Here is a 72089-nt window from a genome sequence, read left to right as displayed (position 1 = left end):
ATTATATGACATTCTGGAAAAGGCAAAACTAGAGAGATAGTAAAAAGGTCTGTGATTTCCAGGTGATAGCAGGTAGAAATAGGTAACAGAGTATAGAGGGTTTTTAGGTTGGTAAAATTACTCAGTATGATTCTGTCATGGTGGATACATGTCATTATACATTCGTCCAAACCCATGGAATATACAATGTCAAGAGTGAACCCTAACATAACTATGGACTCTGGGTGATAATGATGTATGTATTAGTGTAGGCTCATCAGCTGTGACAAATGTACCCCTGGTGGAGGAGGCTGATTACAGAGGGGAGGATGTACACAGGTGGGGGCAGGATGAAAACGGGAAATCTCTGTGTCTTCTGCTCCACTTTGCTGTGAACCAAAAACTGCTCTACAAATAAAGTCTACGAAAGAAACCCCACACAACTGTTAAAGTTGACAAAGAAATATCCAGAGGACACAGTGACTGTAACTTCGTAAGCAGTTCAGAAGACATGAGATGAATGAGGCAAGAAACATAGGTACTGCGTAAAGAATAGTGTTCAGATTCACAGGCTTGTTTTGTTTCTATGTCTTTGTTTTTGTTGTTATTGTTGGATGCAGAGCTATTAACACAACTCAATAATATTTAAATAAAGAACTTAATACATACAGTCAAATGTCCTGAACACATCTCTGGTTTTGTCCAGATCTAAAAAGACGGATGATATCGTTATTAGCCAAAGATAATCAAATATTTAAAAGTCACTTGAGGACTAATTTGGTATTAGAGTTTCACCTTATGTTTCCTCTTTAAATACTATGTAGAAAGGCAGGACTGTGTTTTACACAAGCCTCCAGTTGTCCTTTTATCTGCTAATCCAAACTTGGCCTGAAAGAAATGTTGTTTGGTAAAGAGGAATCTAGGAAGGTATCAATACCAGGGGAAAATAATGTTGAACCAAAAAGATAGGCTTGTCATGGGCAGATAGGAGTGATAGAAACAGAATTTATAGTTTTATCTTTATCTTTTGACATTTGGTTATCACGCTACACATTTGATTTATATTAAGACTGTGTGCTTGGCTGGGTGCTGTGGTTCATGCTTGTAATCCCAACACTTTGGGAGGCCAAGGCTGGCGGATCATGAGGTCAGGAGTTCGAGACCAGCCTGGCCAATATGGGGAAACCCCATCTCTAGTAAAAATACAAAAATTAGCGGGGCGTGGTTTCGCGCCTATAGTCCCAGCTACTCGGGAGACTGAGGCAGGAGATTCGCTTGAACCCGGGAGGCGGAGGTTGCAGTGAGCTGATATCACTCCACTGCACTCCAGCCTGGGCGACAGAGAGAGATTCTGTCTCAAAAAAAAAAAAAAAAAAAAAAAAAAGAAAAAAAAAAAAACTGTGTGCTAAATCCAATACCATGGCATAAACTGATTTTTACAAATGAGTTATTTCATGTTTTATAGTTTTTTTCATTCATTATCATATGGTCAGCAATTTTATATGTTGAATCTCAGTAAGATATATTTACTTTTCTGTTTTAATTTTCAACTTTAAACATTTAATAGTTTCCTTTGCACTTAAAAAAATTACACCTACATGATTAAGTGGCAAGATCACAAGGCTTGTGATTGGAAAATGATGTTTGAAGTTTCAACATCATTCCTTGCACTGTTAAGCAGTCTTGACCCTTCCAAGTTGGTTGAAATCATTAGCCTTTTTCTTAACTTGTTTTTGACAATGTTTAAGCCCTTTTAATTATCTGATTATTTCAGTATATATTTGCTAGTTCAGCAATTCAATTCTTTTTGGATCCTTTCTCTGCCTGGCTGTGCTATACAAGCCTGATACCCAAATGTTTTTCTGAACAAATCTCCACATAATGTGTGTACAATAAACTTCCTTCCAACCTGAAATTGTTTAATGCCACAGTTCCATTTCTCTCTGAAATCAACACAAACTGAAATGATGTGTCTGCTTTTAAAACGTCTTTTGAAGAAAATTATAAGTAGTATAATCACAAGCTTTACATTATTTGAAATAATTCTATTAAAAAGAAAAGTGATAAAGTATTTAATGATTAAAGTAAAAAAGTTACAAATCTCAGATGTTTTTAAAGTCTAAAATTTCAAAGTGGTATTATTTATAAGAGGAAAATGAAGGAAAGAAAAAGAATCTCAATGGTAGAATCTAGTTCATAGGGCCTCTGAACATACCGATTTGAAAATTTTATTTTTATTTAATGAAATTCTGAGGTGTCTGTTTGTTTATGTGTGTGTACATTTTATCAGTTTCATTTTTGTAAAATTTTAATCTCTTCTTCAAAATAATATTTTAATCTTATTTAAAATTATTAGTTAAAGCCTCAAGATGTCTTTCTCTATTACAACTTTGTGTTTTATTACTTGAGTTTTATTATTAAGACTCAGATTGTTTTTCTGTGTGTGTTTAGAAATATTTTGGTCATATCAAGATAGATATCAGCAGCAGGGGCCTGTTTTCTTGTCATTCAAATGAAACATATTGTTTAATATTCAAAATAATGTTGATTTAGGGAATAAAATGGAAGCAATATGAAAGAAACACCTTAGGAGTCTTATAAGTATATTTCAACTCTTAAGGGAAGGATCATGGACAATAGTTGAGGAAAAAACAGCTTTTGCCCAGTGACAGTGCAGTAGTAGTTCCAGTTATCTGCTGTTTCTCTTCCAGGGACCTACCTTAACATATATTATCATGCCTCACTCTACACTCTACCCAATTTTTCTTCATTACTACCATTAATTAAATCTTAGCTTAATATTTCCTCTAATATATTCCAATAAAAGGCAGTGCCAAGAAGAGGCTTGAAGGTGGGGTCTTAATTCACCCTCTTCAGAGGCTGACAAAGGTCTCCCCAATATTATAAAATTGGAATAAATGAACTCTATTTTCTAAATACAGTTTTCAAACGATTTTCTTTATCTGTCCCCAAATCCCACTTTCATACTCCTAAAAATCTACTGTGAAGAAATCTTAGCCCTATTTACTGAGTTGTAATTTCTATTCAAGTTATGTGATGCCAAAGACAATGAGGATTCCAGAAATTCTGCATAAGAGGGATTTTAGAAATGGCAATCATAAGAGAGTGTGGAAAGGAGAGAAAATAGAAAAGAGAGTGAAGGACAGAAAATTATATGTAGACTACTTTTTTTTTTTTTTTTTTTTTTTTTTTGAAACGGAGTCTCACTGTGTCCCAGGCTGGAGTGCAATGGCTCAATCTCAGCTCACTGCAACATCACTGCAACATCTGCCTCCCGGGCTCACGCCATTCTCCTGCTTCAGCCTCCCGAGCAGCTGGGATTACAGGCGCCCGCCACCACTCCTGGCTAAGTTTTGTATTTTTAGTAGAGACTGGGTTTCACCATGTTGGGCCAGGTGCGGTGGCTCACACCTGTAATCCCAGCACTTTGGAAGGCCAAGGCGGATGGATCACGAGGTCAGGAGTTGCAGGGTACTTTGTATGCCTCTTTACCTAATGTTGAGAAAAAGTCATGCATTTGTAGTAGATAGTTATAAAAAATGCAGAAAGCACTTAATTGAAGAAAAAAAGGTTTGTTTTGTTTGTTTTAGTCTGTGACAAATACAATTATATCTTCAGTGCCTGCTCAGAAAATTACTTTTACCCTCTTGCCCTATCTGCGAATGGTTGAAATCTAAAGACACTCTTTTTAACATTTTTCTCAAGAGCTGAGATTTCATTTACATATTTTTAATCATAACCCAGATTTTTTTCTTAGAAGTTCATATTTTAGGTTTTATATTTCTGTCTATGATTCACTTTGAGGTAAGTTTTCTGTATAGCATGAGGTATTCATCAAAGGTCATAATTTTTTTGCAAATTGATATCCAGTTGTTTCAGGAAAATTTGTTGAAAATAATATTTTTTTCCTACTGAAATGTCTTTGCATCTTTGTAATGAATTATGTGGCAATATATATATTCTATTTCTGAACTCCCTACTCTGTTCAACTGATGTATTTGCCTATCTTTTAGGCAAGTACACTGTCATGGTTACTGAAGATGTAAAATGTCTTAAAATATAGATGAAGTGAATCTTCTAATTTTGTTCTTTTTAAAGTTTTGTTTTGTTTTGTTTTGTTTTGTTTTTTGGCTACTCTGAGTCCTTTGCCTTTCCAAATTAATTTTGGAATCAGTTAGCTAATTTCCACAAATAATCCTGAGATTTTAATGGGTACTGTGTTGATTTATAAGTAAATTTTGGGAAAATTGACATCTTATTTTCAGAAAGTATTTTTACCCATGAACATGGTATACCTCTTTTTTAAATTTAGGTATTTAAAACTTTTTCTCAGAAATATGTTTTAGCTTTTAGTGTAAGTTTCTTTCGCAATTTGTGTCATATTCATCCCTAAATATTTCATGTTTTTATGCTTTTAAAATAATTTTTAAACGTTATTATTTTAAATTTCTAATACTTCTTGCTGATACTCAAATTTATTTTTGTATATTGATCTTGCAACAGAACACTTACTAAACTCACTTATTAGATATAATTTTTTAACAGATTCTTCAGGTTTTCTACATAAACAAGGGAGTTTTTGAATAAAGACAGCTTTATGTCTTTCTTTCCCATTTAGATGCTTTTCCTTTCGTTTTTCTTTTTCCTTGACTTATTATATTGGCTCTAACCTCCACTATAATGCCGAGTCGAAGTGATGAGAGAGGACATTCTTGCTTTTCATTAATCATCAGAAAAAAACCTAGGCTTTCACCATCATGTATGTAAGCACTCTAATACCAGAATAGAAATTATGACACCATTGTCTTCTGGATTCCATTTTTCTGTACATGTGATACTGACTGTTAATTTTATTTATTTATGAGACAGAGTTTTGCTCTTGTCGCCCAGGCTGGAGTGCGATGGCACAATCTTGACTTGCTGCAACCTCCACCGTCTGGGTTCAAGTGATTCTCCTGCCTCAGCCTCCCGAGTAGCTGGAATTACAGGTGCCTGCCATCACACCTGGCTGATTTTTGTATTTTTAGTAGATGGGGTTTCACCATGTTCACCAGGCTGATCTTGAGCTCCTGACTTCAGGTGATCTGCTCACCTCGGCCTCCCAAAGTGCTGGTTACAGAGGCATGACCCACCATGCCCAGCCTGTTAATCTTATTTTGATACTTTGAAGTAAATGTGCCTTTGCTCTCTGAGTGTATTTTTATTTCTCTTTGTCTTTGGTTTTAAGTAATTTTATTATAATGTACTTGGCTGTTATTTCCATAGTATGTTCATAGAGTTCATGTATCTGGAACTTAATGTTTTCTCTCTGTTTCAGAAAATTCTCAGCTACTAGCTTTTAAAATTTTGTATCTTTCATATACTCTCTCTTAAGCTTGATCGTATTTTCTGATTTTTTTTTTTTGCATTTTTAATACATCTTTTTTCCCCTGACATATGTGTTGATCTTCCTTTGTTAGTTAACATCTCTTATTCGCTCATTGTTTTCTTCCATTCTTCTAAAGTATTGTTGATATACCTCTTAATTTTAATAATTTTTGGTGTTACATTTTGAAGTGCAAGGAGTGAAAATGCCCCTTTTTTGTATTATGATCATAAAATATAGTCAGAATTTAGTCGATGCAAATTTTAAGGGTTTTGCATTGCCTTCCATTCTTTTAAACTGGTTTATACTGTATCAGTCAATTTTCTATGTAAAGTTAATTGGTGGGAAAATAAAAGTTTGGTTTAATATCATTCAAGTTAGTTGAAAATTTGAGAAAAATAGACTTCAATACTTATGTAATCAAAATACTGGTTATTTTTTCTTTCTGTAGTATGCCTTTTAAACTGCAGTAATCAAAACAAAAATTCCGTTTTATTTCGTGCAAAATATTTTTATCATATTCATTGTTTTAATCAATAAACACTGATTTAACACCTAATTTGTGTCAGCATACACAATACACACTCTCTCACGTTAAGGAATGTGAAGACTAAGGGATGATAGAGGGACATTAAGAGAAAATTGTAGGGTAATAGAGGATAATTATTACAGTCTGAAATATGGCTTATCTCATTTAGTCCTTAAGAAAAACATATTTGGCTAGAAGGGGGATTATTATGATCAACTTTAAAAAAAATTCAGTAAGACAGAATGTTAGTTGATTTATGGATTTCTACTAGAGCAAGAAATCAATGCAGGAATTTTGATATTAGGCCAAGTTATCTTTATTCCACTTGAAAAATAGTAGAAGCAATTCATATTTATGGTCTGTCATCTTCAAATGTCACGCAGTACTTTAAGACTCTCTAAATAAAATGTGAAAATCAGGATTGAAAGTAAATTAATAGAGGCTAGTTATATTATTCTAGTACTTCTTGGAAGGGCATTCACTTCTTTAAATCCATGTATAATGGATTCACTTTATTATGTGATGTTGCTTGTAACAAAAATCTTAAAAATTTGGCTCTTTTTATGGCTAAATAAGTAACTTTAAAGTTATTTTCAAAAGTCATATGGATAAATATGTTTTAATATACAATTTACATATTAAAAATTAAATAATCATAATTGACACTTTTTTGTGGATAGAGTGTTGATTGATATTCCAGCAATATGCACTAAGTTAAATGTTAAACCTTGAATCAAAATTGGAATGGGCTCATTATCTAAGATCATACACCTTCATAAACTTAAAAATAGCAGTTTAATAATTTGAACTGTTGATTGTAAAGTAGAATGATAACAATGTAAGTTCCATAGGCTTATCAATATTTTGATTTTTTACTTTCTTTAAATAGTGTTAATTTTTAGCCTAATACACCGTGTTTCACATGATGGGTGCTCAGAAAATATTTCTTAAATATTAGAAAGAGAAGAGCAGTCCCTGACATCCAAGAGTTGTCCTGATAATATCAGCCAGGACTTGATTTTGCTTTGAGCCGGCAAGGCCCTCACAGCTAGGCCTTGGCGTTCTCCTGTGAACATAAACTATGGCCCAGAATATCAATATCAGACAAGGCCACTTTGTGGCTACGAAGGATTAAGGTAGAATCAAGACATTGTAACCATGTCTGAACTCAGAAAAAACATTAAAACCACAAAAATAACCAAGTTTATCCCCTCGCTGGATAATGTGAGTGATTCACGCTTCTTTACCAATTATGGCTTTACCTTTGGTCTCGTGTTTCTTCCTTCTAGATAAGATTTATTAAGATACCCAATTGTACTGTTTTCTCTGCTTCCTGACAAGATCCAATTCAGAGCAAAGCCTCACTTCCTCAAATCATCAGTAAAATCTCCCAATAGAAGCACAAATCATATAGCATGCCTTTCCTAATACACTTTTACTGAAACATACAATTTTCCCCGATATTGTATGGTATCCCTTTGAAATAAGAAGTAATAAATTCCACTTGTTAGGCTACAGGTGTGTTCTGGGTGTTCTTTGGCTTAGCTAGAGAGGACTAATAAAATGTGATTTTTAGGTACTAGACATTGGCATGTATTTATTGATGCTCCCATTTTCTCTTCATTTTCTTCTCTCCCTTTCTCCTTGTTTCTCTCTGTCTCTCTCAATCCATCTACCTCAACATATTTATGTAAACAAACAATACAACAAGCATTGAATTTTACATAAAAGTAGACTTCTAAAAATGTTCACAACTCTACCGACTTTATCATAGAATTACTAATTCTCAATGTAACTATGTGCTCTAAGAGAAAGATCAATAGTATTAACTTGTAAACAGTGATGTCTTGTTAATGAATGTCATCAGTTTGATTAACTATTGCCAATTGCAACTCATTTGTAAAAAGTAAATGGCAACTTATGGAGCATCTGGCTCCAAAGGTCAGTCACAGCAATTGTTCATAAACAGGTACATGAAGTCAATCAGGAACTATGCTTCAGAGTGTGAAATAAGCATGCAATCACTTGTTTAAAAGCAATGGCACAAAGACAAAAGGGATGCCACCTCACATACATATGTCCTGAAGAGAAAAGTGAGAATAATTGATAAGAGTTGGCACTTTGTACTAAGATCCCATGTGTGGTGATTATTGTCATTTGTGAAGACAATTTATAGAGCTGTTTTTTTTTCCTCTCTCTCCACTTCTCTGTATCAATCCCGACCCCGCCATTCTACTTTCGATTTGTCTCTTGTGCAATATTTTTTGGTATATATAGCAAAAGTTGAGAGTAAAATATGCTGAATTGTCTATCCAAGCATGCTGATAATTTTTAGAAAACATGAGAAATATTTCTAACTAAATTATTTCACAATAAAACCAAAAGTAAATGATTAAATTTGTCATCTGAAACTATTTCATAAAGAAGAAAGTTGTTGTAAATAGTTTTTCCCCCCAATATGTTAATTGGATAATGAATAAAGCTTATTACTTCAAACAGCCACACCAGTCTACTAAAGTTAATTTGAAAATGAAAAGCAGTCTTTGGTGATAAATCATTCATTACATATGATGAATGCTCTCTGATGTGGAATCTTCCTTCTTATTCCACTTAAATATAAACAATCATGTTAGTGTACACTTTTATGTAATGTCTTACTCAAAGTTATTTCTTTTTTTTTTTTCTGTACAACTGAGAAAAATGGCTTGTGGGTAAAGACCTAGGGTGAAATGTGCCACAGTGGAAAATAATCTAGTTTATGCAAGCATTTTTCTTAAAGGCCTTTGTCTGTCTGGAAATTCTCTGTGGAAGAATGTGCTATTTTTTCCAGTGATTTCTATTTATCATTGAGATGTGGAACACCATTGGCAATTTAGAGAAGACTAATGTCCTACAGGTTAGAGACCAACAGCAGGAGTTGCTCCCATAAAGACAAATGTTCTAAAGATTTATCTGTTTACCTACATAATTTTTTCCTCTTTAAGATGCCTAGGGATTTTCGTGCATCATTTGGCACTGATTTGTAAGATACTGTTGTCAGGAGAGAAAAAAAACCATTAAATTTCTCTCATAGAAAATACCTCATTTTCTAGACATTTAGAGAGTAGTAGAACTTTTTTTTTTTTGGTTGTGCATTCCAAAATGATACCACTAAAAGGTAATTATGTTTGAGAATCTAAGTAAATACATTAATGACTTTATTCTGGATTTGCCATTGAGAAAACATCAGGCTTGATATTAATAGAGGCAAGAGGCAGAGAAATTCCAGGCTGACAGGGGCAGGTCCCCGGCGAAGCCCCATCTTTAAGCCAAAAGTAGCCTGAAACCCACAGCCCAAAGTGAAACTTCTATTCTTGTTTGCCTGCTCTGTCCCAAAGACAGAATAATGTCTTTTTACCTATTGAATGTTGCCTTTTCCAAAACTACCTACGGCCTGCCCTGCCCCACCATCCCATGCCTATAAAGACCTGAGACTCAGACAGTAGTGAGGAGAAGCAGCTGGATGTTGGATAGAGGCAACTTGACTTTAGAGATGAGGGCTGATGTTGGAGAAAGGCAACTTGACTTTGGAGGGAGAGAGGCAGGGAACCTCTGAAGCCCTTGACTTCAGGGGAGAGCGACCCACCCTTCCTGTCCCCTTTTCAGCTCCCCTCTCCAATGAGAGCCACTTTCATGGCTCAATAAAATTCTCCATATTCACTGTCCTTCAATTTGTTCATGTGACCTCATTCTTATTGGGCACTGGACAAGAATTCAGAACCCACCAAGTGTGAGTACCCAAAAAGGCTGTCACACTAGCCTTTTGCCCTCACTGGGGGAGGGCAGTCACTACACACAAAGAGGCGGGGGGGCCCACTGAGCAGATAATACACTGCTCTTCGTGGACCACGGAGCTAGGAAAGCATTGTAGCATGCCTTCTGTGGCCTTGGGATTGCAGGCGCCCCAACCAGGACGCCGCTATAGGGCCTGCACGAAGTTTGCTCCTGCCAGTGCCAATGTGGCTAGCTGGGTCCTATATTCTCTTGCCTTCACACTCCCTCCCATGAAGGGTGGGGTGCAGCAGGCCTTAGTAATGGAGATTGCTCCTGCTGGCGCAGAAGCAGCTGGCTGGTTCCCGCACTCATTCCCTTGCTTGCTCCCTCCCTCAAGGGGTCAAGCACCGTAGGTTGACGATGGGGCATCCCTCTCATGAATCCCAAGAAGTGGGCAAGAAAATAGATTGTATCGATATCATTTCAGTACTAATACAAAATTTGAAAATCCTATACTTTTTATATATGTAGAAATGACAACTCATATTGAAATAGATACTGTATAAAATTAGAGTATTTTTGAAAATCAGTTATATAAATTGACATGAAATACACTAGACCTTTTAAAGAAAACCATGTTATAAATAATTGGCACAAATTAGAAATAATTTACCCTCTCACTTCCAAAGAAAATACGTAATTATCAAAACCATTTAAATACTTTCTGCCATTGCATCTACTTAAATACATGCAGTGTGTCATATTGTAACATCAATACTTGCATTTAAAAAAAATTACATTGAAATTAGTTGAGTTTAATACTGAGATATCACTATGTGCCAGGAATAGAGGAATAGTGGTTATGGCTCATTTACTCCTCATAGAAATAATGTTGGCTGGGTGTGGTAGATCACACCTATAATCCCAGTACTTCAGAAGGCTGAGGTCGGCAGATGACTTGAGGTCAGGAGTTCAAGACCAGCCTGGCCAATGTGCTGAAACCCTATCTTCCAAAAATACAAAAAATAGCCGGTCCCAGTGGTGAGTGCCTGTAGTCCCAACTACTTGGGAGGCTGAGGCAAGAGAATTGCTTGGACCTGGGAGACAGAGGTTGCAGTGAGCCGAGATTGTGCCACTGTACTCCAGCCTGGGTGACAAAGCAAGACCTTGTCTCAGAAAAATTAAAAATAAAAAGAAAACAGTAATGTGAATAAGAATCTTTTCTTACCTTAGTGTTACAGATGAGGAACTAAGACATGGAAAATTGTTCATATTTATAGTAAATGTAGTTCTTCAAACATAATGTTATAAAACCTACAACTCTCTAATCCTTCCCTTCTTTTTTTTATTTTTATTATTATTATACTTTAAGTTTTAGGGTACATGTGCACAATGTGCAGGTTAGTTACATATGTATACATGTGCCATGCTGGTGTGCTACACCCGTTAACTCATCATTTAGCATTAGGTATATCTCCTAATGCTATCCCTCCCTCCTCCCCCCACCCCACAACAGTCCCCAGAGTGTGATGTTCCCCTTCCTGTGTCTATGTGTTCTTATTGTTCAATTCCCACCTATGAGTGAGTACATGCGGTGTTTGGTTTTTTGTCCTTGCGATAGTTTACTGAGAATGATTTCCAATTTCATCCATGTCCCTACAAAGGACATGAACTCATCATTTTTTATGGCTGCATAGTATTCCATGGTGTATATGTGCCACATTTTCTTAATCCAGTCTACCATTGTTGGACATTTGGGTTGGTTCCTAGTCTTTGCTATTGTGAATAGCGCCGCAATAAACATACTTGTGCATGTGTCTTTATAGCAGCATGATTTATAGTCCTTTGGGTATATACCCAGTAATGGGATGGCTGGGTCAAATGGTATTTTGAGTTCTAGATCCCTGAGGAATCTCCACGCTGACTTCCACAATGGTTGAACTAGTTTACAGTTCCACCAACAGTGTAAAAGTGTTCCTATTTCTCCACATCCTCTCCAGCACCTGTTGTTTCCTGACTTTTTAATGATTGCCATTCTAACTGGTGTGAGATGGTATCTCATTGTGGTTTTGATTTGCATTCCTCTGATGGCCAGTGATGGTGAGCATTTTTTCATGTGTTTTTTGGCTGCATAAATGTCTTCTTTCGAGAAATGTCTGTTCATGTCCTTCACCCACTTTTTGATGGGGTTGTTTGTTTTTTTCTTGTAAATTTGTTTGAGTTCATTGTAGATTCTAGATATTAGCCCTTTGTCAGATGAGTAGGTTGCGAAAATTTTCTCCCATTTTGTGGGTTGCCTGTTCACTCTGATGGTAGTTTCTTTTGCTGTGCAGAAGCTCTTTAGTTTAATTAGATCCCATTTGTCAATTTTGTCTTTTGTTGCCATTGCTTTTGGTGTTTTAGACATGAAGTCCTTGCCCATGCCTATGTCCTGAATGGTAATGCCTAGGTTTTCTTCTAGGGTTTTTATGGTTTTAGGTCTAACGTTTAAGTCTTTAATCCATCTTGAATTAATTTTTGTATAAGGTGTAAAGAAGGGATCCAGTTTCAGCTTTCTACATATGGCTAGCCAGTTTTCCCAGCACCATTTATTAAATAGGGAATCCTTTCCCCATTGCTTGTTTTTCTCAGGTTTGTCAAAGATCAGATAGTTGTAGATATGTGGCGTTATTTCTGAGGGCTCTGTTCTGTTCCATTGATCTGTATCTCTGTTTTGGTACCAGTACCATGCTGTTTTGGTTACTGTAGCCTTGTAGTAGAGTTTGAAGTCAGGTAGCGTGATGCCTCCAGCTTTGTTCTTTTGGCTTAGGATTGACTTGGCGATGCGGGCTCTTTTTTGGTTCCATATGAACTTTAAAGTAGTTTTTTCCAATTCTGTGAAGAAAGTCATTGGTAGCTTGATGGGGATGGCATTGAATCTATAAATTACCTTGGGCAGTATGGCCATTTCCACGATATTGATTTTCCTACCCATGAGCGTGGAATGTTCTTCCATTTCTTTGTATCCTCTTTTACTTCATTGAGCAGTGGTTTGTAGTTCTCCTTGAAGAGGTCCTTCACATCCCTTGTAAGTTGGATTCCTAGGTATTTTATTCTCTTTGAAGCAATTGTGACTGGGAGTTCACTCATGATTTGGCTCTCTGTTTGTCTTTCATTGGTGTATAAGAATGCTTGTGATTTTTGTACATTGATTTTGTATCCTGAGACTTTGCTGAAGTTGTTTATCAGCTTAAGGAGATTTTGGGCTGAGACATGGGGTTTTCTAGATATACAATCATGTCAAAATATAGGAAAGAGTAGAGCCTTTACATGGATTTGGTGCAGGGACTTCTCTAGTTTCATGTGTATATCTATCTATTTTTTAGCTAATTAGCTATTATCTCCCTAATAAAAAGTGATCTATTTGATTATTCTTATTTGGAAGATTACAACAGAGAATAAAGAAAAAATCCTCATAAAGAAATAATTTTTCTCCCTCTGCTCTCTTTAAGTCTCATCCTCTGAAGATTTTATTACGGAAAAGATGGTCCTTCCATAGCTGGATGACATCTCCACCAAGTGGAAAGTTGTTTACACATTCACATTCCCACCTCTGATGGCATAAGTGAGGCATTTTATGCTCCATGGATGAAAGGCCTGCCGTGCACTGAAGGTAGCATCATTGTTATTACACCCAGGGCCTTTGTTTAAATATCTGTCTTTAAACAACAACTACAAAGCCCATTTAAAACTCACTTTAGTTATGAACATACTAGCAATTTAACTTGAGAATACCCAAATCGCCAACGTATTATTTGTAGGATATAGTTCTGATCCAATCTACACAGATTATTACTGATATCTAAAAATAGTTCAAAGAGATGTGAAATTCGGTCAGTAGAAGATTAAATAACCAAAAGACAATCATCAAGTAAAGAATCAAACACTGTAATTCAGTAAGACCCTTAAACATCAGGAAAAATATAGATGAAACTATTTGCCTTGTATACTACAGTTACAACAATTGTAAACAGTATAAAAATAGTTCCTTGCACTCTAAAATAAAGGTTTTAAGTTGAAATCCATCACAAAGGTTCAAAAAGTTCATGAAGTGAAATATAAGAAATAAACACTTGTGCTTTTTTAAAATGTTTGTTTTGTTTTCTGCTAGAGGGAATCTAGAGCTTTAATCAAATCTCGAGGGTAACTATAACTCTGAAATGTTTATATTCATGAATATAAATGGAGAACGTCCTCATGACAATCATTACAATTTACTAGAATAGCAGTTGAAAATTAACATCCTTATGGATATCTGATCAAAAATATTTTCTGCATCTCTAGATTATTAAAAATTACCACCTGCTTCTCTAACCCCAACTTACCTATGTTAAATCATAACTGAAAATGGAAGCATGTATGAATATTTAACATTTTTTTATGTGTTCCTGTACAACTCAGGTTGTGATCTACTTGACAGTATGATTTATATTCTTTTTGGCTACTTCTAACTCTCTATATCTCTCCCTAGAAAACTCTGGATAAAAATTGTACATTATCTATTATATGTCAGACATCAAGGATACAGTTATGAAGTAGCAACACAGACCCTGTTCACATTGGACACACAACCTAGCATGAAAAAACAATTAAACAATTTCCAAATAAAATTAAATGCAGTTGTAACGAATGACATAAAGGAGAAATATCAGATTTTATGCCAGTACATAATAGAGTCTTAACTATAAAAAGAGTGGAATGATCTCAGCATATGGGAATAAGTTTAGATAAAAAAGAACGTGCTTTAATGGATACTATATGTAAGCTCAAGTAACCTGAAAAATTGTTCAAATTCTCACCTAATTAATTTCAAACATATTTTTATTTATACAATTACTATGTCAACGTATCATCCAATATCACCTTCCTGCCTGATGATGGACTCATCCATGATGTCTTCGTCAGACTGTGTACTTCGTGTTTGATTTCTAGAATATTGGAATTATGATTACTATAATGACCTTCTATCTCTTTCAATATTCATCTGTAAATATACTTACCTTCTGATTTTTCCTTCTTAATGTAATTTACATTTTACACTGTTGCTAAGAGACTGTAGTCAAGAGTATATCAAAATACTGTTTAATTAAATGAAGTCTCAAACTCCTTGACCTACTGCCTCAAAATGAAAAGTTATGCAAAAATATCTACAAATGTAATGATTGACATTCCATATTTTGAAATGTTTAGATTTAATATTTCTGCTACTGTTCAGTGTTGAGAAGTTGGTTCAGACTCTATTGTCTTTATCAGTAAGTTCCATGCTGCAAAGGCCACAAGATGATATTATTTTTCTGAAATGCACCTTTGCTCTACTTGCATTTAAAGGGCATGTTGGCACCAATAACTTTTCTAAAAGCCTGGAGTATACTGTACAATATACCAAGCTATTGTACATTTGTTACAGCTTTGGTATTTGTAAATAATGAGACACTGAGACGGTTTTTGTGTTTCCAAAATGCAATTTACTAAATGAGTAATTTGTACGTTGACAAGAAATTCTCATGCCAAAAACCTCTAAATAGAACAAAACCATAATAATACAATGTGTAGCTTTTCAAAAAATATTGAAATTGTTAACAAAGGCCGGCGTGGTGGCTCACGCCTATAATCACAGCACTTTAGGAGGCTGAGGCACGTGGATCACTTGAGGCCAAGAGTTCGAGACCAACCTGGCCAACATGGTGAAACCCTATCTCTATTAAAAATACCAAAATTAGCCAGCCTTGGTGGTGTACACCTGTAATCTCAGCTACTTGGGAGGCTGAGGCACGAGAGTTGCTTGAACCCAGGAGGCAAAGGTTGCTATGAGCCGAAGGTTGTGCTCCAGTCTGGGTGACAGAGAGACTCTGTCTCAAAAAAAAAAAAAAAAAAAAAGAAATTCTTAACAAAAATAAATCCTTTAAAAGAAGGAGAGTTATATAAATTTTTTTTAAAGAAACAACCAGCCAATATTGGCATTTCTGAGACTTTAATTACAACTTGTAATCGTTTGCATATATTTTCCATTCAAATTTTGACTCTCTAGTTACCTTAGCTTAAAGAAAACAAGCACAGTTTTAATTTTAATCCAATGGAAGATAGGAGGTTGAATGTTGAGAAAAAGTCCTTATCTAAATACTTTATCAAACGCATATTGTACTTTCAATGAATGAAATAGCATGGTATTTCTAAAGGGCAATGAACTTAAGAAAGTTGAGAACATAGGAAATGACAAGATTTTTTTTCTCTCCCTCCTTTTCTAGCACTTTTGTGGGAGTTTTCTTCTTTAAAGTATAATGTGAAATAATTGATTTCTTACTTATTTGTACCAGGGATTCTGCACATTCTATGGCCCAGATTCACAGATGCCTCAGGAGAAAATCTCTCCTTAGAATTATTGAAAACCCTATTGTGCCTTTATCTGGAGAGTGAGTGACAGAACTAAAGGCTTTGCTAAACATTTCTATCCTATCTCACAGTTACTCAGACTTCCATCATCTTTTTCTGCAAAATGGGAATAAAAATTGTGTTTATTTCCTACAGTAGATATGAGGTTAACTAAAGGAATCTATGTAAAACAGTTGGCATAATGATTGGCAAAGAAGTCTAATGAATCAACTATTTATTTATACTGTTGTCCAAGTTCACACTTTTTCTACATTTGATGCCATCCCACCTTGAAATTCACGTAACTTTGTTTATAAGAAATCAGCTAAATCTCATTTTAAGCTATTGTGTGCATTAAAGGTAAATCAAATATTTTTGAGCTATCATCTAACTATAAAAACTTGTATAAAGTTGTAGAAAACTCATTTTAAAAAGGAAATTAGTTTTGATCTACCGTATTTATTTACCTAATATTCATTAGGCACCTGCTATGAAAAAAATAAGATTAGTGTGTTAAGAAAACTAGAGTGAATATTAGATACTGTTTTTTTTTTTTATCAAAGATTCTCACACAACCTTTTGTGTTACCTTCTTATCCAAGCTGTCAGACGGTGTTGTCTGCTCATATATTTAACTCTCACTTTCTATACATTTCTGGACATTGAAAAGAAACTCAAGATTTCTGGATCATTGTCTTTATTTCAATTCTTCTTTTATTTTATTCCTGAGAGTGGGCCTTGCTCTGTTGTCCAAGCTAGAGAACAGTGGCCAAATTATGGCTCACCTCAGCCTTGACCTCCTGTGCTAAAGCAATCCTCCCATCTCAGCCTCCCAAGTAGCTGGGACCAAAGTGTGCACCACCATGCCTGGCCTATTTCAAGTCTTCATTTAGATATACTTTAGTGATTTGAGATGCCTGGAATTCATTTCCAGTGGATACATCCAGTGGAATATATTTCCAGTGTATTAATTTTGAATGAGTGATTTTTCCTACTGAAGTATTGTTATATGTGCACATATATGCAAGCATATATATTATTATTAACTATTACTTGTCAGTTGTGCAAAATAATAGGTAAATTTTGCTTTGAAAGGGAATTTCAATGTATGAAAACCACCATATCTGTTATTAAAACACTAGACTAAGGAACCATAAACATAATAATCATTTATTTAAGATTCCAAATACATTCTAAAATCCTGGGTTTTTTTTTTTTTGAGTGGAAGAATCATATTGTAGTCAACTCATTCATCCTTGTACTGCACAGCACAGGGATTGCACATAGCAATCTCTTAGTAAAATTAAATAAACAAATCTCTGTTCTCCACACCATTGCCTGCCTCTACCATAGGACAAATCATAACATTATTTTGCTTCTTATTCTCTTTCTTCCCATCTTATTTCTTTCTGTCAACCTAATATTTATGACAATATTTTAGATAGCATTCTAAAACATTATTCTGATTATAGCAGTTCAGTAATTAAAAGTCCTTCATGTCACCAAATCTTCTCAGGATGTTGTGATAGATTACTTATACAATAGTCCTAATTATAAATTCTTTTCTTGTTACTCTCTCTCTGTAATTCAGACTTCCATTCTCTCAGAATGTCTTAGATTCTGCTTCTCCCCAGGCATTCTCTATTAGAGAAATGAAATATGTATATTCCAGTTGTTCACATCAGAAAGGTGGAATCAAGTTCAATTCCTCTCTTTCCTTCACACCTGAAAAATCAATCTATCTTAATGCACTGTGGGCTTGATTTCAATAAATATTCTAAATTGAAACACTTTGCCACCTCCGTTGCCACCATTTTATTCCAAAACCTCATCATTCTGACCTGCGATGTAAACTACTATGATAACCTTCTAGGTGGTATCCATACTTCCACTCTTCCTCATTCAGAATACATTTTCCACAGAGTCCAAGTCATCCTTGCCCAACACAAAATTCGATGCCTTTCCAATGTGCTTACCCTTACATCCAAGGCCTTGTTTTGCCTTGCTGTGTTGTCTTCTCTGATATCACTTCCTCTATTCCATGGTACTCCAACAATACTAACTTTTATCAGTTAAATACAGCAAAGATGTTTCTGTGTCAAAACCATTGCCCTTGTGTTCCTATATCTGGAACAATCATCTCTCAGATATAGGTTCATTTTTTCTCTTAAGTTTCTGCTTAATTGTTACCTTCTTAAAGCCATTTATATATATGTGGTCTCTTTGTATGTTTATAATATATGTGTGCATAAAACACATATATATTCACACATATATAGGTGTGTGTGAGCACATGTATGCATAAACATATATAACTATATTTATATTACAATGTATAACTCCTAAAAGATATTTAATTTGTATTATCTAATGTCGTGTTTCTAAAACCCAGCCCAGCGAATTGGTAAAGTTTAGACATTTCATAAAGGAATGGGTGGTAGAAATTTTAAAAAAGTAAAGAAAAGAAAGTCGACAGAAAGAAAGATCATATTTATATATGTGTGTGTGTGTTTACTGAATTTCTAAAAACTTGTATTCTGCCTTTGACCAGAAGTTTCTTTGCTTATTTTCCTACTTGACTACTGGCTAATTTCCACGCACCTTTCATGACCCCAATCTAATGCTAGTTCCTTTGAAAAGCAATTTCTAACATGAATAGTCACAGTCTAAATTTCCTTGTATCTGTTTTGCCACAACACTTATTTATTTTTATATTGCATTGTTTTACATAGACATCTGAGTTTTAGTTCCTTCCCCTCTAGAAAGTGGGCTTTTGCTATAAAGACACATGCACACGTATGTTTATTGCGGCACTATTCACAATAGCAAAGACTTGGAACCAACCCAAATGTCCAACAATGATAGACTGGATTAAGAAAATGTGGCACATATACACCACGGAATACTATGCAGCCATAAAAAATGATGAGTTCATGTCCTTTGTAGGGACATGGATGAAATTGGAAATCATCATTCTCAGTAAACTATCGCAAGGACAAAAAACCAAACACCGCATGTTCTCACTCATAGGTGGGAATTGAACAATGAGAACACATGGACACAGGAAGGGGAACATCACACTCTGGGGACTGTTGTGGGGTGGGGGTAGGGGGGAGGGATAGCATTGGGAGGTATACCTAATGCTAGATGATGAGTTAGTGGGTGCAGCACACCAGCATGTCACATGTATACATATGTAACTAACCTGCACATTGTGCACATGTACCCTAAAACTTAAAGTATAATAATTAAAAAAAAGAAAGAAAGAAAGAAAATTTGGAACCCATGTTCTCTTTATCACCTTTCTGCCTGGTGATACCTCTCATAATGACAGTGATCAATTATTGTTCAGAGAGATTATGAGAATTGAGGTCCTTGCTTATCTTTTTTTTAAGATAAAATAAAAAATATTTCCTCATTGTTTTCCTTGTGACCCTTTTATTACTTAACAACTTCTGTACACAGAAGAGCAAATTACAATGTAAATCAAATCATCCTCGAATATATAATCCGTTGGTTTTACAACTGAAAAGATCTAAAAACCTTGAATAAATTTTCAGAGACACAAACATATTAATATAAATACATACATATTTAAACTCACATATTTAGAAATATTGATTTTCTTTAATTTTCTTTAATGAAACATCTTGTCCAAGCTTTTTACATGTACTTTAATATCAGCATCCATTATCATAGTGTCACTTCTTGAGTCATCTAACAAGTGAAAGTGATCAATTTTTGTTCAGAGAGATTATGAGAATTGAGATCCTTGCTCATCTTTTTGTTTAAGATAAAATAAAAAATATTTCCTCATTGTTTTCCTCATGACCCTTTTATTATTTAACAACTTCTGTACACAAAACAGTGAGCAAATTACAATGAAAATCAAATCATCCTCAAGTTTATAATTGGTTGGTTTTACAACTGAAAAGATCTAAAACCTTGAATAAATTTTCAGGGACACAAACATATTTATATAAATACATACATATTTAAACTCACATATTTAGAAATATTGCTTTTCTCTAATTTTCTTTAATGAAACATCTTGTCCAAGCTTTTTACATGTACTTTAATATCAGCATCCATTATCATAGTGTCACTTCTTGAGTCATCTAACACCATTTACTGGAGCATTGTATTTGTCAGGAGTTCAGCTGAGCAGGAAAGAACTGAGCTGCCAGGAGTTGGGGTGGTTTATTAAGAAAACACCTACCATGAAAGGGACAGGCCAGGCTTTTGTCACTCACTGTGACAGAGGCCAAGCTGGAGAAAGTGTCAACCCTTGACCCCCACTCCGCTCCATTTTTCCTCAGAGAGCAGTGCCAGTGGAGGGCCAGGTGGGTTCTAAGGACTGAGAGTGAAGAAAAGTGTTTGTTTTTTCAATCAAATAGATCTATCAAAACATGAAACCAGATTCACCTTTTTGACTTTTGGTTTTTGATTTCTGATCATGAGCCATTATTGCTAATCCAATCGCCATTCATTTACCCTATCTGTAATTTGAATGCTCTATAAATATATTTTACTGAAATAGAACAGTGGTTCCTGAGCTAGTCATAATAATAGGTATTATTCATGAGGTTTTAATATTATGAGCAGCATGTTTGGCATTTTTACAAACACTGTATTAACTCACCGAACATCATAATAACGACATCAGATAGGTACAATTTTTATGACAGTTTCAGACAAGAAAAAACAAAGAGTTAATAGTTACATGTTTTACAAAGATTATTGACTAATGCTAATTTTAGCAAGTGATCAAAAGCTAATGTTAAGTTGTTTGTGTATTTATCTACTGTGAAATAATAATTTAGAGAAGTGTCTATCTGCAGTGACAGAAACTGTTCAATAATATATAAATTCAAATTTCCCTACAAAACTCTAAAATAAGAAGAAATGCCTAGAACAGGGATTCTTTATCCAAGGTTCTATTCATAGAAGCAGGGTCCAATTATTCCATGTCTCTCAGTATTCAATGTGAGAATACATACCAATTCTTGTCCCCTTACCCCCCATCCCAGTAAATGGAATGAACAAAAATCAGAATTAAATTTTTAAATCTTCCATTTCCTGGAGTATTCAATTCTGTCCCCACCGCCCCTGCCACAACAGAAACTTTTTTTTCAAACAGTAAGGATGGCATAAATAACCTAGAGTATTTACTTCAAGTATAGCCAAGCATTCTGTGCTGTAGCTTCTATCTGCAGTAGAGTGTTTAAAAAGATTTGTAAAGAGTTACATATCTTCTATAAATGTCAAAAGATAATGTCCACTATTGGTTTTCAAAACATTGAGGTTTGTAATATAAAATAATGGTTTCTCTGTAATTTTTGACAAATAGTAACATTTCTTAATCTAGTTAAAGCCCAAACGCTCTGTTTTAGAAGCAATTGATAATCTACATTTTCTTGTCAGACTGAGCACTAGATTGCATACGATTTTCAGGCTACTTAGCTAATGGGAGAATGGAATAAACTATGTAGCAGGTCATTTAACTCCTCTTTCTTGTTGGGAAAAATGATAAATTTTGAGACTTGAATCATTGTTTAGTGTTATCTTTCATTATTTTGAAATATACTATTAAGATGCAGTGAGTGTTTTGAAATATTTCCAGAAGACACTTAGTGTTATTACAAACACTACTGATAATAGACCATGATATTAAAAAAAAAAGGAAAAAAAAAGTGTCTTAAAGTCATAGAACTGTAAATAACGTGGTCTTACCAGAAAAGTCATCCATCCATCCACTCGCTCATTTGTAAAGTGCCTGATGCCACTATAAAATATTACTATGACAGGATGCCATAACAGAATTCTTAAAGATCCCAGAGTTTTGCAGAGTGGTCTCAGTAATGCAAAGATGCTTTACATTTGAGAGCAGGAATATCAGTGTAGACAACAGGCGTATATTGAAAATCAAGTAATTGGCAGACACTATAATCTTTTAGACATAACCCAGTCTTTGAACTCATTGCCTGGTGGCAAACAGATTTAAAAAAACGTCAACAATACTATAAGAGATCAGATAAAGTGTTCTGAGAATTTCAAGGATAAGATAAAAAAGAAATGCCTAGAACAGGGATCCTTTATCCAAAGTTCTATTCATAGAAGCAAGGTCCAATTATTTCATGTCTCTCAGTATTCAATGTGAAGATTGATTTGTGAGATGTCAAATAAAGAAAATATGAAATCTAATTATGTTTTTTTCAGATTGTCTGCTTATTCCAGAACACATGGATCTCTGTCAAAGAAAACTGAAAGAGAAGAAAAACATTATTCATCAAGGTTGTCTAAGTACTTATTAATAGGCAATATTTATATATGGTATCTGACTACTGATCCTTTCAGTACATTTTGGTTTTTCAATTTCCATTCATATAAACAGACAAAAGGAAGACAATAAATAGAATTAAGTGGAGTGGAATTGAATAAGAAATAGATACACAAAAGATGATGATACCTGTATTTATTATGAGAGACTATTAATGGTAGCTTCAATTTTCTAAAAGCCAGTAAAGAAAAACAAAACAAAAGAAAAAACATGCTTTTCATGATCAGCTGGAGGAAAAGATACTCTTCCCTTTTTGTTAAATATATGTTTAATTCATGTATACCATAAACACAGAAAAATTCACAAATGTTGTTTGACTGTTAATCAAATGTACACACATGTGTAACTAGCTCAAATCAAGCCCTCAAGAGTCCCCATCGTGTCCCCTTCCTGTTACATACTCAGAGCAAATGCTCTTGCTTTTAGGTCATGTACACCCCGTGCCTAGCTCCTTTCATTCAGCATCGTGTTTGTAAGATGAGTCCATGTCAAGGCATGTAGTTCCATTGACTTTGTTTTCATTGCTGTATAGTATTCCACAGAGCATGTGGCTTTTTCTGAAGCACAAACTCATCCCTGTTCTTTCATGGGCAGGAGAGGAAGGCTAGCATAGCTGTGAAGAGCACAGGCTCTGCAGGCTGTGTTTGCTCTGCCCCTTACCATCTATGTGCTCCTGAGCAACCTAATTTTTTGTTGTTAAAATTTTCTTCTCTGGAATGGGAATAGCAGTGTTACCACATTTTTTCTTAGGGGAACTAATTGACAAAAAAATCAAAATGAAAGCATGTTCCTATTCAGGGCAGTCTGTCAAATATGAGTAGCAGCATCAGGGCAAGGATAAACCCCATTAATAGCTTTATGTAAAACTTAAAAGTGGTCTATTCCATTAACTGGTACTTCAGCACAAACTTACTTCATAGCTTCATTTTATCTCGCTTTTTATATAGACATAAAAATGAAATGTGTGTTATTAATAACTGAAGTACTTTTCTTCTTTTAAAATTTCATAATGATTTTCCAAAGTAAAACAAACTGAAGTACTTTACCCAGTTCTTTAAAATAAACCATAGAGCGGTTGAGATATTTAGAATCATGTCCTTTTTTACCTCAGTTTTTCTTTTTAATTTTAATATACAATTAGTACTGACTACCTTTATCATCACCTTTTTAACATCAAAAAGAATTCAAATACTATTCCTAGTCAGCATGTCCTGTTCCCACTCTGGATCATCCCATTAAATGTTTTCTTTTTCTTTTTTTTTTTTTTTTTTTTTTTTGAGGAGTCTCGCTCTGTTGTCAGGCTAGAGTGCATTGGCACTATTTCAGCTCACCGCAACCTCTGCCTCACGGGTTCAAGCTATTCTCCTACCTCAGTCTCCCAAGTAGCTGGGATTACAGGCACCTGCCACCAATTATTTGTATTTGTAAAAATACAAATAATTTTGTATTTTTAGTAGAGACGGGGTTTCTCCATGTTGGTCAGGCTGGTCTTGAACTCCCGACCTCAGGTAATCTGCCCACCTTGGCCTCCCAAAGTGCTGGGATTACAGGCATGAGCCACCGCCCCTGGCCTAAACCTTTTTGTTTATCCACATAGACCTTCAATGTGTTTATATATGTGCATGCATATATACAAACAATAATTTTAGTAAACAATATTTTTAGTAAATATGACATGGAGAGTCATATTTGCCTGATTTTTAATTTTATCAGTCAAAGAGAGACAGGGAGAGACAGAAACAAAGAGATCAAAATTTTGTGCTAGGCAAAAATCCAAGGTGGCACCAAGATTCTTGCTGCCTAGTGTATACAGTTCTTCTGTCAAACAGTAATTCGGTTGTTCTATGTTGTGGAAAAGCTGTTAAAGACATAATTAAATCTGTGGTAATTTTTAATGCAGAAATAGAAAAATAATACAAATTATGTCTAGGTGCTCCTTTTCATTTCAAAACTTAGAAAATTTAAAAGGGTATTTACATAAAAAGCTCTTCTCCATCCAGGTCTTTCCTCCACATAATAACTGTTCCCCAGACTATGTCCAGACAAAAACAATGTACACACGCTACACATTGTCATTTAAACAATAGATACCTATAGAAAATATTTTACAGCTTTAAAAAATTTTCTTTATACCTTGCCAATAACTGCATAGCAAAATATAATCAACCTCTCTATTGTGGAGACTATATTTGCTTCCAAATTTTTACTGCTGCAACAAGTGTGCAATAATGAGCTTTCTGTTGCTGCAATTTAATTGTGAGATTATCCTTTTATAGTTATGGGGAATTAGCAATCTTTTGCTCTACAGTTGTTTCTCCTAACCATGATTTCACTTCTTACTGTTTCAGTTGCCTTTGGTTAACTATGGTCTGAAGACATTAAATAAAAAATTCCATAAGTAAAGAATTCATAATTAATAAATTGTGTACCATGCTCGGTAGAGTGATGAAATCTCATGTTGTCCAGCTCTCTCCTGGAAGATGAATCATACCTTCCTCCAGAGGTTCCAGGCTGCAGAAGCTCCTTTCTGATTAGCCACTTAGAAGCCCAAACACAAGAGTAGCGATGCTGGCAAAAAAGATATAACAAAGAGAAGTTATAAAGTGTTTTCCCTAAGTAAAAAGGAGAAAACTGTTTTATTTTTTAATTTTTCTTTTTGAGACAGGGTCTTTTTTTGTCACCCAGGCTGAAGTGTAGTGGGTCAATCACAGCCCACTGCAGCCTCGATCTCCCAGGCTCAAGCAATTATCCCGATTCCGCCTCTGGTTATCTGGGACGACAGTAGTGCACCATATAGCCCAGCTAATTTTTTGTAGAGATGGGGTTTTGCCATGTTGCCCAGGCTGGTCTCCAACTCCTGGACTCAAGCAACCCACCCACATCAGCCTCCCAAAAGTGCTAGAATTACAAGCATGTGCTGTCGTGTCAAGCTGAAATTTCTTTACTTAACAAGAAAAGAAAAATATTTGTATACTGGGGTTGCTAAAACCTACCTTAAGAACAAATCTATCCATAATGGTGTGAAGAAAAAAGAAAAAAATTGGTGCTAGTTCTGCTGTAGCACAACAAACTTCAAAAGTTACAGCCACAGTGCATGATAAGTGCTTAGTTAAGATGGAAAAGGCATTAAATTTGTGAGTGGAAGGCATCATGGTTTAATTGAGAGCATTCAGATTCAGTATCTAAACATACCTAACACAGAAAAAGTACAGTAAAAATACAGCATAAAAGACTAAAATATGGCACACCTATATAGAGTAGCTCCTATTATGGCAAAATAGATGTATATACAGTGCATATTTGACAGAGACACCATTATATGATGCATGTCTGTATTTATAAAAAATCTGAAATGGGCATACTTTATGCCAAATTAATTTGTGTTACATAAATTAGTCTTAAAATATTATCTCTGCTTAAACCCAGGAGTTCAAGTTTAAGGTGAGCTATGATTGCGCCACTGCACTCTAGCCTGGACAATAGGTAGACCTTGTCTCTAATAAGTATATTAAAAATTATCTCATTGATAAAATAAATAAAAATGGTAAAGCATCTGATTGGGAAAATAGGCAACAGAAATAAAAAATGGTAGAATAGTCTGTCTTTCTCCACTTGAAATATGTTCCCAAATCCCTAGTGAGTGACACTACTTGGGATGGTAGAATGAACCTGCCTGCCTTATATCAGAATACATTTCTGTTCATGTCTTTCACCGACAAATTTGAAGCCTTATTAACTGAGCGTGTAACATGCTCTGTGGCCAGAACTTTTGCCGTTTGAGGTGCAACAGGAGATCTAGCACAATTTTTTTCTTCTTCACAATTTCATGGATAGATTTGTTCTTAGGGTAAATTTTAGCAAGCTCAGTATACATTTTTCCTTTTTTGCTTATTAAGTTGAGAATTTTTACCTTTTCACTGAAATGAAGCACTTTATAGTTTCTCTTTGTCATATCGCAATTGCCAGTATCACTACTCTTGTGCTTTGGGGATGTTATTAAGTAAAATATGGGTTCATTTAATACAAGTGCTGTGATTCTGGGACAGTGGATCTGATAACCAAGAGGGCTACTGAGTGGCTACTGAGCAGGTAGAGTGGAGATGCTGGACAAGGAGAATTCATGTCCTGAGCGGGACTGAGTGAGATTTCCTCATACTACTCAGAACATGGCTCAATTTAAAGTTTATGAATTGTTTATTTCTGAAACTTTCCATTTAGTAGTTTTGAACTGTGATTGACCTCAGGAAACTGAAAACCCAGAAAGTGAAACTGTGGATTAGAGAGGACTACTGTACACTTTATATAGAGTTTTGTCTCCTTAATTTCTAAAGTTGCTTATAGAGCTAGAAGAGTGACTATATAGTCGTCACGCTATCCTGATAGCTAAATGAGAAAATCCAGGCCAAGATATGTGACCTAGTGATTGTTTTGTAGTTTTGTCCTTGTTTTTAATCTTCCTTACGAAGCTACAGGGCTCTTAGGCATTGTGGTCAGTAGCTTATATTTTTAAATTATTATGTCTGTTACGGTTATGTAGATATTAACATATATAAGTTTAATAAACTAATTTGATTTAGACTTAAAATTATAGTCATATTTTAATAAAGAACAATTTAATCAGTAATAAATAAACTGATCTCTGTTAGTTTTTTTAAAAAATATTTTATTTGCATGTTGTCACTTATGTTCTAATGTTTATATTAAAGCAAGAGAATTTTAAGAGTTGATCTTTTGCTCCATTATTATAAAGTGGGTCCATGAATGATAAGACAGATGATAGAATGAAGTTTTTCAGAATTGGGATCAAACTGCATATCCTTATCACCAGGGCTTCACTCTACCATCTTTAAAGAGATGTGATATCAATATATCAATAGAGAGATACTACATCAGTATATCAATACAGAAATACTATACCAATATATTGATAATAATCATATCAATACTTTTGTATTTGACCCCACAGAATGTTAAATAAGGTTGACTTGTAGACCACCTTTGCTTTCTGTTGTCACACATTTTGAAGACAGACAAGGATTTAAACAGGTTACCAAGTTAATGTTAAAAAAAAAAAAAACTCTTGAGGTTTGAGAAAAGTGGCTTATGAATCAGTAGTTTGCTACTTTCCGTTATTTTCGTACTGCTTTCTGAATCTAATGGCTCCTATGGCAGGAATAGCTGTAAGAAATGATTCAGACCTGCTGAAATGTAGAAGGGTAGAACCACATGTTCTTCATTATTTGTGTGGATATCATATATTTCTTCCTTCTAATGCTTCCTAGTTCCCTTTAAGTTAACATTGCTGCCTCTTGCCTCGAAGAAAAGCATCCATCTCTGTTCTGAGAAAAAGTTAAACATTACTGCTGTATTTTTCTCTCCAACTAAATGCTAGAAGAGCATGATTTCTCCTTTACTTATTTCTGAGGTATGAAGGCAAAGGCTCAATATTTTCTTTATCAATTTCCTTAGAGGTTCTGCTTGACAAAGTTGGATGAGGAAGAATTTACCACCTCCCTCAGGCTTACGGGTTGTACAATTCTCAGAGACTTCCACTGAGTAGCTTTTAACAAATCATTTTAAGGAAAAAAAAAGTTAAAAGTAAACAATAAAACAGGCACTGTGGCTCATTCGTGTACCAGCACTTTGGGAGGCGGAAGTGAGAGGATTGTTTGAGCCCAAGAGTTTGAGACCAGCCTGTGTAACACAGTGATACCCCATCTTTATGAAAAAATCAAAAAATTAGCCAGATATGGTGGTGCATGCCTGTAGTCCCAGCTACATGGGCTGAGGCAGGAGGATCCTTTGAGCCCAGTAGGTAGAGGCTGCAGTGAGCCATGTTTATACCACTGCACTCTAGCCTGGGTGACAGAGGGAGACACTGTCTAAAAAAAAACACAGCAGAGGTAAGCAATGTTAAGTGTTACCAAAAAAAAAATGACTCTATCAATGTCATGATCTGTTCCAGCAAGTTGCGTTCTGTTATGTGCTAACCTTTAATTGATATGTGTCTCTAAATATGACAATGGCTTGGAAACCCTAACAGTGTTTACATACAAGACTGGTTAAACTATAATTTCTTGATCCATCTACATCTAGATCTGGCTCACTCATGCCTGTAGGTTGTTTAGCATGTTTTTCTTAAATCACGTTTAAATAAATTTGTTAAATTTGGTTGTTAATTTTATAAACATCCTTATTTGTAGGAATAACCATTATTTTACAAAACATTATTTTTAAACAATATAAAACATTTTTATTTAAACAACTTCAATTTAACGCTAAAATTATTTAATTATTATTTAACCAATCTATTGAGAATAAACATTTTTCTGATATATAAATTTATATTAATTCAAAATATTTCCAGGATATATGAAAGCTATTCATTAATTTCAATCATCATTACATTTGTTCTTTCTTTTCCCTCCTCTTTTTCTATTTTCTCTGGTTTTAATTTAGTATGTTATACTTGTTAATTTTATTTTCTGTCAGCATTTAATTTATACTTAACACAAACGTTTTAAATGGTTGCCCTAGGGTTTACAACATATATGTTTAAATAATCCAGGTACAATGTCAAATAAAAACTTATGAGCCAGGAGAGGTGGCTCACGCCTGTAATCCAAGCACTTTGGGAGGCTGAGGAGGGCGGATCACGAGGTCAGGAGATCAAGACCCTCCTGGCTAACACGGTGAAACCCAGTATCTACTAAAAATACAAAAAAATAGCCGGGCGTGGTGGCACACGCCTGTAGTCCTAGCTACTCAGGAGACTGAGGCAGGAAAATCGCTTGAATCTGGGATGCAGAGGCTGCAGTGAGCCGAGATTGTGCCACTGCACTCCAGCCTGGGCAACAGAGTGAGACTCCGTTTCAAAAAAAAAAGACTGTGAGCGCAGTGGGGATACCTCATAACATAGTATTACCAGTACGTCTTGTCTTATTTCTTGTGATTTTACTGCCATTTATTTATTTATTTTGAGACAAAGTCTAGTTCTGTCACACAGGCTGTAGTGCAGTGGCCTGATCTCAGCTCACTGCAACCTCTGCCTCCCAGGTTCAAACATTTCTCCTGCCTCAGCCTCCCGAGTAGCTGGGATTATAGGCACCCACCACCATGCCTGGCTAATTTTTGTATTTTTAGTAGAGATGGGGTTTCGCCTTGTTGGCCATGCTGGTTGTGAACTCCCGACCTCAGGTGATCCACTCGTCTCGGCCTCCCAAAGTGCTGGGATTATAGGCGTGAGGATTTGACTGCCATTTATCTAACATCCCTGAGCAATGATGAATTAATTATTGTTGCTATTATTGCTGTCAATAATTATCTTGTCGATCTATTAAGATAAGAAAAACTTTTTAAAAATTACACATCAATCCAAGTTTCTCATGTATATTACTTCATTTAACCTAAAGAATTTATTTTAATATTTTTTACAGTGTAGATCTTCCAGTAATGAATTCCTTCAGTTGTTCTTCTGAAAAAGCCTTTATTTCTTCTTCACTTTTGAAGGATAATTTTGCTAGGTATGTTATTCTAAGTTGGCAGGATTTTTTTTCTTTCAACACTTAAAAACGTTACTCCACGCTATTTGGTTGCATGATTTTTGATGAGAGGTGCATTGTCATTCTTATCTTTGCTTCTCTATAGTTAAGATGTACCCAACTTTCTATAAGATTTTCCCCCTGTATTTTTTTTTTTTTTTTGCAGCTTGATGATGTTATGCTTAGATACATATATGTGTGTGTGTGTGTGTGTGTGTGTGTGTGTGTGTGTAAGTGTGTATTTCATATTCATCTTGCCTGGCATTCTCTGAGCATCCTGGATGTGTGATTTGATGTATCATATTAATTTTGGAAAGTTCTCAGTCATTACTGTTTCAAATATTTATTTTGCCTTATTCTTAACCTTTTCTTTTCCTGGTATTTGATATGGATATAACTTTTGATATTGTTCCACAGTTCTTGGATGTCCTGATCTGTGTCTTCATTCTTTGGTTCCCTTTGAGTTACAGGTTATATTAACCTATCTTCAAGCTCATTAATCCTTCCCTCAGTTTTCTTGAAAGTCTTCATGAGCTTTGTCTTAGTCCTTTGCTGCTGTTATAACAAAATACTTGAGACTGGGTAATGTATGAAGAATAGAAATTTGTTTCTCACACAAATCTGGAGGCTGGAATTTCAAGATCAAGGCAGTAGCAGGTTCGACGTCTAGTAAGGGCCAAGTCTGCACTTCAAAGATGGCACCTTGTTGCTGCATCCTCCAGGGAAGATGAACGCTGTTTCTTCACATGGCCTTAAGGGTGAAAGGGCAGAAAGGACCCAGCAACGTCTCTTCAGCCCTTCTTGGTTACTAATCTCATTCATGAGCATGGGGCCCTCATGGAGTCATCACCCACTAATGGCCCACCTCTTAAATACTGTTGCACTGGTAATTACATTTCAAAGCTGATTTTAAAGGGAACACATATTCAAACCATAGCAAGCCTATTAGGAGCATTCTTAATTTCCATTTCAGTAGTTTTGATTTCAGGATTTTCTTTTGATTTTTTTCCTTATAGGTCTTCTCTCTCTGCTGACATTAATGTAAGAAAAATAAATATTCCATTAGATATCTTAATAAGAAAAAAAAAGTTTTCCATTAGATCTCTTAATACATTGAGCACAATCATTTTAAATATATTTTCTGATAAATACAAGATCTGTGTTTTTCTGTTCTGATCTTGATGATTGCTTGTCTATTCAGAATGCTTTCCTTTTCTGTTTTTTTTTTCTTTTTGCCTTTGGTATGCCTTGTAATTTTCTGTTGTCAGCTGGACATGTTGTATCAGGTAATACGAATTGTGGTAAATAGGTCCCTAGTGTAAGGACTGATATGTTAATCTGGCTAAGTGTGGACTGTATTTTATGTTTACTGTAGCTGTAGTTAGGAGAGAACTTAAATTTTGCTAGCGTGCCTGTTTTTCTCTCCAGTCTTGCCTTTGAGGTTTCCTTTTGTACTGCTCCTTAGATGGAGTCTTTGTCTTACAGCTACTTCTTCTGTAATCCAGTGTAATTAAACTGGCTTTTGTTAGAGTGTTGGTGGAGCTTAGAAAGGGACATGTTCTGTAATCCTCTAATTAAATCTCAGTCTCTAACTGGAGCTGTGTTTTGGGAACGTGGCCTTTACAAGTGTTTCTTGTCCTCTGTTTGGGTATAGTTTTTTTTTTTTTAATGTTAATTCATTAACTATTGTTGTTATCTCTACTCCATTCTCTGGCCAAATATTCCCTGTCAGTTTCTTTAGCTCTCTCTCCCCTGTTGACTATGTTTTGTTCTTTTGTTTTGACTTTTTTTTCTTCCTTAGGTGAGGCAGAAAGGCTGAAGGTGTTGAAGTGAGAAGCATATGTCTTCCCACCGGGGATAAATTTTTAGTGTTGTTCTTTGGTGATGTCTTGCCTCCTGGACAGTAGGCATGTGTTAAAAAATATCTTAGGGGCTTCATAATGACTATTTTTCCCCATTCCTTGTCAGCACTACTAGGAGATCTTTCTCAGATCCTTACCAAGAGAACCTGGTGAGGTTTCTGGAGGGAAACCACATGAAGTATAGTCTCCACTGCTACCATTGCAACTAATTATGAAGTGATTCCTTTTTGTATTTCTATATTCACTTATTTTGGCTCACAATTAATTATATACTCAGTTTTAACAAAATAGATGTATTTCTTATAATGACTAATTTTCTAAGTAGTTAATTAGAATGCAACCCCATGTATAGTTTGTCCTAAGCCTATTTCTGCTTATTGTATAACTTTGGTGTTTCAGAAAAAGACAAATTTAACCAAAAGTTTTTATTATAAATTCATGGAGTTTCAGATTCTGGCAATACTTATTTGAGCTCACACCTTAAAGTTTGTAATTTTCTTTTCTTATTGGTATTACTGAGTTGTTGGTGTTTCATTGTATAAATAAATATAAAGCACTTTGCAGAAAATGAAAACACACACTCAGAAAGCATTTTAAAAGCTACTCAAAAAAGCTACACAACTTTTGCTATATTATCATTTATTATTGTACATTACATAATTATATATTTCGAAAGTTTTTCCCAGATCATTCTTCTGGGGAGCTTTTAAAAAAAACGAAACATAAAATATACACTTAAGTAATACAGAACCACTTTTTTGTTTGCTTTTTAGATTAAAAAGACAATAAAGAAAAGATCTAGAAACCAGAATAAAGACAGAGAGAAACGACCAATATCAGAAATTAAACAAGGAATATTACTACTGATTTCAAAATCATTAAAAGAGTAAAAGTGGGATGCCATAAACAACCCTATGCCACATATGAAAACTTAGATGAAATGTAACCATTCTTACAAGAAAAGAGACTGCTGAAACTCACATAAGAGCTAGATAACATAAATAGCCTTGAATTTAAAGTTAAAAGCATTACCAAAGTAGAAATTTACCAAATATAAAATTTACAAAATATAGAGTTTCAGGCCCAGATAATTTTATAGGAAAATACTTAAGATAAATTTGAGGAAGAAAAAATAACCATTACATATAATCTCTTCCGTAAATGGGAGAGGACTTTGCAAGTCTTGTATGAAGTCAACATTACGTTGATAGAAATACCAGACAAATAAATGATAAGTAAAATGCATGTCAGCATAATTTATAAAATTGAACACAAAATTTCTAATATTATATAACTAAGCTGATTGCAAAAAAAAATAAAGATAAAATGAGTTTTTATTACTCTCTCCTCTACAATTTTTTGGAAGACTTTGAGAAGGAATAGTATTAATTCTTATCTAAATGTTTGGTAGAATTCAGTATGAAGATTTTGGGCTTTTGTTTTATGAGAGGCTTTTTATTACTGATTCTATTTTCTTACTCGTTACTGATCTCTTCAGATCTTCTATGTCTTCATGATTCAGTCTTGGTAGTTTGTATGTTCCCAGGAATTTATCTTTTTCTTCCAAGTTATCCAAACTTTAGTGTATAATTGTTCATATTAGACTCTTGTAATCTTTTGTACTTCTGTAATTTCAGTTGTAATATCTTTGCTTTCATTTATAATTTTATTTGTTTGTGTCTTCTCCCTTTTATACTTAGTCTATCATTATCCTAATATCAAAACTAGACAAAGATACTAGAAAAAAGGAAATTACAGGCCAATATCTCTAATAAAAATAGATGCAACAATTCTCAACAAAATACTACTAAATCAAATTAAGCAGCACATTAAAAGGATCACTCACCATGATTAAGTGGCATTTATTCTTGGGATGCAAGAATAATTCAACAGATGCAAATTAACAAAAGTGATAAACCACAGCAGATTGAAAGATAAAAATTATATCCATCATCTCAATAGATATGGAAAAAGCATTTGACACAATTCAACATTCTTTCATGGTAAGAACTCTCAATAACTTAGGTATAGAAGGAGTGTATCTTATCACAAAAACAACCATATATGAGAAGCCCACAGATAACATCATACTCAATGGTGAAAAGTCAAAAACCTTTTCTCTAAGATCGTGAATAAGAACAGGATGTCTGCTCTCACCACTTCTAGTTAACATAGTGCTGGAGTCCTAGACAAAGTAATTAGGCAAGAGAAAGATATAAAAGGCATCCAAATAGGAAAGGAAAAGGCTAAATTGACCTTGTTTGCAGGTGACATGATCTTATAAATAGACAACTCTAAAGATTTCAACAGAAAACTGTTAAAGTATAATAAGCCAACTTATTAAAGTTGCAGAATACAAAGTCAACATACAAACATCAGTAACATTTCTATATACTAACAGTGAACTATCTTAAAAAATATAAAAAATCCATTTACAATAGTTATAAGAAGAAAGACCACAGAGAAATAAATTTAACCAAGGTGGTGAAAGACATGTACACTGAATACTGTGAAATACTGACACAAGAAATTGAAGAAGACGCAAGTGAATAGAAAAGTGGCCCCTACTCATGCATTGGAAGAGTTTATATTGTTAAAGTGTCCATACTATCAAAGGAATCAACACATCAAGTGTAATTACTCTTAAAGCTACAATGATATATTTTCATAGAAATGAAAAATTTTTTATTGAACTAAAAAGGACTTCAAATAGCCAAAGCAATCTTGAGCAAAAGGAACAAAGCTGAAAGCGTCGCAATACCTGACTTCAAAAGGTACCATAAATCTATAATAAGCAAGACAGCCTGGTACCAGCATAAAAAGAGACACACAGACCAGTGGAACAGAATAGAGGTCCCATAAATAAGTTTTTGCATTTACTGTCCATTGATTTTTTTTTTTGACAAAGATGCCAAGAATATACAAGTGGGAAAGAACAATCTCTTGCACAAACAGTGTTGGGAAAACTGCATGTCTACATACAGAAGAATAGAAATATATCCCATCTCACATCATATATAAAATTTAACTCAACATTGATTAAATACTACAAATATAACCTAAACTGTAAAGCTCCTAGGAGAAAATAAAGAGGAAAAATTTTATAAAACTGGTTTGGGCAGTAAATTTTTGGACATTACTGCAAAAGCACAAGCAACGAAAACAAAATACACAAATGAGATGATAGCAAAATAGAAGTCTCCCGCACAGCATAAAAAACAACCAATGTAATTAAGAAACAACCTATAGGATAAGGGAAAATATTGGCAAACCATTCATCTGATAAGGGCTTAATATTCAAAATATGTAAGGAACTCAAACAACTCAATAGCAAGAAAAAAATAACCTGATTAAAAATGGGCAAAGGATCAGAATAGGCACAACTATCAAAAGAAGACACGTAAATGGCCAAGAGATATTTGAAAAAATGCTCAACATCACTGATCACTGGGGAAATGCAAATTATAGCCACAATAAATTATGATCTCACACCTGTTAATATAGCTATTATAAAAAAGACTGGGCCAGGCGTGGTGGCTCACGCCTGTAATCCCAGCACTTTGGGAGGCTGAGGTGGGTGGATCACAAGGTCAGGAGATCGAGACCATCTTGGCCAACATGGTGAAACCCTGTCTCTACTAAAATACAAAAAATTAGCTGGGCGTGGTGGCACGTGCCTGTAATCTCAGCTACTTGGGAGGCTGAGGCAGGGGAAATTGCTTGAACCAGGGAGGCGGAGGTTGCAGTGAGCTGAGATCGCCCCACTGCACTTCAGCCTGGCGACAGAGCAAGACTCCATCTCAAAAAACAAAACAAAACAAAATAACAAAAAGAAGACTGAAAGTCAAATAATTAAATTTCTCCAAATAGCTGGAGTTACTGGCAAATTGTTTAGTGGCAAACATGGTTTTCTGAATAAAATAAAAGGACTAAAGATATTAAGTGTTGGCAATTACCTGGAGAAAAGGAAACCCTTGCATGTTGTTGGCGAAAATGTAAATTAGTACAGCTATTTCATAAAACAGCATGGAGAACTGTTGAAAAATAAAATAAAAATAAAAATAGAACTACCATTATGAATCAGCAATTCTACATCTGCAAATATAGTCAAAGGAAATGAAATCAGTATGTCAAAGAAATACCTGCACTCCTTTGTTCGTTGCAGCATTATTTAAAATGGCCAAGATATGGAATTAATCTCAGTGTCTATTAATGGAGGAATGAATCTAAGAATCTAAGTATGGATAAATACAATGTGGTATATAGACACATGGAATACTATTTAACTTCATAAAGAGGGGAATTCTGTCATTGCTGGCATAATAGATGAACATAGATGACATTATGTTAAGTGAAATAAGCCAGGAACCGAAAGACAAATATAGCATGATTTTACTTATGTACTTATGTACAGAATTTAAAAAGTGGAACTCAGAAGCAAAAAATAGAATGGTGGTTACCAGGGTCTGGGGTCAGGGGAGTTTGGGCAGATTTTGCTCAGAGGATACAAAATTTCGGTCAGATAGGAGCAACAATTTTAAGAGATCTATTGTAGAACATGGTGTTGTTAACATAGTTAATAACAATATGTTGTATACTTGGAAATTGCTAAAAGAGCAGATTTGAAGTGTTATAAAGAAGTATGTGAGATAACATGTTAATTATGTTAACAATTTATTAATTTCACATCCTATACATATTTTAAATCATCATGTTGTACATCATAACTATAAAAACAATTTTATGTTGTCAATTAAAAACATATTTAAAAATATTATAAAGACAGTACATATTGAACGATTGGGTTTCATCCTGGATATTCAATGATGGTTCAATATTTGAAAATTAAATCAGTGTTGTTTACTATAGTAATAAACTACGTAAGAAAAACCACAATCACTTAAACAAGTTCAACAAAAACATCCATTTGTAGCACTTGGAATCAAGTGTATTTACTATAGAAGGAGGGGAAAATACACAGCTATCACTTGTCATTCTGATAACTTATGAGCCATCAGTTTGATTCCACTATAGTCCTGCAGGCACATAGTTTAGTCAACATCATAGTATAACTTTCTGTACCTGATTGTAATTTATGTCTCACATAGCCCAAAAGTCACTTATAATTTATGATCAGTAGTCCACTAAAGAGCCTAGAATGACTATTTTACCCTCTCAAACACCAAATTCTTCATGTATTCATATCCTAATAACATCTTAGGTAGCAAAAACTGTGTTCTTTCATTCATTGAACTTATATGAGGATTCAACGTATTTCTGACAGTGCTAGGTGCTGCTATAACATTTTTTGAAAGGCAAAATAAAACAAAATCTATACAAAGTCAGTGACTATGTCCTTATGAATATTCCAAACTGAGGCACAGGTGACAAACTGGAGTCCTAGGATATATCCAATTTAATTTTCAACATGTCTGTATTCCACTAAGGGGAAGGATTTGCATGTTTTTCCAAAGAGCATCATGCACCCCTCCCTTAGATATTATGTGTCTGCTTACCTTTATTCCACAAACTGTCCAATTCCATGATTTTATGCATGAACTTCCTGGGGCTGTAATTATTTGATTTTAGGATCTGTTGTCTCTTAGAAGATGAGAAATTCAAACAAATAATAAATTAATGGGAAATTCCAACCATTATGAGCATCTCAAAGGAAAAGCCATTGGTGCTATGAAGATGAGACCAGATGTATCAGAGAAGATTTCTATTAGCATGAATATAAGTTTATATCTGAAAATGTGTTTGAGATTTCTTGGACAGGCTGGGAGATTGTAGAGCAATAGAAACAGTAAACATGTAAAAATTATTCTTAGGCAGAGATTCTGAGACAGTGATCTGTGGACCTGTTAAAGGTCTCTGAGATTTTGTTCACAGTATTTGAGAGGTCAAAATTATGGTATTTCACTGTCTTGAGATTTGAAATGATAATACGAAGGCAATGGTGAGAAACACTGCTGGAACCCTAGAACATGTTAAAACAGGGCATCTGGCCGGGCACGGTGGCTCACCCCTGTAATCCCAGCATTTTGGGAGGCCGAGGCGGGTGGATCACGGGGTCAGGTGATCGAGACCATCCTGGCCAACATGGTGAAATCTCGTCTCTATTAAAAATATAAAAATTAGTCAGGCGTGGTGGCGGGCGCCTGTAGTCCCAGCTACTTGGGAGGCTGAGGCAGGAGAATCGCTTGAACCGGGGAGGCGGAGGTTACAGTGAGCCGAGATTACGCCACTGCACTCCAGCCTGGCAACAGAGCAAGACTCCATCTCTAAATTGATTAATTAATTAATTAATTAAAAATAAAGTCCTTAGTAAAAAAGTAAAATTTAAAAATTTTGTTGCGTAACGGTGTTTCAGTACCATCTTTTGTTACTCTGTGCGACAAACTGGAACTACTCGTAAAGCGACTCTATTGAAAGTACAATGCTTTTGTTGAAGAATATGTGCAAGATTATTTGTGTTGTGAGTGGAGTGAGCTATTTCTACTTACAAGCATCAGTATGGTTAAACTAACATAGAAGTAGTTGGTGAGAGACAGACCATAAAGGACCTCTGGGGCTGCATTAAAAACTGTGCTCTTATTTTAGGAAAAAACAGAAGCCATTTAAGGAACTCGAGTATATTGGGAGAAAACTTCAATATTTAATTTACCAATTTTACTGAATTGTTTCAAGATTATAACTGTACCTCAGTAATGCCCTAAATGCAACCATGTTTTGCTATTAAGTTTACTTCCTCACTCTATCAGCTAAAATTTGCTGTATCATTTGATGTCTTCATTTTTCCCATTCACTTTCCTCTATTCACATCCTAAACTAATAACCTCACTTGTGCCTCATGCAGTAAAAAAGAACACATCAGATGTATGATGGCAACTTCTTCATCATACTGAGAATATAATGCTGGGTCCTAAGAGACTATCTTTATAATCCTTTATACTGAGGAAACTACAGGACTGAATTTTTTAGTTATAGTTTTAAAAGATATTTCTACTGTCTGCTAGCTTAGCAGTATCTATGTCTAAGATATTTGTGAAAATATATTTTTTCAATCCAGTGATTTTTAATCCATAATTAACAACAATGTTTATGGCTAAACATTGCAACCTAGGCAGAAATACATTAACTACCGTAGTTTCAGAATTCTGAAGCTAAAATATCTTTTTCTTCTTTGGAGCAATTTTACCTTAGATGCCATTCCTAGCCTGGAGCTCTGTGAAAACTTGGAGATAGATGATGCCTGAACAGGTCACTTAGAAAACAGACCCCCTAATAAAAACATTTTCTCACTTCAAAATTTTAGCGGGCCACTTTATTTATTTATTTATTTTTAGGCAATTTCAGTCAACAACTAGAGGAAATGATCTTCAGCTCCCCAGGGAAGTCAAGATAGAATTATTCTTCCTTGCCATCAATTATTATTATTGACTGCTATTCTTAATTTTCTGTTGAAATTTCTTGAAGGTTTCATTTTGCTCGTCTAATGACTTCCCTTACTAAAATGGGTTGGATGGCCCTGAAAACATCCCTCTAACGTTTTGCTTGAAGAAACCATGCAAAGTCATCCAATAAATGCCCGTTTTATGTCTACATAGAAGATAAAAAACACAAACGGATAGAATCAGTGTCCATCACAGAGAGGCCAAAAGAAACATTTATAAGGGACTTAGAGTTCAGACTTGTGATCAAGCCCCTCCCTTATGCTGTATATCCACTCACAGAGGTAAACAGAATTGAAAGAAGCCTTTCATCATGCGACTGCACACTGGAATCCTAAATGATTGCTCTGCCTCTGTGCTCCACAAATTCATAATTTTATACATTCTAAAATCATAGCTAGATTAACTATGTATGCTGTAGTGTATTTTTGTGTTAAAAATGTTTATTTGCTATATAAAGAGACATCTACAATAACCTAACTTTGGTGTTGTCTGTTTTTTTAATTCTTCATTTTCTAATACACTCAAAGCCTTTATAAACAGAAGTTGCTCAGAGTCTTTCAATCCCTGAGAATCCAGGTTTATGGAAACCCAAAAAAAATAAAATGCCAGTCCAATTTATTCTACTAACAATCTATTACATCAATTAGAAATAAGCATATTTAGGGAATTTATAGCAGCATAAAATCAGGAAGCCTATTTTGGGGGGCTTAGAAATGCAGTTTTAATGTCTTATTGCTATGTTTATTTTCCCTAATTTGATGTTATTTATTCATGAGTGATTGACAGGTAAAAGATAGCTAGCTAAAACTTCAATAGCAATTTTCCACTTATAAGTGGAACAAAAGTAAAGGAAAAATAAAATATAATACACAATCAGATTCATTGAATTTCAGGAGGAAAAGATGTAGTGGGGAAAGCAGGAAAAGCACAATTAGAATAAAAATGTTACACCTTAAGCTGTGTCCATAATATAACTAAACAACCAGCCAAGCTTGCCTGCATTTTAAAGCAGCATTTCCAGTGGTGTGTGTTTATGCATATGGGTGTGTGTGTTGCAACGTTGCAGAGATTGGGATAGATTTGAATGTATAGCCATACTAATTGTTTAATTAATTATAGAGAAATCTAAGAACAAATCAGTGTTTTCAATCTAAACTTACTGTTATTTCACAAATACAGATTAAGTCTTCTAAAAGTTGTATTCTATGTTCTATGTTCTATTTAGAACATATATATCATATGTTCTAAATATGATAACTACTCCTTTTTTTCTAGTGTAAAATTTTTCTTTCCATCTGAAGTAAGTTGCAAAAAGGGCACCCATTTTGCTTCTTTCTTACAAATACCCTTTACAATGTCACCGTGCAGTTCCTCCCATTAAGAAGTGGCACATTTTTCTCCTCTCCTTGAATCTGGTATACCCTTGGGAGATTCTTTGTCTAATAGAATGTAGTAGAAATGATGGTGTTCCCATTCCAGACCTTGTAGTCTTCCACTGTGCCTCTTTGGATTCTTTGCTCCCATGTATCTCAGACGGCTGTGGAAAAAGACTGTGTAAACCTAAGTGTCACATTACCCAACTGGATGGGTACACGCTCAGTCATAGAAAAGTCATGAGTCAAGATCAGGAATGCCAAGTTACAACTGACATGCAACTGAGAACAGATAAATGAGAAAACCCAGTTTCTACTAAAAGAACAACCATGATGACTCCGAACTACATTGGCAATCCACAAAAATGAAAGTTAGAATATTAAATATGTCATTAGCTACCAAATTTTGGAATGCTGTGTTATACAGCAACAAGTAACTTATAAGAAAAAACCCATATTGACATAACTTAAATGCCTGAGTATTCTGTAAATCATTTTTTTAATAAGCAAAGCTGATTATCTTTTTATTTCACTTCAAGGGAAAAACATAAGAAGATAGCTACCATTGGAAGATCTCCAAATTGTTATTTCATTTTTCTTGTTGTTTTAGTGTTTTTATTTTTATAAGATGCTTATAATTACAGAAAAAATATTCACATAGCTAAGCATAAAATTATTCCATTATCTTAGCAATAAAAGATTATTTATTTTATACATATTATTAGGGTAACAAAATATTTTATATGAATATTGAAGAGTTTGTAACTATTTTGCATATTCGTCAGAAACCATTTTAGCAGTTATACAATTTATCTTTGCCTACTTGTACAGAGAAAATACAAATAAATGGTAGAAACTTAATAAAACTTCATTGAAAACTCTATGTTGCCAATTAAAGTACACATTGTATAATTACTAAATAATTAATTTCTAGAAAGCTGTATCGTCTGCTCTAAGGATAAAATATACTGAAATATGGTTAAAAATATAAAAATATAACTCTGAGTGTTACCTATTACTTCATTAATTCGTAGAACTTTGGAAAAACTAAACTTCCACAACTGAATAAAGTGGTTCTTATTTTGAAAACGTGGATTTTCCTTTGGAACAGTTTCAGTGACATGTATTTTATGTGGCAGTCATGCTATTTAAGTTTCCTGTGTCATATACAAATATGATACTTTTCATTGTTACTGAGAAATGCTTCATATTGTAGCATTTAGATAATTAAGTGTTGAATTGTATGCATGCTTCTGTATGTGTACACAGTTTGTGCAATTTCTAAAAAGTGTATGATATATGGTACTAATGAATTCTCTTTAAAATTGCATAGAAATATTGAATTCATACAGTTTTTATAAAAGCAATTTTATTTGGCATTATGTTTATAAGTCATCTCTAGTATAAAGTGTATAGAATATAATGAGTTCAAATAGTATGGAGAGATGTTTACTTGTTCTTCAAGTTATCATAAAATTTCTGTTGTAGATTCCTTTGAGTAGAGAGATTTCATGATATATGCTATTTGTATTCTCCTTTTCAATAACTTTCCAGATTTGCAATGTGCATTTCAGTTTGTGAAATATTAAATATCACAATATGATGCCTGATTTAGCATGAAGTGGGAAATTATAGCACATTCGTGAACTTCAGCCCATACTTTTAAAAAGTTGTGTCAGTTTTAAAATTAAATATTAATTCACTTTGTTTTAAAACGTACAATTTATACACTTATCTTGTTTTATGAACAACTTAAAAGCTTTTTTTAAAGCTCTTAGAATTTTGTAACATTTTACTGTTTTATACAAGCAATCCAAGATGTAGGATTATTAGGGTGGTAGAGAGATACTAAGATACTAATAGAGAAATAGCATAACTCTTTTTTTTTTTTTTCCAAGACGGAGTCTCACTTGGTCATCCAGGCTGGAGTGCAGTAGTGTGGTCTCAGCTCACTGCAACTTCCGCCTCCCGGGTTCAAGCGATACTCCTGCTTCAGCCTCCCAAGTAGCTGGGATTACAGGCATGCACCCCCATGCCTGGCTAATTTTTGTATTTTTGGTAGAAACAGAGTTCCACCATGTTGCCCAGGCTGGTCTGGGACCCCTGACCTCAGGTGATCCACCCACTTTGGCCTCCCAAAGTGCTGGGATTACAGGCTTGATCTCTGTAATGCCTGGCCTCATTTTAATTTGAATAAATCTAGAAATTTTATGTCAGAAACATCATTGATAAAGAGTTTGCAATTTATTATCCAGAACATCGACTACTTATTTCCCATTTTTAGTACATAGTATATATTTGTGGATTATGTGGCTATAATATGGGAAGTTATATTTAAAATGTTTATGACCAATAGTACTTTCCCCAAAATGTGCTAAGTAAGCTACTGAGAGTCTTGATGATTGTAATAATTAAATACAGTTAATTAATTAGGAATAATTAAATACAAAAAAACTATAAGTTGCAATTGGAAAGAACATTTTATGGTGAATAAAAAACATTTTTCTAGTCCTGGAACTTATTATTACTAATTATCTTTTAATGTCAACTATAATTCAGGTGCATGTTAGAAAAAAATATGTATCCATATATAGATATGTAGACTTATAAATGTATATTAGATGCCAATCTATATGCAATTTAAATTATAAAACAGTAACAATAAAATATTAGAATTACATAGTTATATATTATTTTTTAGAAAAATTTCTAACCAAGGATATGTTTTAAAATGACAGCTGAATCATACCACAGTGATCACCTTGTTAAACCTGTCATTTTTCAGGATAAGGTAAGGTAATTTATTGGAATGACAGAATCATTATCTAAAGTTCTGTGTTGAGATCAGAATATAGATTCAAGCATTATTTTAGGAAAAAAGTCTGTTGATGGCTTGCTTTATTTTAGGTAAATTTAAAACAAAAAATTAACTGCATCAACATTTGGACATTTAAGTATTAATGTTATATTTGTGCACATGATTTGCTAAATTTCAATGTTTAGAAACAAACGTAATTAATGTATATGCAACCTAATGATTAAAACATTGAATATGAAATGAAACATATGTTCAGTAAAACCCAGCATCACTCATCTATATCTGTCAGCTACAAAAGCAACATGAAAAGTTAAGAAATTCAAAGGGCTGCTGCAAGTAGGGAAACAATGTTAGTAACAATGGAGATGCAAAGCCAATGAATATCATGTACTTATGCTGCTAACACTATGTGAAAATACATAAGGCACTAATACATAAACAGTTTCTTGTTGTGATAGTCAAACATTCAATTTGGTTAAGCCACATTATAAGTCATTGTTGCCATTTTTTTTCTGCCAGAATTAATCAAATTTCTGGTACTACTTAATATTTTAACAGTGTAGAAGAATTAATCTGAATGATGTAGGAGTCTCAGTGTTTTGCAGCTTACAGTTAACATTTGAGAAGCATATAGATTAGCTGACTCTAAAGTCTAGGTTTGTAATTCTCAGCTTTTTGAGATTGCCAGTGTGAACGCTGTATATATTGACTGATTCATTTAGTAAAGCAACTGATTCGTATCAATCACCAAACATATTAAAGAGCAGTAGATAAATAAAAGAGGACCAAGTTGGTGCTCTTAAGAATATATTTGCATGGGAGGTACAAACAATTTACAAACATACCTGCTGTAAAATTGGATGTAATGATACATGCTATGAAGACAATGATTGTGGCGAGGTGGTGCTACTACAGACATGATAGCTTCTCCAAGGATATGCATTTTGGGTAGAGATGTGAATGAAGGGATAGAATGAACCTTGTGAATATTTCAGTAGAGGACATTCCAGAAAGAGCATCCATGCAGTGCAAGTGTCTGAGGCAAGAGCGTACTCCAAGGTGGTTGAAGCAGATTGATTGATAGATGAGAGCAAGGCTACTAGATTTTGTAGAATCTTGTAAACTAAGAAAAGGATTTTTGATTTTGTTATGGGCAGGATAGCAAGACACGGGAGGAGCTGACAATGTGACACAGTTATGTTAATGTATTACAAGGGTCCACCTGGCTGCTCTAGAGGGGAATAACAATGGAAGACATTTTGACAGTTAAAGGGGCATTGTAGGGGGTTGATATGACAGATTGGTTTGGACTATAGTGCAAACAGTGAAGGTGTTGAGGAGTAGTTGCCCCTAGGTGTAATTTGAAGACAGATGACAAAAGATATGCTGAGAGATTTGATGTAGGATATGAGAGGATAAAAGAATTATAAAAATGATTCTAAGGATTTTGAGCAAAGAAATTAGAAAAATGGATTTACCACTGATGAACAGTTTCAATATAACAAGAGATGAAAATTTGGAAAAAGAATATCAAGCTCTGTATATTCAAAATTAGAGATTCCTGCGGAAACTCTTAGAGGAGATATCAGGTAGAAAGTTGGATATGTAAATTTTTAGTTCAAGGTGAGATTAGGATAAGAGATAAAAATTAAGGAACCCTAATAACATGTACATTTTAATAGTTTTATTGGATTAGTTGTCAATAAATAGCACATATTTTAAGTGTCTAGTTTCTAAGTTTGCATATATGTATAGATGCATAAAATCATTGTTGCAGTTAAGATAATGAGCTTATCACTCTCTGCCAAGTTTCCTCTTGAAATATTGTAATTCTTTCCTCCTGCACATTGCTTTTCTCATATCTCTGTCCCCAACCAAGTACTATACTTTCTGTCAGCAAAATGAGGGTGCATTTTATAGAACCATGTATAAATATAATCATAGAGTACATATTCTTTATTGTTTGGCTTCCTTCATGCAGCAAATTATTTTGAAGTTCATCTTTGTTGGTTCCTGAATCAACAATTCATTCTTTGACAGCCAAGTAGTATTCCATTGTATGAATATATCACAACTTATTTGTCTATTTATCTGGTGATGGATATTCAAGCAGTGTCCAAGGTTTGGCCGTTACAAAGAAAGCTGCTACACATTCATGCCTAAGAATCTACAAATACATGCTTTTGGATTTCCTGGGTGAACATTTAACTGTGTCATGGCTAGGACAAACGGTAGGCCTATGTATACCTTTTTATGAAACTGTTTTTCAAGGTGATCATAACACTTTTATTCCCAGCAGCCATGTATGATATTGCTACTTGCTCCACACACTCACTAGCAATGCTATGATCAACCTTTTTAATTTTAAATATTCTCATAGGCACATGTGGGACTTACCTATTGGAATTTAAATTTGCATTTCTTCAGTGATCAATGGTATTGAGCAAAATTGCAGTTTCTTATCTGATTCATGCATCTTCTGTGGTGAAGGCTGCTCAAATCTTTTGACCACTTATAAATTAGGGTATCTATCTCCTTATTATTGAGTTTTCAGGGTTTTAAAAATATTTTGGATATAAAGATTGGAAAAGTTCTTTGTCAGATGCATTTGCAAATATTTCCCCCTAGTATGTGAATTGTCTTTTTATTCACTTCAGGGTATCTTTTGAAGAAATGATGTTCCTCCTTTTGATGTTGTGCTATTTATCTGCTACTATCTGTTGTGTGTCTGTTGATATCACATCTGGGAAATTGTTGCCTAATTGATATCACCAAGGTGTTCTTATAGGTGTGCGTTGATAATTTTCACAATCATAGGTTTTGACATGCAGGTTAATACTTTAAATTGCAATAGCTTTGTTTATGTATAACTGACCAAAGATAAACATGTATATTTAAAGTGTACAATTGCTGTTCTCATATACATACACACCCAATGACATCATCACCCCAATCATAACTATGCATATCTGTTACTAGAAAGAGTTTCCACTCTCTCACTATAATTCCTCATTCCTTCTTCTTTTCACTTCTCCGCATTCAGACAACCATTGATTAACCCTTTGTCCTATGGATTCCTTTGTATATTCCAGAGATTTTTAGTTTTTTAATTTTTTATTTCTTTATTTCTCTATTTTATTAAAAACTTACATATGTCATGTACCCGTTATGTCTGCCATCTTTTACCCAGCATACTTACTTTGAGCTTCGTTCGTTTTGTTGCAAATCTCAGTATTTCAATACTTTTTATGTCTCTATATAGTGCCATTATATGAATGCTCAATAGTATGTCATTATATGAACATACCATGATTCCTTTTACCCAACCACCAGTTGATAGACTCAAGTTATTTTCAGTTTTTCTCTATTTATAAATAAAGTTTCTATAAAAACTCATGTTCAAATATTTTATCTTGGATAAATATTTAGGAATAGAATGACTATATCACATGAGAGATGAATACTTAACTTTTAAAGAAAATGAAAACATTTTCACGATGGATGTTACATTTTGCATATCCACCAGCATTGTATGGGAGTACAAGTTCCTTAAGATACTCCCTAAAACTTGTCATTGCCAGTCTTTTTTTTTTTTTTTTTTTTTGTGACCGAGTTTCGCTCTTGTTGCACAGGCTGGTGAAATGGCGTGATCTCAGCTCACCTCAAACTCCACCTCCCGGGTTCAAGTGATTCTTCTGCCTCAGCCTCCCAAGTAGCTGCAATTACAGACATGCGCCTCCACGCCCAGCTAATTTTTGTGTTTTTTAGTAGAGATGATTGCTAGTCTTTTAAATCTTAACCATTCTAATAGATATTGGTGTTGTTTCATTTTCACTTAATTTCCACTTACCTAATAACTGATTAGATTGAACATCTTTCATGTTCCTATTTGTTTACCATGTATTTTACTTGGTATTATGTATGGTTACATCATTTTCACAATACATATTGGACTGTTTGTTTCCTTAAAATTGAGTTTGGGGAGTACTTTATATATTCTATGTACAATTTCTTTATCTGATATTAGCTTTGCAAATATTTTCTCCCAGTCTTTGGCTTGTCTTTTTCATTCCTTTAGCAGTGATTTTTAAAGAACAGCCACTTTTAATTTCAAGGAAATCAAATTTATCATTTTTGTATTTTATGGTTCAGGCTTGTGGTATCAATTCTAAGAAATCTGGCTTTACCTAAGATTGCAAATATTTTTGCCTATATTTTGTTTTAAAATTTTATAGTTTTAGGTCAGTGGTTCATCTTCAGTTCCTGTTGTTTATGGTATGAGATATAAATTGGTTTTTCTTGTTTATATGCGTATCGGATTACCATCATTCCTTGAAGAGACTCTTCCTTTTCTATTGAACTATGTTTGTACTTTCATTGAAAACCAGTTGTCCATATATGCATGGTTCCATTTCTGGAATTGTGATTCTACTCCATTGATCTATGTGATCTTCATTGATGAGTTCTCCTCCATTGATCTATTTGTCTGTGTCTGTGTTTGGTGTATTATTGAATGCACTGTCTTAATTATTGTAGCACTTTGAAATCATGTAGTTTTGGCCTACCAATTTTGTTCCATCTCACAGCTACTTGGATATTTGGGTCCTTTGTATTACAAAATGAATTTTTAAAACAGCTTGTTAATTTCTACAAAAAAAAGTCTCCTGGGATTTTGGGACAATTGGCATCTTAAGGGTGAGTTTTTCAACTCTGTGAAATAATATATTTTTCTACTTATATAGGTTTTTAATTTGTTGCAGAATCTTTTTTCAGTTTTATCTGAAGAGATCTTACGTATGTTTTGTCAGATTTATCTTCAAATGTTTTCCAAATTTGTATTTTTTGGTAATTGTTATTTTATTTCAATCTGTTTGGTAGTATATGAAAATACAATTGTTTGTTTATATTAATCTTATTTGAAAACTTTATAAACTGATCTATTATTTCCAGTAGCTATTTCATAGATTCAATTGTATTTTCTGTGTAATCATACCATCTGCACATAAGACCTTATTACTTCTTCATTTCTAAACTGAAAGTCTTTAAAAAAAATGCTTGCCTCATTGCTATGGCTAAAGCCTTTGGTAAAATATTGATGAAAGCAGATATCCTTCTGCTGTTCTGGAAATTAGGGAAAAGCATTTAGTATTCACCATTGTGTATAATACTACCTGGAGGCCAGTATTTCTCCACAATAAGACATTGGGAATATCTGGAGATACTTTTGGTTGTCACAACCTGGAGGATGGCATGTAGTTGGTAGAAACTAGGTATGTAGCTAAATTTCTTTCAATACCTGGGACACCAACCTCCCACACCAAGAAAGTTTTTGTTTGGTCCTAAATATCAATAGTGCTGAGATTAAGGAATCCTGTTCTATATTCAAAGTGATACTACATTATGTCATCTATAGTAGAGGAATCGTATTAAGGTATGCTTGCATTTCCTTTTCCCAGCGTTTGCATTATTGTTATCATATGTTTTACACACACACACACACACACACACACACAGAGCTAAGGCCAGGCTCAATGAGCTCAATAAGCCTGGCCTTAGCAAACTATTATTTTTTGCTTTAAATTTTCAATTATTTGTTGTCAGAAAAACATCTTTAATATTTGCCTAGTCAACAGTTTTCAGTAATACTTATTCCTTTGCAAACATTTTGGTATGTCTGGATGCTTTTAAGGTTATCTCTTTATTGCTCTTCTAAGCAATATGAGTATGTTGTGCCACCATAGAATTGCATTTCTTTTATGTTTATCTTACTTGGATAATTTTATTTCTTTTTGTTTTGTTTTGTGTTTTGCTTCCTTTTTTATTTAAAAAAAATTCAACTCTTAGTTCCTACTTTTAATTACATGTAGAAAGAGTTTGGTCATTATACTAAAATATTGTTCTCTGTCCCTCTTCTGTGCCAATTTTTTGGGATATCAATTACAGGTACGGTGTACTGCTTGATATCATCCTACAAGTAACTGAGTTACTACTTTAAAAAAAAAACTGTTCGTTTTCTCTATGTTTAAGTTTTAACTGTTTCTATTGCATGTTCTATGAGTTCCCTAATTTATTAGGCTTTAGTCCCTAATTGCTGTCAATCATATTTTCATTTCAGATATAGTCAATTTTATCTCTAAAGGATCTCATCTCATTTGGTTCTCTATTTACAATATAATTCTCTTGCATTCTGAAGAACATGTTGAATAATATTTGAACATATTGAACATATTTGCCATAACTGTCTTAAATTCCTTTAGTGGTAATTCATTATCTGTGTTATTTCTGTGTATGTTTATATTGATGAACATGTTTAGCTTTGTAAAGGTGGTTTAGATTAGCCATTATGTTACAATACATTTATTTTTACCACTAAGTTACAATACTTTAGAATTCTCTACTGAATGTTATCTTTCTGGGACACGAACTCTCCACCCTGGTAAGTCATGTCAGGAGTATGTCTTTCTCAAAAGTGAGGAACAAGTTTCTGCTCCTTCAGTTGCCCATCTTTGAGAAACTATGACCTTCAACAGAGGGATAAATACACACCCCATTCCATGAAACACTATTCAGTGATCAAAGAAATGAGCTGTTGAGTCATGCACATGCACCCACCACATGAATGGATCTTAAATGCACTTTACCAGGTGAAAGAAGGAAGAATTAAAAGTCACATATTTTATGATACAACTCATATGAAATTCTAGAAATTTAAAACTAAAGAAATAGAAAAGAATATTATTTTATTATTTTGTGGCTTAAGAGAACATAGATTTATTGAATAAGAGGAGGGGAACAGGGACTTTTTAGAGTGATAAAACTCTTCTGTGTGGCACTACTATGTAGACACACTAGTCTGATTTTGCTAAAACCCACAGAACTGTAAAAGATAACGGGTGAAATTTAATGCATGTAAATTTAAAAAAAAACAGAAAATTGGGGGATTTTTTTTGATGAAATAGAGACCATAACAAGTGAATCTAGTATTATTACAAAAGTATGACAAATCTCACTGAAATTATGAAACAAAAAAGCAAGCTGACCAACGTACCTTTAGAAAACAATGTTTTGACTGGAAATTTCAAGGCTAAGGATTTAAAACAAAAATAAAAATAAAAATATACCTAAACATTCCACAGCTGTTTGACATTTTGTTTCTCACAATCAAGTGGATTCACAATTGTGAAACTAATTTACCTGTAGAGTTGGTTGGATGGAAAAAAAAAGATAAACAGATGGTAGAAAAGGAGATTCATGTTTCTCAGTCTCAGAGAAAGAAGTCACAAGCAGCCATATGAAAGACAAAAATGAAACTTGCAGTACTGGATTAGAGTTGGAGACATCAGTATGAACTCGTGTTCACTCCCTCCCCACACATACACATGCACACAAGGAGAGAGAGATAAATGTATACGGAAGTCGTATATTATCTACACAAATATAGGTATTGCGTGAGTGTGTGTGTGTGTGTGTGTGTGTGTAAAGGTAGCTCTGCATACTAAGATCCCTAGAAGCAGTGAGACTACAGTGGTCGTAAGCACACACAGAGCCAAGGTTTTGGTTTCTATCTATCTTTATCCACTAAGTACCTTCAAAAAATACCAGATTCTTGATCCAGGACAGAAAAAATGCAAGATGAGCCTAGAGCATCATGTAGTGCTATAAAATAAGGACGTGTTCACAAAATAAGATGAAGAAAGTACATCAAAGGGACAGAGGGGTCAATCTGAAAGGGCACACAGAGATCAAATTTGAAATAATTTCAACAACATGGTAGAGAATGTAGTGTTAGAATTGTAATCCAAAGTAAAAAAAATCGATCACTTTATATTGACACAAATAAATGATTTAATATATAAATACATGAAGATGAGCGAAACTCATTTACAAAATCTTTTCAAATGATATATTGATGTGTTTCTCCCCCTTCCAAGAGTTGAGTTTATCTGCCCCTCCATAAGAATGAGCTGGAATTAGTGACTTGCTTCAAAAAATAGAATATGGAAATGAGAAAAATAGTAACTCACAATGGGAAACCACACAAACACTGAAAATTATCAAGGTCGACATAATCAGTGATAAAGAATTCTGACGTATTCTAGTCCTTGACACAATATAGTCAGAAGGGCACTTCACTCTTATGACCGTCTTCCTCAAAATCTATAACCCAGTGCAGCAATGGGAAAAAATACACATATATATACCCAAATTGAGGGTATTTCCACAGCTTCTAAAAACTGTCAAAATCATTAAAAAAAACAAGGAAATGCTTAAAATTTGTCATTGAACAGTAGAAATTTGGAACACATAGAAATCACATGCAAACACCATGTACCATTTCTGATTGGATTCTGGAACAGAAAAGAGACATTAGTAAAAAAAACTAGTGAGATCCAAATAAACCCTCAAGTTTAGTTAATACTATTCATTAATTTTTAGTTTTGACACATGTGCCATAGTATGTAAGATGATAACATTAGAGGAAAATAGGTGAGGTGTATATTGGATTTCTCTGTACTACCTGTAAATCTTTTCTGTAAAGCTAAAATTATTCCCATTAAAAACTCAATAATCGCAGGCCATCAAAGATTTTAAAGTTGAGGAAAGGATGATTTCCATGACTGCACCAGAAGAACTCCAACTAACCAACATGCTGGCAGATGTAGTGGAAGGAAAATGACAAGAATGCTTTAAGAAGGAAGCTATGATTAGCAGCCTAAGTCTCAGGACAATTCAAGAAGTGCTATGCTAGTAGCTGTGTTTTAAGTGAATTAAAATTTCTTTTTATAATCCCTATTTGCTCATATACATTATTTGGAGTGTATGTCTATTTTCAAGTGAGAATATAACTGCATTAAAATCACTCTTAATAATACCATGGCTGATGGAAACTCGTGATTTTTTCTGTGATGGAAAGAAAGAGTTTTTCATTCAAACGACAAAGGGTAAAGAGGTGGACTGTAGTAAATGGGCTGTCTCTCCATAGCTACTCCTTACCCCTTTCCACCTTGTTCTGTTCCCTGGGAGTATGACATTCATGAACTGTGTTGATTAGAAACCCTTATAACTTCTGTTTCACTTCAGCTAGAAAATAAGAGAAAGAGAGAGTAAAACACATTGGCAGTGGCTGTATCCTCTACACAAGGCTCCTGGGAGGCAATTTTCTCCTATAGTTTTAGCTGTCTGTAGCTTCCAGTGATTACTCCCTGTGATGGACTGAACTGTGTACATCTCTTCCCCCTCCTGTTTTGAAGTCCTAACTCCCAGTACCTCAGAAGGTGACAGTGTTTGGAGATAGCATCTTTAAAGAAGTAATTCAGGTTAAATGAGGTTATTGAGGTGGGTTCTAATCCAACATGACTGGTGTCCTTATAAGAAGAGGAGATTAAGACAGAGACACACACAGAGGACAATACCATGTGAAGACACTTGGAGAAGACAGTATCTATAAGCCAAGGAGAGAACCTTCAAATGAAACCAACCCTGCTGACACCTTGATCGTGGACTTCCAGCCTCCAGAATCATGAGAAAATAATTCTGTTGTTCTAGCCACTGAGTCTGTGGTAATTTGTTATGGCATTGCTAGCAAACTAATACTTCCACACCTTTTCCTTTCCGGAATAGCATCTTTCTTGCTAGCACTGAGATGCTTTACCATCCCTTGTTGGTTTCTCTGATTCCTGAAAAAATTTATGAACTATTTTAATTACTTATGTTTACTATATTATTTGTTTTCTGTTAAAACCCTATTGGTTGTATTGCTCTGACAAGTGAATGAAATAACAATCCTTTTCTCTTCATATTCTAACTAAAACACCTGTCAGTTTTTTGTATCATGTGAAGTAACTCAGGAATGGGAAACCAAATATCGTATGTTCTCACTTGTAAGTGGGAGCTAAGCTATGAGGATGCAAAAGCGTATGAATTATATAAGGGACTTTGGGGACTTGGAGGGTGGGCAGGAGAGGTGTGGAAGGTGGATGATGGATAAAAGAATACACATTGGTTACAATATACAGTGCTTGGGTGATAGGTGCAACAAAATCTCAGAAATCACTACAAAAGAACTTATTCATGTGACCAGAAACCACCTGTTCACCAAAAACTACTGAAATAAAATTCAAAAAAATATATAAATAAATGTTTTCAATGAGAAATTTCTGGAGTTTGAAAGTAAGTATTCCACTACTGATCATTCTGATATAGCTCATCATCTTCCAAAAACTTGAGTGTATATTAATGAGATTAATTTGTTAGCACACCAAAATGTATATATTTAAGTAGCTGGCCTCTTCAAATTATGTTTCTTGAAAGAGTAAGACAACTTTTTTTTTTTTCAATATGTCACCTTCATTTTGAAGCTCATTTGGAATCAGTTCATGGCACACATAAGATTATCAATCTTATTAGTTTTTATGACTTCTTCATTTGATAACATGGGTGTTATTCATCTAGATTACTCTATTAAAAAAATAAATCTTCCTAAGTTCTGACAATGATGAAGATAGTCAACACAGAATACTGTAAAAACTCTTCCAGGGATGTCTAAAAGGAAGTGTGCCAAAACTGACTATATTCATAAAAATGATTTTGGAAGAAGTGTTTGTATAGCCTAATGACTACTTTCAAAATACTACTTATATAAATGTGCATGCTCGCAGCTAATTTCTATCATTTTTCTAGTATCATCAAAATGTATTTTACTCTATGATATATTTACTTTCAGGAAGCATACGTTACTAAGTACTGACAAAGCATGGGTCAAAAAAAGTTGTTTATATAATATTCAAAAAGAGAAAATAAAACCAGAATAAATTGTTAACAAATTTCAAATGTTGAGGGTCCTTGTATTGCTTTATATAGGCAGTTTCATATTTATGTACAGAAAGCCTTTCTGATATTTAGCAGATTTGACATTTTCAAAGAAATCACTACATTTTTTTTCACTGGATATTACTAAGTATGACGGTTATATGGACAAGGCTTTGTAAACTAAAATGACTAAAACGGATTTATATGCATAGACTATATACTTTTCCTATGAATCCAAATTTAGGTAAGAATGCATATCCCTTGAATTTTATGTAAATATTCACAAGCCATTGCTGCTTTCAATTTTTAGAGAGAGAAAGATTAAAAAAAAAACGATTTATCATCTTTTGTGAAAGCATTGTCCATCAGGCTTGCATTTCGAATGGTACAAAAAAATTTCACCAGAAGAGAAATCCATGTCTGTCAGTCAAACTAAAATGGATACGTTGGATTTCATAGAGAGTCAAAATGAAACAATTGCCCTGCTGATTGTAGCACAAATCAGTGAATCTTTTTGCAACATCTGCTGGAAGTTGGTAAGTGTTTGTTGATAGGAAGCTGGCATTCTATTCCCAGCCATCACTCAGAAAAGTTCTGACCAGTATAAAAATTATAGAACTGAAAAGCTAACAGAAAATAAAGTTAAAAGAGTGAGAGCGAGGATAGCGTCTTTGAAGATTTCAATATGGTTGCCTTTGGACAAAATGGACAAGAATGAACAGTTAGCTTTCAGCTTCCCCTAACTCTATCTTTATTCCTTTCTAGTACTTAAATTTACCTCTATTTCACTTAGATAAAAAGGCTTGTTCTGTCGCATAGCAGAAAAAGTCACATTTGGGGAGGTTATAAAAACCATCTTTAACATTTACGTATACTAACAATATATTTCTTAATAATAGTATATACTTTTAAAATGTAGGATTAAATTAGTCATTGAAATGCACTTGGGACAGTGTCTGGCATATTTTAAAGAGGTAGATGAATGTTACTGACCTATCGTCATCACCTTCACTATCATTATTAGAAGGATAATTTGATTAGCAAAAGTGAATTATAGTTATTTACCTTGCTTCAGGAATTTAAAAAAAAATCGCTCTGGAATACATTCAAATTCAGTAGGTTGTCACCCTACTGAAAATAGGCCAATATTTGATTCCCGAGTGATCTGAGCCCTTGATATTTTGACTCTTCCTAGAGGAATCATAAGAATGTGCCCTAGAAAATTCTCTAAATTCTATACCCTTTCTTTTTGAAACTAAAGTTGTCAGTATCACTGTTAACTTTGATAGTTAAGATTAATCCATTACACCCATTCAGAGAACATTTGTTGCTTGCTAGTTCAGTAAATATCTTATTTTTCTATCAAAGGAATCAATATACATACATCAATAAAGAATTTCTCACTTGGACAACAGAAATTCTAAGCCAGATTAACCCAGTAGACCAGTTTAAAAAAAAAATTTATTAGGGAATCTTCAAATACAACAGTGAAAGAGCTAATTCTTTTTTCCATTTATTGTTTTGTTTTTGTTTTTTAATTCTACCTTCTGACTAAGCAGAAGAATCACCAACATCGTTTGCTAATCCATATCTAGACATCCTCAACCCTAAATATGTTTTCACCCAGCAGACTTTATTATTAAATTTTCAAGATGTTATTCTATATTACAGGAACTATCATTACAATGTGATGGGGAGTATAATAACCTCAATGAGGGCCAGGAGCGGTGGCTCACGCCTGTGATCCCAGCACTTTGGGAGGCCGAGGTGTGCGGATCGTGAGGTCAGGAGATTGAGACCATCCTGACCAACATGGTGAAACCCCGTCTGTACTAAAAATACAAAAATTAGCTGGACATGGTGGCACGTGCCTGTAATCCCAGTTACTCGAGAGGCTGGGGCAGGAGAATTGCTTGAACCAGGGAGGCGGAGATTGCAGTGAGCCGAGATTGCGCCACTGCACTCCAGCCTGGCAACAGAGGGAGACTCTGTCTCAAAAAAATAAAGAAATAAAGAAAAAATAAGTCCAATGAAAGAGATGAGTTTTTAAAAAGTTATTTATCATACAGATAGAAACACTTTTAAAGATTCTGAGAAAATAATGAAGACAATAAATATATAACACAATTTTGTCTAATCCAGAAATGTCTCAGACAACCTGAATTTAAAGTTATCCACCAGTAAATGCCATGGATTTCAAACCATGATATTAAATATGTGGTTGTAAAATGAATTATTTGCATGAAAGCATTGCCATTATAGTTCCTCGTGATATTGTGTAAGGCATCAAACAAGCCCAAGCACGCTGGAACTGACAGTAAGTAGAAAGAAACCCAAGTCCCAAATAACTGTGTTTCAGATGACAACTACTCCACACATTATCAACCTGCTGTGACGTGTTTGCTCTGCTGTAAGAGGATGTTGTAAGATACTATTCTTGAGCCTGAAGTGCTTAGCAGTCTGGCAAATTTGTCATCCAACAGCAGCATAGCCTTATCACTTTTGGTGAGGGTAATTCCGTATCTGTGAGTTCATTCTTTGTTCCATCTTGAAAGCGTTGCCTATCTGTTGTGAATTGATATAGTAAAAGTGGGAGAGGAGAGGAAGGGTAAGAGATGGTGACAATCCCAGGGTGGAACATTATCTGCATCTTTTATATTGAATGACTTCACAACCATAAAGGTCTCTTAATGATACACAATGATTGTCTGATTTTGGAAAAACTCTAAGCAATCCATCTATATACCCTTGCCCCAAACTTTCTTACTACCAATCTTCCGAATCTTGTTTCATTGAGCACCTTAACAGTGAACTACAACTTTAGTCATTACTCTGAATAAAAGTAGATATTTACTTTAGATCTAAAATAATTTCTGGAAAAGTAAACAATATGAGCTACTGCAAAGGTAATTCTGGGATGACTTTCCTGCTTCATTCTTCTTTTGGACTATTCCTGAGAGGGTTATGATGCCATAGCTGTCACTTTGGATTAGTTCCATCCTGTAATTTTAGAGCTACCTATTATCTGGCTTGGATTTTTCTTTTCAGTCAACTCGTGATGGGGAAATTCCGCAGAGGCCACCGGCATAGATTGAGAAGAGTGTGGTAGCACAACCAATGTCAGAGTGCTGAAAGAGTCAGCAAACCACTCATGAAAATATTTGTACCTTTGGGATCTGTTTAAGGCCAATATTACATATGTTACCTCTACTTGATGAAGTCTTGTTTGCCAGATTTATTTCACCAAGGGCAGCATCAGTAATATAATTGCCTCTGGATTGCCTTAAGAACAGTTGCTTGCACTACAGAAATCCTTTAATTTGCTTCCATTCAATGCAGAATGGTCAGATCAGTACAACAAATGTGGATTTAAAGAATCATGTTACTTCATTCATTTTGGTGATGATGATTTGACATTCCTCAGAACACTAGACCAACAGAAATTTTACTGAAATAACAGAAATCTAATTTTTATGGAATTAATCTCCTACCTTGTTCCTCCAATAGATAGTTTTAGTCCTAGAGGCAGGAAGATATATTTTAAAAAGTATGCCATAACAGCCTGTGGAATGCTAGACAATTAAAGCCCTTTTATTTTAGTTTGTGTCATGGAGCCAAAGGTTGGCTAAACCTCAATGAGATGGAAATACACATATGGTTCTCTTGGCCTTCTGCTTCCAGTGTTCTCTAATCATCGGAGTAAGGGGGAAAATACCACACATTTGACAGCTTGGTGGTTGTTTATCAAATTCTAGGGCTGTGTTGATTTACTCTAGCAAAGAAGACATATCAGGAAAAAACATCATTAAATTTGGAATTGCTGATTCATATGTCTTATGTTATCCTATTATATTTCCCTCACAGCCAACTTACTTCTTCAGAGTAAAAACAGGGAGTCGTATTTTATGTCTTAAATGGTAACACTAATCTCTGATTCTCCATGTGAGAGTATTGACTTTGATTTATTATTTTGAAAGAAAGATGCTTTGGTTTGGCCTCTCCTACTCTAATGATCATACAAGGATTAAAACTGATATGAGAATTCTATCAGGTGCCGTTATAAATATATATTTAAAGACCAAGAAAATAATTTTAGGTGGGATTAAAAGAGTCCCAGGGAATAATATGTATCACCTGACAAAGTGAGCTCTACTCTGAGCAGTGAACCACAGAGGTTTTCAGTTTGCTAGGAGTTCATGATTACCTCAGAGCCAGTTTCTAATATTTTCTGTCATGTTAACGTCTGAGTATTCTGATTGTCTAGTATGTACTTACTCTAAAAAAAATATGGCAGCAGTTCCATCTGAGGCACTCGAGAAGCAAGTTTATAGACCATACCTGTAATGTTTTATGAAATATTTTCTCAGCCTTTGCTATCCTGGGGATCCTGGATTTCAGTAGAAATCAGAAAGATTACTTAACTGAAGTATCCCCCTACAGAGAATAATTAATCAATCAATAATTTTTAAAGACCACGAGGATCCTCTTTGGTAGATTTCTTAAAGATTTGGTGAATAAATTGACCTCTTGGTCCTTCAGAGGACATAGTTCATAGTGAGTGTCTTAAACCTGATAATTCTACTCAAATTTTTTATTTCTCTACATTTTTATATTTTTAAAATACATTATAATTAGGAATTACTGGCATATTAATTTTAGTTTCCCTGGCCCACTACTGATCCCAAATGTGTCAGCTAATCAAGAAGAGCGATGATAAACATCGCCGTCTGCTTGACCTAGCACACCGGATGCAGAGTATCTGCCAACGCACTCATGCTCAAACTCAACCAAACTACAATCATGTTCAACCCTAATTTTCTACAGTTTTCATAAGACATTCACAGATATATTTCTCCTCATTTTTTCTAAATTATAAGCTTTACAACAATTCTATACTCCTGTGTGCACCTCTTCAGTTCCCAGGTTTAACACTGTAATTGATCCACAAAGCATGCTCTCTAATCTGGTTTAACAGACAGTGAAGATGTGGCTTCAGTAGCATGGCTTTCCTATTGCAAGGTTATTTTGTTAGAAAAGTTTGTTAAAGGATCTTAAAAAAGGAGAGGAAGGAATAATTCTGCTAGCAGGGGAGACTATTATAAGCTATATTTCATGAAAGTAGGAGCTATGTTTTCTTCAGCATCTAGAATACGGTGTAGCACATAATAAACACTCAATGAAGGCTCACTGAATGAACAAACAAATCTACACCTTCCTATTTCACCCCCTCCCACTGTTTTTTCAATCAATTCCCAAATGTTTAGACAGGAAGTCTAGAAAGATAATGAATTTAAGTGATATTAAAATTTGACAACAGATTGAGATTTGAATTTTTTGTTAGCGGTATGGTTGAAAGAGTTAGGATAGTATTTTAGCATAATCAGAATTTATCTGGAACTTAATACAAAGAACTTCGACGTGTGAAGCTTACATGCTCTTTATTTATGCAGAGCATGTGAAAGAATCGTCTTTCCCCCACAGTCTTTGAAATAATTGTTCCCTAAATTTTCTACTCTAAATGTATCATTCACTCACTAGCCATTGTATTTGTTTATCTATTCAGTGCAAACTAATTGTTGAGCATCCATTCTATTTCTGACACCATTCTAGGCTAAAGGAACATGATAACAAACAAAAGAGATTGTATCTGTCGCCTGTGGAGCTAATATTTTAATGAAATGAGATACGCGATAAATAAGTTGAGTGAATATATGACATGTCCAGTGATGGTGGGTACTATGGGAAGAAAGTAGTTAAAGGGGCAAAGAAAGTACTGGCAATGAGAATGAGTGGCTACTTTGTATCACCTGACTTTTCCTATAAGAAAATAAAAGATCAGGCCAGGCGGGGTGGCTCACGCCTGTAATCCCAACACTTTGGGAGGCCGAGGTGGGCAGATCACAAGGTCAGGAGATCGAGACCATCCTGGCTAGCACGGTGAAACCTCGTCTCTACTAAAAATACAAAAAATTAGCCCGGCAGTGGTGGCGGGCGCCTGTAGTCACAGCTACTTGAGAGGCTGAGGCAGGAGAATGGCGTGAACCTGGGAGGCGGAGCTTGCAGTGAGCCGAGATCGCGCCAATGCACTCCAGCCTGGGTGACAGAGAAAGACACTGTCTCAAAAAAAAAAAAAAAAAGGAAAAGAAAAGATCAAAAGTAAACTGGTAGATCTCAGAAGTGAAAAAAAGGTAAAAAGCGATTACAGAATTTAGGTAAATATGAAAGCTGAACAAAATAACACTGTTAATATAATAAGAAACATAAAATTGTATGATGAAGAGTAGTTAGAGAAAGGAAATGAAAAGTAATAAACTGTTAGATAAATTCTTAGTGAAATAGTTGAAGTGGAAGACAGGAAAGGAGATCCAACTTCTTTTACTTGGTTGGTGCTCCTGAGGGAAAAAAATTAAAACAATAGATGAAAAAATATAATATTTAAGAGAAAAAAATCCAGAAAGTAAAAATTTATATTTACGCATGCAGATTAAATGGACATATCTTTTCCAAAGAGATAAAGAAGATTTTGGCATAGAATAATCAAGATGGAGTTATATTTTGTTAAAGGTAATGAAAATCTAATATAAATGAGTAATTATTGATGGCGAGAGGCAAATTATTATAGTCATCTAACAGAAAATGTGAGTTTATATCCCACTTTTCCATTATAATATCAAATGACAAGAAATAGTGACACAATGAGATGTTTTTCCAAGAAATTTTGTAGTAAACAAACTATTGTTCAAGAAAAATGGTAGCAGAAACTTCATTATAAGTTGTAACAACTAGTTCCCATAAGCCCTTCTTTTAAAAGGTACTAAATACTGATGTTGAATCAAGCAGAAAATTACTCATGTGGTTTTGCCAAAAAGCCTGATGGTGACTATTAAATCTATCCCTGTAGGAAAAATACCAAAATAAATACAGTTACAAACAAGAGTAGTAATGATATAAAATTTGCCTGTATATGTAGAAATGATATGAAAATCTGTGAATAAAGGAACTGTATGCAGGAAACTATAAAACAATGATGCAAAAAACCAGAGAAGATCTAAGTAAAGGAAGAAATATTCCATATACATGGATTGAGAACCTCAATATTGTTGAGATAATTGTTCCACACGAATTTATCAATAGATTCAATATAATCCAAACCAAAATCCTAGAAAGCTGTATGAGAATATCAATAAACTAATTCTAATGTATATGTGGAAAGTAAAACAGTACCTAGATTACCCGACACAGTATTGAAGAAGAAGAAAAATACTAAAGCACTCCCACTACCTGATCTCAAGCTTAGTAATTAAGGCTATAGAAATTAAGATGATGTGGCATTGGTAAAACAAGAGACACATAGATTAGTGGAACAGAATAGAGAACACAGAAATAGATCTGTAAAATTATAGTCAAGCGATCTTTTCTAAAAAGAAAAATAAGAGAACAATTTTATTCGTAATAACACTCAGAAGTTCTAAATTAGCCTACAGGAGTTTTTAGACTTCTCATATAAAATCCATAAACAGAAAGAAAATATATTTTTAAAAGCCCATTTACAAAATTCAATGCTGAAAAAATTTCTAGATAGAAACATAACATGAAATAAGCTTGATGTATATGAAGAAATATTTAAAATATTACTAAAATACCTAAATATGGCATAAACAAATATAACAAATACCATGTTCTGTATAGCAAGATTCAAAATAACAAAATGCTACTTCTCTCTATGTAATCCATAAATATAATGAAAAATCTCAAAAATAAAAATAGCATTAGGCATGAAGAAGATGCAACAGATGAAAGGTCATAGGAAAGAGTAAATCAACATGATCTTCTAAGAAATTTCTAAAACACAGAGTAATAATGGGCAGGTAGGGGAGATTATGCCCACTAGATATGAAAGTATAAGATAACAATGCATAGATGTAAAGAACAAATTCAAAATTCTACAAATACACAAAATTCTGAGATAATGTATACTCATAATCATATACTTAAAGCCAGTGTAAAGAAAAGATTGATTACTTCATAATTTATGATGAGAAAATCGGAATATCATATGGGAAGTATTTGGTTTTTAATAGACATAGTTTTTAACTTCTTCTTTGGAAAAATATTCACTGTTCATAATTTACATAAGTTTCAAGAATACATTAAGGTAATATAATACATGATAATTCTCCTGGAAACTAGAAATATTTCAAAGTTTGCATGGAAATGTACAACTTATTGCAGCACTGGAAATTGAGCAAACTTCCTTTATGAACTAACTTTTGGATTTTTCTTCATTTTCTACTTTATAAATCTATCAACCTGATTGTTCATATAATTTCCATTTTATTTGTAAATGTTGCAGTAGAAAAACAAATGTATGACTTCTATTTGCAAGGTTTTCTTAAGACATAAAATTTTATAATGTAGAAATACTTATTTATAATGAATAAAAAGTCTTATTGAATATGTTAGTTACTATATTTTCTCACTTAATGATTTTCAAAGTTTTTGAAGCATTAATTTACTACATAAATGTATTGATTAGGCAAATCGAGGTTATGTACTTCAAATGTTAAGACGATATATTTAATAGTTATAACACTGTTTTTTTACATTAACTTGTAGTTCAACATTACTGTCATATATGATTCATTTCTGGTTTATCTGTACATCAGTTTTGTACACAAATAACATACAATAAATAATAAATAACTAATGTGGCTGAGAAAAAATTACATATAAATCAGTGATCATCTCATCTGCAAACAAGTCTTTCTGACTTGTATGTCTTTTATATAGAAGTGTCAAAAGTAAGCAACTTAGGCTTGTTCCTCATCTTACAGAAAAATTTTTCAATTTTTCACCATTGAGTATCATTGAGTATGCTATTAACTCTACGCTTGTCATATATGGCCTTTATTATTTTGAAGTACATTCCTTATGTTTCTAGTTTATTGAGAGATTTTATCATGAAAAGTTGTTAAGTTTTCTCTAATGCTTTTTCTGTATCTACTGAGATAATCCTGCAGTTTTCATTTTTCATTTTGTTAATGTGATATATCACCTTAATTGTTTTTTCTAAGTCGAACTATCTTTACGTCCCAGGGATAAATCCCATTTGATCTAGATGTATGATCTTTTCAATGTACTAGCGAATTATATTTTCCATTACTTTATTGAAGATTTTTGCATCTGTTAATACCAGAGATATTAACCTGTATTTTTCTTTTCCCATACTGTCTTTATTTGGCTTTGCTAGCAGGGTAATACTAATCTCAAAAAGTAATTTTGGAGAATTTCTTCGTCTTCACATTTTTGGAAGAGTTTGGGAAGGATTGAACATTTTTAAAAGATCGGTAGAATTCAGCAGTGAAGACATCAGGTCCTGGATTTTTTTTTTTTTTTTTTTTTTTTGAGATGGAGTCTTGCTCTGCTGCCCAGGCTGGAGTTCAGTGGCAGAATCTCAGCTCACTGCAAGCTCCGCCTCCTGGGTTCACGCCATTCTGCAGTGGAGAATGACAGTGAGTGAGTTTTTACGAGATCTGATGGTTTCATAAGGGCTTCTGCCTTCTCTCAGCTCCCATTCTTCTCACTCCTGCAACCATGTGAAGAAGGATGTGTTTGTTTCTCCTTCTGCTATGATCGTAAGTTTCCTGAGGTCTCCCCAGCCATGCGGAACTATGAGTCAATTAAACTTCTTTCCTTTATAAATTACCCAGCTTAGGGTATTTCTCCATGGTAGTGCAAAAATGAATGAATACATTAAATGAAATAAGCCAGTCACAGAAGGACAAATACTGCATGATTTTATTTATATGATGTATGTAAAATAGCCAAATTTATAGAAACAAAGAACAGAATGGTAGGTCCTGAGGAGAGAGGAAAATGAGGAGTTGCTAATAAACATGTATACAGTTTCAGTTATGCAAGATGAATTAGTTCTGGAGATTCGATGTACAGCATTGTGCTTGTAATAAGCAATAAGGTACTCTATACTTAAAAATTTGTTAAGAGTAGATCCCATGTTATCTCTTGCTGCCACAATAAGACAACAGAAAATCAATGATTCTCTTATATAGAAATAAATGCCTGTTAATAAGAGCCAAATATATCAAATTATGAAATCATGAACAAGCTGGTCTGTTCTTATATTTACATCATCTTACACGATACATGATCAGAGGTTCTTAAACAGTTTCATAATAGAGAATATTTGTAAATTACTGTATTGCCAACAAAAGACATTTTTAGCCTGGGATAGTTGTACCTTTAACAAAATAATTCCTTGCAATATATTAATAATGAAACCCTAAAGAGTTCACAAGCCAAAGGTTAGCAAATTTTTCACCAGACTCTACATAACTGTAAATTTTTTGTTCACTCCTGTGTTTCTAAAGCTTAGCATAGAGCATCATACCTTCCAGGCACTGAATAAATACATAAAAAATACAAGAATAATTGAAGGAGCGAATAAAGGAATGAAGCCTCACCGATACAAGCTGGCACACAATAAGCTCCAATTATTTATATGATAAATGTCATAATAAACATTAAGTTGTCCTAAGAAGAATTTTATTTTCATTTATAGAATTTTACATCCTAATATATTACTAAGTATTCTCTGTATAAGTCCTGACTTCTCAGTGTAATAATGAAGCAAATGATGTCCAGAGATTTTAAGAAATTTTCTGAATGGTATAAATTTTAAGTGAGACAAAGCAGAACTGAGACCCAAGTTTTCATAAGATATTTTTAACTTAAAACCTTTATAACTTTTAAGGACAATTACTAAATAAATATTTTGAAAAGAAATATATTTTATGTAGATACAGGCTATATTATTTAGCAAAGTTTGAATTCATATCAATTTCTATTATTGTCCCCATCATTATCTGTCTTTTCTGTTTCCTGTTGTCATACTAAATAACAAAACAATTAAACTTAAAATGTAGACCAACACAGTAACACATTTCTCCCAAACATTGATACATAATATTGATTATGTTTCAGTCTTCATACACTAAGGAACTAAAAAGCAGAAAAGGAGTTTTGTTTTGTTTTTCGTATATTCCCAGTTTTCTTGCATGATGGATACAGTGTCATCCTCTATTGATTAATGAAGGCCTTAAGAAGAATTTATATTGTGCTTTGTTAATGTGTATTTTAAATATGCAGCCTGAAGTTATATGGTATATGTCTTCAAGTTATTTACCAGGAATTGTTTATATTGTCAGAGGAAGTGAGTTTTCTTTTCTTTATAACACACAGGCTAGTCTAAAGAAAAGAAGTTTAATATTGATACCTCTGTTAAAAAGTCAACTTTCAGAAATAGCATGAATTCATGACTAGGTACTTTTGAATGAGATTCTGTATTTTTCTACTGGGAACTTATTAACAGATGTAGCATAGGCTTTATAATAACAATGATATCTCAAAGAAGTTGCCAGAATTTAGGCATCAGAGAAGGATCAATATAATGACAAATTTTAAAAAATTATATAAAATAACTTCCAAATTGTTTGTAATATTGCTTGATTTTTCCTTTTTATGATAAGAATACTGGGTATTAACCTTAATAGTCCAAAATCAATGGAAAGACATTGTCATGAATAGGCCAATTGAAATAGAAATTTCAGTCATAAGCATTTTTAGTTGTCCTTAATTTTTCACATATACACATTGCCTTAAAATATATTAAATTACACAGGTATATGTGTTATGAAAATAGCTGCCCGTATGAGATTAAACAATAACACACAATAAGAACCATTACAATCAAAATTTAAAATTGCATTCATTTATCTTGAAACTTTTCATTTCATTTCCATTCTTCAATATGCAGGTACTAATTTCATTTTTTTCATAAAAAGTAATTGTAACTTGCACATTGTTTTCATCAGGAAACAGATACTGTATGTCTTTTTTTAACTATGCCAACCATATATAATCTGGTAACATCATTCTCCTCCTTGTTTAAAAATTGACTTAAAACTTTAAATTCTGTATCATGGGGAGATCCACAGCCATCCTCAAGATTTTCCCAGATATGCTGGGATATTTTTTCTCTTACTTTTGTGTCAGGTTTTCTTCTATGAATACCATCTCTGTTTTATGTATTGTGGTAGGGCCCATAATTGAACTTCTCCATTAATTTCCTCATACTGTGGTTATGTAAGTATTGTCATGTAAGTGTTAGGCTACGTTATGTTAGGATAGCATGTCACAGACAGCTAAAGAATGCCAGGAGATGCTAAGAATGTGGAGATTCAGGAATTTTATATATTGTTGGTGGAAGGGTAGACTGGTGAAGCAATGTTGAGGGGCATTCTGGCTCTAATGAAGTTGCACCTAATCAATAAGAAAGGAAAGTGGTTTAATCAGAGAGAGACAGAGCAAGCATGAAACAGAGAGTGAGGCAGAGAGAGAGAGAGAAAGGAAAAATAAATTAGCTTATTTTTTCTTATAAAATCATGTGGCCATTTTGTCATAGGGCAGTTTCCTTTTAGCCTTTCAACCCATAAGCTTCCTGGCCATGTACCTATCCTCCCTCCCCACCACCATCCTTTGTCTTTTGTCCCTTTTTATATTCTTCTTTGCTTTATAGCTCATTGAAATTTCCCAAAATTTCCTATTAGGAGTAGTTTAAGTCTCTTAATTTTTTAATTTTCTTTTTTTGACTAGTTCCATAGCCCTTACCTTCAGGCTAAACCTTTGTATTAGTTTGTTCTCATAGTGCTATAAAGATACGACCAGAGACTGGGTAATTTATAAAGAAAAGATGTTTAGTTGACTCACGGTTCTGTGTGGCTGTGGAGACCTCAGAAAACTTATAATCATGGTAGAATGCAAAGGGGAAGCAAGGCACACCTTACATGGCAGCAGATGAGAGAGGGAGCACAGGGGAAATTGCCAGACACTTATCAAACAACCAGATCTCATGAGAACTCACTCACTATTAGGAAAACGGCATGGGGAAAACTGCCCCCATGATCCAATCACCTCCCACAAGAACCCTTCCTCAACATGTGGGATTTCAATTCAGATTACAGTAAGAGATGTGATTTGGGTAGTGATATAGCCAAGCTATATCAATAATTTATTTAAAAAAGAGGTTTAATTGGTTCGCAGTTCCACATGCTGTACAGGAAGCATAGCCAGGGAGGCGTAAGGAAACTTACAATTATAGTAGAAGGTAAAAGGGAAGCATGCATGTCTTACATGGCCAGAGCAGGAGGAAGAGGGAGAGGTGGGAGATGCTACACACTTTTAAGCTATACCATCTGAGAGAACTCTATCACAAGAACAGCACCAAAGGGGGAATTGTGACCCCATGATTCAATCACCTCCCACCAAGCCCTGCCTCCAACATTGGGGATTATAATTTGAATTGAGATTTGGGTGGGGACACTAATCCAAACCTGTTCACATTGCAAAATACAATGATTCCTTCTCAATAGTCTCCCAAAGTCTTAACTCATTTCAACATTAACTCAAAAGTACATAATCCAGAGTCTCATCTGAGACAACACAAGTCCCTTCCACCTATGAGCCTGTAAAATCAAGAACAAATTAGTTACTTCCAAGATACAATGGGGGTACAGGTATTGGGAAAATACTTCCATTTCAAAAGGGAGAAATCAATCAAAAGAAAGCAGCTGCAGGCCCCATACAAGTCCAAAATCCAGAAGGGCAGTAATTAAATTTAAAGCCCCAAAATTATCTCTTTTGACTCCATTTCTCGAATCCAGACCACACTGATGCAAGGGGTGGGATTCCCAGGCCTTAGGCAGCTCTGCCCCTGAGTCTGTGCAGGGTATAGCCTTTGTATTAGTCTGTTTTCATGCAGCTGATAAGGACATACCCAAGAATGGGAAGAAAAGGACATTTAATTCAATGTACATTTCCACATATCTGGGGAGGCCTCAGAATCATGGTGAAAGGCAAAAGGCACTTCTTACATAGCGGCAGCAAGATAAAATGGGGAAGATGCAAAAGCAGAAACCCCTGATGAAACCATCGGATCTCATGAGACTTATTCACTACCACAAGAACAGGGTGCAGAAACTGCCTCCACAATTCAAATTATTTCCGAGTGGATCCCTCTCACAACACATGGGAATTATGGGAGTACAATTCAAGATGAGATTTGGGTGGGGACAACACAAAGCCAAACCATATCATTCTGCCCCGGGCACCTCCAAATCTCATGTTCTCATGTTTAGAAACCATTCATGCCTTCCCAACAGTCCACCAAAGTCTTAACTCATTTCAACATTAACCCAAAAGTCCACATTCCAAAGTCTCATCTGAGACAAGCACGTCCCTTCCACCTGTGAGCCTGTGAAATCAAAAGCAATCTAGTTACTTCCAAGACACAATGGAGATACAGGTATAGGGTAAATACATCCATTCTAAATGAAAGAAATTGGCCAAAACAAAGTGGTCATGGGGCCCACGCAAGTCTGAAATCCAGCAGGGCAGTCAAATTTTAAAGCTCCAAAGTGATCTCCTTTGACTCCAGATCTCACATCCAGGTCATGCTGATGCAAGAAATGTGTTTCCAGATGTGTATCCATGGTCTTGGGCAGCTCTCCAACCTGTGGTTTTTCAGGGTACAGCCTCCCTCCTAGCTGCTGTCATGGGCTGGTGTTGCATGTCTGTGGCTTTTCCAAGTGCATAGGTGCAAGCTGTCCAGGGATCTACCATTCTGGGGTGTGGAAGATGGTGGCCTTCTTCTCACAGCATCACTAGGTGATGCCCCACCAAGGACTCTGTATTAGGGCTCCGACCCCACATTTCTCTTCTGCACTGCCCTAGCAGAGGTTCTTCATGAGCACCCCACCCGTGCAGCAAACTTCTGCCTGGGTACCCAGGCATATCCATACATCTTCTGAAATCTAGGCAGAGGTTCCCAAAACCTAATTCTTGACTTCTGTGCACTTATGGGTTCAACAGCATGTAGCAGCTGCCAAGGCTTGGGGCTTGCACCCTCTGAAGCCATGGCCCAAGCCCTACCTTGGCCCCTTTCAGCCATCGCTGGAGCAGCTGGGATGCAGGGCACCAAGTCCCAGGCTGTCCACAGCTTGGAAAGCCTGGGCACAACCCATAAAATCATTTTCCCTCCTAGGCCTCTGGGCCTGTGATGGGAGGGAAGGGCTGCTGTGAAGGCCTCTGACATGCCCTGGAGACATTGTTCCCATTGTCTTGGGATTAACATTTGGCTCCTTGTTAATTTTGCAAATTTCTGCAGCCAGCTTAAATTATCCTCAGAAAATGGGTTTTCTTTTCTATCACATTGTCAGGCTGAAACTTTTCTGAAATTTTATGCTCTGCTTCTCTTATAAAATTGAATGCCCTTAACAGCACCAAGTCACACCATGAATGCTTTGCTGCTTAGAAATTTCTTCTGCCAGATACCCCAAATCATCTCTCTCAAGTTCAAAGTTCCACAGATATCTAGGGCAGGGGAAAATGCTGCTAGTCTCTTTGCTAAAACATAACAAGAGTCATCTTTGCTCCAGTTCCCAGCAAGTTCCTCGTCTCTATCTGAGTCCGCCTCAACCTGGACCTTATTCTCTATATGCTATCAGGCTTTTGGTAAAAGTCATTCCACAAGTCTCTAGAAAGTTCCAAACTTTCTCACGTTTTCCTGCCTTCTTTTGAGCCCTCCAAATTGTTCCACTCTCTGCCTGTTACCCAGTTCCAAAGTTGCTTCCACAGTTTTGCTTATCTTTTTAGCAATGCCCCGCTCTACTGGTACCAGTTTACTGTATTAGTCCATTTTCATGCTGCTGATAAAGACATATCTAAGAATGGGAAGAAAAAAGTTTTAATTGGAATTACAGTTCCACATGTTTGGGGAGGCCTCCAAATCATGGCAGAAGGCAAAAGGCACTTCTTACATGGCGACAGCAAGAGAAAATGAGGAAGATGCAAAAGCGGAAACCCCTGATGAAACCATCAGATCTCATGAGACTTATTCACTACCACAAGAACAATATGGGGATAACCACCCCCGTGATTCAAATTATCTACCACTGTATCCCTCCTACAACACGTGGGACTTATAGGAGTATAATTCAAGATGAGATTTGGGTGGGTCACAGGGCCAAACCATGTCAGCCCTGTGGTTGCTTTCATGGGCTGGCATTGAGTGCCTGAAGCGTTTCCAGGCACATGGTGCAAGATTTTGGTGGAGCTACAATTCTAGGGGCCGGAGCACAGTGACTCTCTTCTCATACTCATAGCTTCACTGGACAGTGCCACCTCACCATCAGCTCCAGGCAGCTCAGCACAGAGAGAGTGACTCTGTTTGTTTGGGAGAAAGTAAGGGGAGAGAACAAGAGTCTTTGCCTGGTAATCTAGAGAATTCTTCCAAATCATATCCAAGACTATAAAGGTGGCACCTCTATGATTCTGCAAGAACCACAGTGTTATTGGGCTTGGGGTGTCCTCAGTGCAGATATAGCTTAGACCACAACATCTGATTCCTTTCTAGTACCTGGAAAGCCTTCACAAGAAGGACTGCAAGGACTGTAGTAAATACCTAACGCTTATACCCAGACACAGAAAACATCCAAAAGAGCACTCAGGACAAACAGGACATCACCACACAAAGTAAATAAGGTACTAGGAACCAATCCTGGAGAAATAGAGATATGTGACCTTTCTTTCTTTCTTTCTTTCTTTTTTTTTTTTTTTTTTTTGAGATGGAGTCTTGCTCTGTCCCCCAGGCTGGAGTGCAGTGGCACCATCTCGGCTCACTGCAACCTCTGCCTCTGTCTCAGCCTCCTGAGTAGCTGGGTTGCAGGTGCATGCCACCATGCCTGGCTAACTTTTGTATTTTTAGTAGAGATGGGGTTTCACCATGTTGGTCAGGCTGGTCTCAACCTCCTGATCTTGTGATCCACCCACCTCGGACTCCCAAAGTGCTGGGAGATATATGACCTTTCATAAAGAGAATTCAAAACAGTGGTTGAGGAAACTCAAAGAAATTGAAGATATCATAGAGAAAGAATCCAGAATTCTATCAGATAAATTTAACAAATACATGGAAATAATTAAAAAGAATCAAGCAGAAATTCTGGAGCTGACAAGTGCAATCGACATACTGAAGAGTGTGTTAGCATCTCTTAATAGCAGATTGACCAAGCAGAATAAAGAATTAGTGAGCTTGAACACAGGCTACTTGAAAATATACTCAGAGGAGAGATAAAAAAGGAATAAAAAAGAATGAAATATGCTTATAGGATCTAGAAAATAAGCTCAAAAGGGCAAACTTAAGAGTTATTGGCCTTAAAGACTAGGTAGAGAAAGATATCTGGGTAGAAAATTTATTCAATGGAATCATAACAAAGAAGTTCTCAAATGTAGAGAAATATATCAATATCCAAGTACAAGAAGGTTATAGAAAACAAATAGCTTTAATCCAAAGAAGACTACATCAAGACATTTAATAATCAAACACCTAAAGATCAAAGATAAAGAAAGGATCCTAAAAGCATCAAGAGAAAAGAAACAAATAATATACATCGGAGCTCCAGTATGTCTGGCAGCAGACTTTTCAGCGAAAACCTTATAGGCCAGAAGTGAACAGTGTGACATATTTCAATGCTGAAGAAAAAAATTTTTGACGTAGAACAGTATATTCAGTGAAAATATCCTTCAAACCTTAAGGAGAAATACTTTCCCAGAAAAACAAAAGCTAAAGGATTTCATAAATACCAGAACTGTCCCACAAGAAATGCAAGAGAGAGTACTTCAATCAGCAAAAAAAAAAAAAAAAAAAAAAATGAATTTTAATGAGCAATAATAAATAATCTCAAGGAACAAAACTCACTGATA

The 72089-nt window shown here is 34.7% G+C and overlaps 1 non-coding gene across 1 annotated transcript; it reads left to right on the top strand.

Annotated features, from left to right (window-relative positions):
• The first annotated feature begins 35643 nt into the window (after window positions 1-35643).
• LOC115934477 (small nucleolar RNA SNORD65) lies at window positions 35644-35714 on the top strand. Its single transcript, XR_004070268.1, has one exon. It is a non-coding gene; the product is annotated as a small nucleolar RNA SNORD65 (small nucleolar RNA).
• Window positions 35715-72089: the final 36375 nt, after the last annotated feature.

This window comes from Gorilla gorilla, chromosome 3 (assembly GCF_029281585.2).
Source record: "Gorilla gorilla gorilla isolate KB3781 chromosome 3, NHGRI_mGorGor1-v2.1_pri, whole genome shotgun sequence".
Classification (NCBI taxonomy): Eukaryota; Metazoa; Chordata; class Mammalia; order Primates; family Hominidae; genus Gorilla; species Gorilla gorilla.
This window is presented reverse-complemented; position numbering and strand designations above follow the sequence as displayed.